Here is a 61723-nt window from a genome sequence, read left to right on the forward strand (position 1 = left end):
CAAAAGTCGACCGGACGTTTCTGGGAAATGTAACAAATTTTTCAGTTCTCGACAGGGTAGGCGACGTCTAGACACCCAGATACATGTAATTGTCTGGACCGCTCATGAGAACAACACCGGCGACATCGGCATCTATTAAGTCTGACAATTTTTAGTAGTTTAATTTAAAAAATTTTTTTTACGTACATACAATTAATAGTCTGTGACTCCATATTGCTTATTTTTTATTCATTCAATTACTTTTTTTTTATCGTCATTTTAAGATATTAATATCATTTTTAAAATTTTTTTTTTATTATATTGTATGAAATAAATGAACAGATAGTAAAATATGGATTGGATAACTTGCGCCACAAATGTATAGAAAATTTTTGTTAATTCTTATAAATACATATATCATCAACTACTATAACCGTCAGATTTAATACAAAAGGCTCTTTTGTGCTACAACATTATTATGTTGTATACATGAGTAAAGGCATCTTGCAACTTGATCCCATATTGCGACCATCTCTTTCTTACATTTTCCCTTTTTTTTATTTTCTATAATAATTTTGGGATCCCAAAATTTTTTAATCTACTTGATATATATTTCATGATTAATTTTTAAATAATAATAATTACACACTGTTGAATTTTTTAAATATATAGTAAGATTTATATGGAATCACCTTAGATGACGACATCTTTTCTACAGATGGAGAGGCGCCTGGTATCTTGTGGCGCCAATAATATCCACATGACAAACGGATGGAACCTGCATTCTGCATATTATGCATCACTTTCTCTCTCTGTCTATTTGTATTCTGCTTTGGCAAATCGAACATAGATTTAGCTAAAATTATTATTTAATACTCTGAATTTTTCGAATAAATCGTTTTAATTTTAACGAATAAAGAACAATTAAAATTTTGTTGTAGATATTAATTATTATAAGCTAAACAGTAGTGGATATACATTCGGAAAAATAATTTTAAAAAAACTTAAAACGGGACGATGATATTTCAAGGGTTCGTCAGATGTCTGATGAATATTGGTGTCTGGCTAATGTTAAAAGAAGAAAAGGGACTCTCGCACGCGTAAATATATATATAATATGTTGTATGTATATGATATATAGCTCGTGTGACCCAATAATTATTATAATATTATAAAAAAATAAATTTGTTTATTATTCTCTGGCAATCCCCATTATGATATGTATATTTAAAAAATATATAACATTAATGATGTATATGTTTAATGGTTTTAATAATAATCTATCAACAAAATGGTAGGTTTGTAGATGAGAGATTTATTTTGATGATGATATTATATATATGTTTTATTGGTTCAAGCCTTAAATATAGAGGCGGGCTTTTGCGCTTGACTCCTCCGCCCCAAGTTTATTTACCAGATATTATATGGCTGTCAGAAAGTATCTAAATACTCGAATCACTTAAAGTTAATTGTAATAATGAAAAGTTTAAATTACTTAAATACTTATTAAACACCATGTAATAGATGCATTTTATTTTAATTTTAAATATACACATACACGTTTGTGTGATATATATTATAGTAGTGGGAGTAAATGTGTACAAGTTATAATAACATGTATGTGGAGTGTTTAAGACAGAGGATGGCGCACGCACACCCACGCGCACATTCTTGTATTTTGATATCCAGCACTTGACTTTTAGTTGGCCCAAGTCACATTTGACGTTTGCTCTTGGACCTGATCACTCAACCATAACTGCCTTACTTTGTTAATTTTTCATTCAGCTAATCTAATTACTATATATATTTATTTTTAAATTTATTATTCTCGGTGTTACTTAATGTTTCTTTTATTTTTTTATTGAATTTATCAATTAATATTATTGTCAGTGTTTATAATAATATATGAATTATTTGTATGTGTTAATAGTAGTTAAAAAATATAAATTACGCGATGCACTAAAATGATGCCATCTCTTATACCGTTCAGTGTTCGTGATATTTTGAATGATAATCATATTGATACAATGGATTCATACAACTCTCATGGACAGACATCACAAAATTTTAATTTGTCACAAGACTACTATGGATATAATACAACTCCAGAGACTCATTGGGATATTGACAAGTATAAAGAACAATTACAGTCCACTCAACAAGTAAACAATCAAAATTACTCGGATTTGAATAATATTCAACCCTTGGGACATATTGTAACTCCATATCAAGAAACTCCGGTTGTAGAAGATGGTAAATATCTTATTTTCGTAAATCTGTCAACAATATCCAACCATTATTATGATTAATTAAATTTTTACTTTTTCTTTTTCTTCTATTAAATTTAATAGGAAATATCGTGACATCCAGTAAAACAGAACTAAGAAAAAATCAATCTGGAAAAAGAACAAAGAGAAAACCCCGAGTCCTTTTTTCTCAGGTAATACATATTATATAATTAATAATAGTAAAATATTTATAAAAATTTTTCATTATTGTTATTAGGCCCAAGTTTACGAATTAGAGCAGCGTTTTAAGCAACAGCGATACCTGAGTGCACCAGAACGTGAGGTGTTGGCATCAACATTGAAACTTACAAGCACTCAAGTAAAAATTTGGTTTCAAAATCGCCGTTACAAGAATAAACGCGCGCGAATTGAAGATGCTGAAAAACATGTACAATCTCAAAATATTAAAAATCAATCATCGGTTAAAAAAATTACCGTGCCTGTGTTAATAAAAGATGGAAAACCAAATAATCGTGATTCTTGTGGAATAAATTATTGGACTAATGGATTTAGATCTGATCTCAATACACAAGAAATCCAACAAGACTTTGGTCACGTCCGATTGAGTCCTGACTATAGAATAATAAACGATGTACGACAAGACTCTACGAGCATTGCTAGTGAATTTAGAAATAATTTTAGTCCGAGCCAAGATATTCATCGGCATGTTTTTTCATCATCGATTGACTATCGGACGAATAATAATTTTAGTTCATCGGGAATAAAATCTATCAAGACTGAATATAAAGACTTTAATGATATTTCAAATTTTAACGACTTTAAACCCGTTTCATCTGACGAAAAATCCGGAATGATATTTAATAATGAAAATCGTTCTATTATGGATATATCAGGGAATGATTTTGCTTTTTCTAATTACAGTAATCCATCAAATTATCAAATGAGTTATGTTAATTATATGGAACAATTACCGATAGATCAGAGCATTCAGCGACTTTGGTAATTTATTTTAGTATAAACATTCAAAGAGTAGATATGCCAAAATATTATTATTAAGATAGTTGAAATTATTTTAAATGTATAAAGGGTGACTTAATAATTTAGTATATAATATAAAAAGAAAAACACACGTATATATATTATATGTAAGTCTTAGTTTATCGTCGTTGTCGTCATTTTATTTTTTTGAATTGGACGAATTTTTTTTTAAATGGTCGTAGGGTACGGAAACATCCTCTTAAAAATGGTTAAATTTTCGTTTCCTTTCGCATTTTTCACAGTCGTATTCTTAACCAATGAGACCATTAAAAAGTATAATTTATAACTGTACATAAAAATATAATACTTATAAATGATTAATAATTAAAAGTAATATAAATAAAATAGTTTGTGGAGGGGTTGGTGTTTAAAATAAAAGTTAATGAATTATAACTTATAAATAGGTGGATTCTGACAGGTTGAGTTAAACCATTGGTGCTTTTAGGGTTATCGCGAGAGTATGACGGGTCATCTGGCAGTCAAGTGGACGCGCATATAAACTCATGTTGGCGTCGTTTCTTTTTATTTTCTTGGGATTCGCCTTCTGATTGTGCCTATGGTGCTACTGATGCTATTACGGGCCATGGGAAGATTACTGATAACAAATATAAGGCGCGATTTCTTTTATGATTATATATATTCATATATAAAATACTGCTGATGCTTTTTTACAAATCAACTATACGGCATTTAAACGTGATAATAATAATAATATTATATATGTATATGTATATGTATAATTTTATGGCTGTAAAGTAGTATACCGGTTATATGTTCTTACTGCTCTTGAGAGCTGTTAAACAAGGGATGATACTCGTCGTGCGATCGTGGGAACAACTCATATATTATCTATATTATTACATTGCCAGACATCAATTTTACTATATTTAGTATATATGCGTGTTATACACATATAATAATAAAATCATTATATTATTAATTTTGCGGTATATTTAATAATAATATTATTATTATATATATAAAAATAAAAAATACGAAGCCAGCTGTGTACTTAAAATATAGTTATTTAATTTTATTATAATATTTTTTTTGGATACAATAAATAACGAATAAGTTTAATAATATATGATTATATTAAATTTTTTTAATTGTTTTATCATGGTTAAATGTATGACTCCATTACAGGTTCAGTTATTCATCCGATCAATCACTAAAAGTTAAATATCGAAATATGATACTATTTGACTATCAACAAAAGTCAAATGGTAAAAAAAAAAAAAAAAAGCAGAATATAGTTAGGATAAGTAGAGTAACAAGGGTACATAATCCAGTAACTTATTACGACCTTCTATTTCTTTTTAAATACATTTTTTTTTATATTGCATTGATTTATTTATTAAAATAACCCTTTCGTTTCATGTGATTCTGAATTTTTTTCTCTACTTAAAAAAAATAGGAATAATTTCATTATAGTTAAGCTAGATTAAATTATAAAATTTAGTTGTAATTTTTTAAATTTTTTACTATTTAAGCTATTGATATGAGAGCAGACTTAGACCGAGGTAATAGTATATTACATACCTAGGCCAGTAAAATAAGAAAAGTCTCAGAGCACATGTAATTGTTGGCCGAGGCGAAGCCGAGGCTGACAAACATGTGGTCTGAGGCTTTCTTTTTTACTGGCCAAGGTGCGTATACTATTTTTCTGCTCGACGAAGCCGGAAAGTCGCAACTTCGTTTGGGGCAGCGGCCCGAAAGTTGCCACTTTCCGGCCGGAGGGCAGAAAACAAAATTTTTTTGTTGCAAACGATAGGATATGATGTATGGTATGTATCATGTAACATTGTCAGTTGATAAGTTAAATATTTGAAATACTCAGAAGAAGAAGAAGAATAAGAAAAATTAAAATTTTCCGATGATATCAGGAAAAAATAAAGATAGCCGAGCTACCGACTGAAGCAAGACGCAGCTGTAAGCATTGACGCGTTCAGACTTATCGATTCAAAGCAGACGGTAAATTCAAATTCTACTTATGTTTTTAAAAACTTACTCAAATTTATTTATCATATATATTTATACTTTTTCGAATTATTAAAAATATTCAAGATTATTTTCACCGTTTGATTTTAAAATAAATCAGTAAAATTAATTGTAAATTAGTAAATACAAACTGTTCACAAGCTATAAGTATGCTACTGGTTGAATTAGTGGCAAACTCGTAATAGCTACAAGAATAGTCAGTATCTACTAATTTACATTGAGTTTCACTAATTTATTTCCAGAGAAAAAGATAAAAAAAATAATTATATTATTCAAAATTTGATGTATTGTTTAAAATTATATATATATTGAGTATAAATAAGTGAATGGTATTTGAGATAATTGTCATGTTAATGTATACACATTGAAAAAAAGAAAAGAAGAAAAAAGAAAAAAGAAATGAAAGTACGTATATACAAAGTCAACGTCCAACAAGTCAGTTCGAAGAAGATAGACGGAAGAAAGGACAGAGAATATGAGTAAAGTGAATGAGCATAATATAAAGTCAGTGATGGTGGTGTTAGTCGCGTTGGCGGCTGCCGCTTCCATACACTATACACTGAGCAACTGAGCACTAATATTACATCTCTGAACTGACAGACGTGCGGACTTAAAAACCTAAGACTAACAAACAGTTTGCAGTCATCCGGTCTCCTTGTTTTTATTATATTCTTATGGACGTGCGTGAGTACAGCAAACTACGAGCTACCGTTTACCTCATCATCTCTCTTCCCCCACGAGCTGGCATATCCATTTTATTAGTTTTTACATTTTTTTAAACAATAATCATTCTATACATTATATTTTTAATAAAATTATTGACTGATGAAAATAAAATTTAAACATCATTGTATACAATATATACTATAGACGTCAATACGTATTGAATTCCCAAGTTGTTCCCCAACCATTGAGTTAGGGTAGTTGAAATAAGGTATAATTTTCCGCGCCAATTAAGGTCTTTAAGAATTGCAACCAATTTAACGGGATGAGGGTCAAAGACTTAGCTTAGGGGATGACTTGGACTGGTTCGACTTGTACACCTCTCCTCTATCACCCTCTATCACCCTCTTTCACTCTCTTTCACCCTCTTTCACCCTGTTATTTGGTATCGATTGAATCAATCGGAAAAAATATCCAATGGCCTGCTTATAAGCTTATAACTTTATTAACTCAGAGTATCGGGATCTGAATTTTAAAATTAACATTTCATTGAGAGTCAATAAAGTACAGAGAAAAAGCTTAAATATTAAGATTTATAGATAAACTATTGAATAATATAGTTATATATAAAATGAGTTTCAGATGGGCATCATTGTGTTAAGTGAGGCATAATAATATCGCGCTTCTGTGGTTCACACTTAATTAAACCGACATAGGAACTTGATAACTCGCACGTGACGGACAATGCTGGCAGTCTTTAGCGACAATTGTTATGTAAAGTACACCCTGTGTCGACATGAGCGGGTGTGGCATCTCGATACTAGGTCCAAGTAGTTGAGCCTGCGCCCACAATCAGATATACTCACTACTAATACGAGTACATATTTATGGTAGTGTTGAAATGAGTGAGCGACTTTGTAAAATCGTTAGCTCCGATTCAGAAAAGTGCGACGTGACTTTTCCTTACACTTTTCCGCAAACTTGATTTCATTCAATATTTCAAACTTAACTTTTATTTCTCTTGATCTGCCTCATTCACTCGACAAAAAATAATAATATTTTTTTAAAAAAAATTTTTTTTTTTTCAATTTTATAGATATATCAAATCTGACTAGTATGTATAATTTTTATAATAATAATAAGTGTAAATTATGTTTTTATAGATGCATAAATATAATATTAAGTAAAAAAAAAAAAAATAAATATACTGATGATAATTAGCTCAATAAGATATTAATTTGTCTGTGGCAAAAGCTCTTGGTGATTAATTGTAAATTTAAAGAGTAAAAATATAAAAATAAAAATAAAAAAATAGGATCGACGGTGACGGTGGTGGCAGTCGAGTGTAGGTGGTGCGAGTGAAATTACGGCAAGTCGTGAGAGTGGCGCCTGATCGACATTTACCCTTCTACCTACTTACCACTACAACTCGATTGGCTGTGGGGGAAAAACCGGTGTGTAGGAAAATCCGTGGATTGGTCGTGGGGCGAGGCCGCGGATTAAACAAGTGCAAGAGAGTGCTGTATACGTTATCGGCGAGGTGACTGACAAAAACGGATAACCGACGAGACTCCACCTACACGAGCAGACCAGACCAAACCAGACTTTGCCACACGACATACGTGGGAGATGGACAAAGAGAGAAAATAATAATAAGACTATAAGCGAAATATACCATGATTATGATTACAACTTGGTACATATGAACGAGTAAAGCATCAGTTAGTGACTGAGAAAAGAGAGTTGGAAACTCGTTAGTAAATGTAACATCTATTCGGAAAAATAGCTTGCTCTGGTTCATTATTCAAAGCTGTAGAGGGAGAAGTAATATCATCATTTTTTACTTTTTTTATCAACTCAAGAGCTCTGTGGAGGGAGTATCGAGTAGAATGTCACACTAATTCGAAAAAATAAGTAATCCCGAGAGGCACGCGAAGCACACTTGACCTAAGCATACTTGGACGAAAGGGTGCAAGCTAACTCGACATCCACAGATTACTTTTTTTTACTTTTTTTCATTTTTTTTCGGTGTTATTCAAGTGATAGAAAGTGTTTTAAACAATATTGTGATAATTGGATTATTTATACAATGATAAAAAGTGCTCCCAATCGTATTAATTTATCAAAATAACTAAATGTGATATACGTTATCATTATTATTATTATTATTATTACTATTATTATTTTTATTTTTGTTGTTGTGTACTGCTACCGAATGTATTTAAAGAAAATAAGGCTATGGCAACCGAGAAAAATCGAATGGACTCTCCAAAAGCTGCATTATCTATTCAACCAACACCATTCAGTATTGAACATATTCTCAGCAGTTCAACGAACCACGTGGGACAGCTAGAAATTCGTCCCATTATTCTTCAAGAATCTTATGGAGAACATGAAAACAATTATAATCGTAATAACAATAATCATAATAATAACAATAATAATAGTAATAATAATAATAATAATAATATTAATATTAATAATAACAATAAGAAAACATTAGGTGGTGGTGAAACTGTTATTGAACTTGATTCTCAATTATCAAGTAGCAGTGGAATATCTTTTTTGAAAAGACCAACTTCTCCGGATAATCGGACGAGTGTAGTTCGTGAGTTGAATATCTTGAGAAGAAATCTAGTCCAGACAAATTTGTCAAATTACAATAATTTACCGTCAATTACAAAAGCCAGTTTTCAAAGTCTTGATCAACTGGATAACATAGCAAATTATCGTAAATTTAAAGATTCGCGAGAATCATCGTTAAATCATCGTCAGCAAGACGAAGCTTTGGATATGAGTAAAACAAAATATCTTGGTATGTTTTATTATCATTCTATAAAAAAATTAAAAGGATCAGAGGCATTATAAACTCACTCTTACATATCCTTGAGAGTTTTTTAAGTTAACCCGGGCTACGTAGATAACGTAATTGAATGTAATTTTAGTAGCATAAGTGCCACTCGACCAAGCAGACGTCACAAGTGGCTTGGACTACTCTAAATCTCTTACACTTGTTCATTTGCCGTCAGATCCTCTTTATCTTTTTTTTTTTTTTTTTTTTTCCCTTTTCGGCATATCAACTTATTCTCGCATACATTAAGTCAATCTTAGTCATTTTTATTTATCACTAACGGAAACTTTACTTTTCATAAAATATCATATATAATAATATTAAGCTCATAATTTTATTTCCTGATGCTTGATTCCATCCTTTACGCCTGTTGATGAAAATGAGGATGAGGTCTCTTGAATACAATATTTTTATAAATGGACATGAAATAAACAAAAAAAAAATTGAATATAGATAGTATTGAGTATCAAATTACTCAACAAACCGATCAAGCACTTTTCCACTACTTATAAATCCATTATCGACAAATATCCACATACATTTTACCCCTAATATAACAGTAATGGGAGTAGTAGTGATTTAACTTAACCAACGTCAAAATCAATCATTTATATCTATATATCTTTATAACTATATATATATACTTGAGATAAATAAAATAAAGGATATTAAATAAAATAATAATGATTGAATAATATTTAAAAGTCGTTGAGGCTATTAAAAGGTTATTAAAGAAGCTATATCATGACGTTTATGGCATTCGAGACTAAACAATTTTGGTGGAGGTACCTGACTCTGGTTAAGCAAAGAGGAATTGCCGCGAGTATATGAATATGTAAACATAGCGGCACGTGTGTTGTAACATGATTTAAAATGAGACTTCAAACGCATCAACTCTACACTCACTTTTCCCTTTTTATAATATTAAAAATTATTATATGTATGACGGGTTTAATATACATTAAAGTTTATTTTAAAATTTTAAAAAATCATAATATTGTTTCGTTTGATTGCAGATGAAATAGAGGATGATATGTATGATAATCAATCTCACGGGCAATTACTTCAAAACAGAAAAAAACGTAGTAGAGCAGCTTTTTCACATGCTCAAGTGTACGAGCTCGAGAGACGATTTGCAGCGCAAAAATATCTATCAGGGCCAGAAAGAGCTGATCTTGCACGTGGACTAAAATTAACTGAAACTCAAGTCAAAATTTGGTTTCAAAACCGAAGGTATTGTATACTATGATAATTTAAATTTAAATTCCAAATATAGTATTAAAAAAAAAAAAAAATAACAAATTTAGGTATAAAACCAAGAGGCGACAGCAACAAGAATTGGGTGCGATAGTTAATTCCAGTGCCGCAAGACGAGTAGCCGTGAGAGTATTGGTTCATCCAGATGAGCAATTGAGAGGATTACCATCTCTACGTACTTCAAATTTACAACTTCCTGGGCAAATTTCATGCCCACCACAGATTCACCCATCAAACAAACCGTTCAACACGTTCCCTTACTACTGCTTACCCTATCATCCGCTTCTCTGTCCTTCACTTCACACTACTCCTCCCCATTTACAGGTGCAAACTAGTATACCTCCCGAGATTGATCATCAACTACCCCGTGAAACTCAACTATCTAAAGTTATCCATGATAACAATGATAAATAATAATTCATAATCAAAAATAACATAAAATATAATCAATAATAATAATCATAAATATTATACAATTTAAATTTTTTCTCAAATATAACTAAAAATATATTATCAATAGAGAGTTGTGTATATTAGAGTATGTAAATAAATGTATAAATAATAATAATAAAATATTATGTTGTGAAATATATTTTATCCATTTTAATATTATATATATAATTTATTTAAAATTGACATCGTGTAGTTTTCATTGGAGTTGTATACGGATTGAAGTAATCTACCGATGGGTCCGGATGGATGTACTCAACCGTAATCATATCATTGTAAATTATCATATGGTTGCAGCAACCCCTTGAAATGCCAACGCAAGAGCCCAACATGGATTATTCATATATGTGTATAGCTTGAGAATCAAATTTTTATATCATCAACGAAAAAATTTAAAAAAAAAATTGTGTAAATAAATTTAATTGAGTGATTGACATAGAATATACACAATTAAAATGGTATGGGTTTAAAAACTAAACGCCGCTTTATATAAGGATGAAAAATTTACCAACTCTCATGACCTTTTATTTTTATTTAACTTTTTTATTTTATTTTTTTATTATTTCTTTAATTCCCGAAAAAAGGGTGGGTGTAAAACTGAGTTGCGACACAAGTATAATTTTTTCCCTATAAGTGTTTTAATAGTCCAACTGGGTGGCCCGGTTAGACATTGGATATGTTTATTCAGACGTAAAGATGGGACTGGAGACTTGTCGACCGTCGACCGTCGACTCTGTACTGATGGGAGTAAAAACCACTAGGATCTGACACTCATCCGGTGCCACTGTTAATAAATCCCAAAGAGTTACATTGCTCTCATTTTAATTCCTTATTCTTCATCCTGACTACATCTCAATTCGCTATATAAATTTATAAACTGGATAAATAAATTCAATGAATAAACAGTGTATTCGTTCAGTTTTAAATAATTAAATATAGTTTTATCGATCTCTTACAGATGTTTATAAAGAATTTTAATACGGTATCAATTTAAATATGAAGATGATTATAGTTTTCTAAAGAATTACTAACTCATATACTAACAGAGTATATTCGTATTCTTGATTATGTACTCATGCAATTAATTATCGTTGTGTGTTTATACCATAATTTATAAACAATTCGCAGCCGCATAAGCATTCACTATATATACATATATATGATAGTTTAAGCTGATTTTCTTGCGAGATCTGTAAAATTTCACTGCATTGTATATCACTATTTGTGTTATTACGACGAGTTTTATGCAGTTATTTAATGATTTATTATTATAAAACCGATATTTTTTTCCTTACAATTTAATTCGATCGATTTTAGTATAGTTAAATGAAAATAAAAAAAGTAAAGTTGTATTTAAATTTAAAAGTTGATGCTGCCTTCTCAGTCAACTTTAACTGAATTGTAAAAATAAATGAGATATTTCGTCGAGGGTGAGAATGATAGTGTCGGACTTGTACTACCGAAACAAGAAAGGAACGATTTAACGCTCAATCAACCGACTAAAGCTAATTTTCATTAACTGCTAACAGCTACAGCTCGTCCGTCGGCGAACCCCACCCTCTATAGGATCCTCATCACCTCATCACCTCATCACCTCATCACCTCATCATCTCGACCCCGCACTCTTCTCACTTTTGCTGCTCTTCTCGAAAAGCTCTCTTACAGCTGAGGACAGCATATAGTACTGCCGTTTCAGGAAATTGTTTTACGAAAGACAAATCCTATTCGTATATATATTTATAGTCAAGTCATCAATTAGTTAAGTTGCAAAAAATAATATCTTTTAATTGATAAAAGAAAATTAAAAAATGGTAAAATAGTAGGAATAGTAATTTTTTCGTGGTAGGAAGAAAATATATATATATTTATATATGAATATTTGACGCCGGAGCGCGATTATCGAATTTTTTACGAGTCATTTCAGGATGGGAGGAATATAAAAAAAGCTTTTGATATATCTCTGCTCGTCCATTTCTCTTACAATCATCGCAATTCGTGGCTCCGTGTGTATATTTGAAAGTATAATCGACGTCAATTTGACGCTTGTCTATACACGCTAGTTACTTTTGAAAAGTTAAATGCTAATAAAAGTCCAATATATCATTGCGGAAATCGTTTTGCCTTGATATGTATATATACATAAGAAGAATGATATTATAAGTTAGGTATATATATATGTATACACTATGCGAAATGTCTGTTTAAACGTTTATTGTGTTATTTACAATTTTTATTTTTCTAAGAATTAAATGATTTATTAAATTTCCTTTAACTTATATATTTTCTATACTGTGACCAGAAATATACTCGAATAAAGTAAAATATAAAAAAAGATAAAAAAAAAACGTATGCGCCGAGTCTCTCGTCATCGTCACGACAACTTATACATCACATCGATACTAATATATATATATAAAAGGATGTGTAGTTTTGTCACGAGACTTTCGACGATAACTTTGGAGAAAATCTCAAACTTGTAACCGGGAATTGAATTGACAGGAGGAGAGAAAGAAGAGGGTTGGAAAGGAGTATAAGTTATTTTCTTGGGTGGTAGTTGAGATCGTTGAGATGAGCAAAAGAGCGGCACGCTTTGCCGTGGTAAATGCCCAAAAGGACTTGTGAATAAATTCACAAGTAGTTTCGTAATGCAATTTACATCTGTCTTCTATTCAAAGTATATAAAAGAAAAAATTTTAAGTTATCCATTGTGTAAATATTAAAAATTTACCATTCTTTTTTTTTTTTTTTATCTAATAAAATATAATAACTTTAATCATAAATAATATAATACAGCAAAAAAAAATAAAATAAGAAAAATAAAGAATAAAAGCAGAAAGACAGACAGACAGCAATTGGGAAAATTATCTGTGGTCGATTGGTTAAAGAAAAACGTTTTTCGTTTTGTTACTGCTTCGTGCGAGCGAGTCTCAAAGAGGCAATTTAGCAATTTTTGTCGCGGCAAATTCAGCGCCGAGGAAAATTGTTAAACGACTAACCTAATCAACAGTGCTTTATGTGCTTTATGTACGCTATACTCTTCGTTCCGTGAGCAGAGATATAAAATAAAAAAAAGAAAGAAAAAAAAAATGTGACTTTATTGCAATTTCCTTTTTTTTAACTTGATAATATTTATACATTAAAAAATTTATTTTTTTATCAGAACATAATGAAATAATTGACTCAATTATAGCTTACATTATAATAGGTTTACGTTTCGTTTTTCAATCCAATACAATGTTTAGCATTCAATGGTATCTGTAATTAAAACAAAAGTCTGAAAGAACAAGAGTCTCCTCTTTTGTGTTGATACCCAGAGTGCCGCTTATTTCTCTCAGTGTAAGCAATAATAATATAAGTTATACAATGAGTAACACCAACTACTTGGATTATGGCCAATACTTTTTGTTGTTGATCCTTAAATATATTATTATACAAACTTCAATGGTATAAAAAAAATAATTATTTATTTTTTAACTGATACAGAGTATTGTAATATTTTATTGTTAAATGATTTTGTTGGTATTGAGGAAAGTGAACTGATAATAAATAAGTTTAACTGAAATCAACGACAGCTATTAACTTGCTCCAACACTCAATTATTATTTTTCTTAAAATATTAAAACGTTGATTTTATCTATAAATAGTATTTAAATTACTGATATAGGATATGAGGGTCTGTGGCAACGCCTTGTTTTAGCGGACATTTTAGAAAAATAAACTATCGCGTAGAAACAGATGACTGACTGTTAAACCAGCGTACAAACTCGCGGTAGAGTGACAGCCGCTAGTAGTAATTGTTTTTCAATTTATATTATCATTTTTTTTTATCTTCTTTGCAATCTAATACAATTGCCATGTTTATCATGTATTGAGAAGTCAATTAACTTTTTACTATTATTATTTAATCATAATAAAAATATCAGCAATTAAAAACTAAGTGATTAATCAGAAAAAATACAAAATTTTTTAATGATCAAGTCTATTTTAAAATATTTTTCATTGAGAAATATAAAATCCTATTAATAATTATTATTGGACCAAAAATTGGTTTCAAAAATATATAGTTTTATGAATAATAGTTATCTACAATAGTAACAATTGGTAGATTAAATTATAATAAAAAAATACTAAGGAAGAATATGTGAAAGTTTGTTTCTTTGTCGATTGTTGAGATTTAATTGCAAAGAGAAATACCACTTTCGTGTTTCGTTTATGTCGACACTCATCACTAGGTAATTTACCTACTTTGACTCAGACGGTACAGCAGAAATCTAAGGGATGTAGTTTATTTATCGCATCAGTTTCTCCGGCAGAGCTGATGATGGTACCATTACTACTTCTGTTTTTGTGTTCCGTAACGACCGTAACTACTAGCATTTTCGACCAAATCATAACTATTGTAACATGAAGAAAATAATTTATAAAATTATTTTTATTATCTAATTATCCATAAGTAATCATGTAAGTGGTTGTTGTAGAGGTAGTATTTTTTTTTTCTTTTTTTTTTTTTTTTCAACCTTTTCTGCACGCAATAATAACAGACATGTTCCGGCGGTAATAAGTAAGTATCATTATCAAGTAGTGACTGTCATACATGAAGGTTTAACGAGTTGTACATCATTTGCAACATTTATGCTAAAAATTAGTGACTGTAATGTACACTTAAATAAATATGACAATGATAAAGAATTTAAAAAATGGAAGTAGGGAAGGGGAGGGGGAATACTATGAACAAAAGACATAATGAGACAAAAAAGGATAAAGCAGATGAGTTGAGAAATATATATCCGTAGTCAGCAATAACCAAAGATGAGTACAATGAGGATTAAGGCTTTAAAAGATTTCGATCGATTTAATTTATAATTGAATGGTGAGAAAATCATAGCTTTAAATTCTCACCCAAGTAATTATTTAATTGGTTCGAACAGGTAGATATCAAAGATCTCGAAGATCTCGAAAAGTGATGAGAGTTTTTTTGAACCACTTGGTGTCAAAAAAATCAGTCAGCACTCTGGTATTATATGAACGTGACAGAGAGATAATCGGATAGCTTAAATGATCCTTAAAAAGTAGTGACTTTAGTCCTCTCACTTGGGAGGAGAGACTTTGCACCTTTAGAAAAAAAATAAAATAAAAAAAAAGTATCAAGACGTTAATTTTCCTAATAGGTTAAATAGCCTGAACTTTGTCATTGAGGAGCAAAGCTGCATGCCTCAAGTAAAGACCCCGTACAATACTTACAGACTACAGATTCACATTTATACACTAGACTCACACTTACACAGACACATCGACGCTCGCCATTGTTTCACAAACAAAAGACGACAGAGCGGCGAGTCATGGCGGCTCTCTTTGAACGCGCCCCTCGACCAATCATTGCTCGCGTTTAGAACCAGCTAATACAAAAGAAACCGACCGTCGATGATTGAGATTTTCTACGTATACCCGGCACCCGGCACCAGGGTAGTTCGAGTTGTCAGAGTTGTCCGAGTCCTCGAAGAACCTCGTCTATCAACAACTTGAAGAGATCAAATCAGGCCACTCTGCAAAACTTGTGCTAATCGACGTCTTTAATAATCGATGAAAAAAAAATTGATTAAACTCAAAATTTATGCATCCACATCAGATATTATAACTTTATTATGCAATCATAATTGAAAAATTACATTTTTTTCTTAATTTTTACATAAAGTAAAATATATATCAACGGCTCTAATTTATGTGTATAAAAGTCGACGATAATCAATAATATACACATCAACTCAACAAGAAACCTTGATAGTGGATATTATGTAGACAAAAGACCTTTACATAACTACTACTCACCTAGACGAAACATTGTACCTATTGGATATATATATGTAACAGCACAAAGCCTACAAGATATTATTATATACCAACTGTTAATAGCTTCTAATATCATATAATATACATATCTAAGTGTTGAGCATATAACCCTGTGCGTAACTTTATTATTTATAAAAATATAACAAACCCATCATAAAATTATTATATTAGGTATACATTCATAATACTACTGATGTATAGCAAAAATATAATATACTTTTTAATTTAATTGCCATGAAAAAGGGTATATTTTGTTATAAAAATTAAATTTTTACTTAAAAACATAATCAGACAATGAGCGTTTTTGGAAACTTTATCAAAACTTAACATTGTAGATAAAAAACAGTCAAGGTAAAAACACCACCATGGCTTTGTAATAGGGTCAATTTATAAACTACTATAGTATATATTTTAGAAAAGTAAAAAAAAAAAATAATAATAAGAATAAATGTGAACTCGCATCTGTTAGTTGTCGCTTCCTCGATTTCGTGTATAATTAATAGCGGTTGATCTTACAATGGAGACGTGAATTGAGTCTATAGATAACTACTCCCCGGGATTTCGCATCAGACTCGTTATTCCATTATAAGCTCAACCTCATCAACGAATTTAAGTAATGGTCTGCAGACTACTCTCATCGCCGCTCACGGTACAGAGGAGCCTTTTTCTAAAACTCGCTGTTATACATATATGTTGGTTAAATGTTCAAGGTATATTTACGCGTCTTAAAATTTAACGATTATGATAATCTTCGGGAATTCCCTTAGTTCGACATGCATGCTTATAGAAAATAAGTAGTCGCTACAAAAAAACAATATTATATAATATTTATATGATGATGAGCTGATATTTTATTAGATAAATTTATGTTTTAATAAATATTACAAACGATTATTCCTATATAGATACACCAAAACCGAAAAAAAAAAGTTTTACACAGAAAAAAAAAATTCTTGACTGAAGGTAAATATTCTTGATTCAAGAAATCTTTTTTGGAGACCAAAATTTTCTCAGATAAAATAGAAACCTTCTCAGACCAAGATGAATTTTTTTTAACCAAGACAAATTCTCTTGGCTCAAGAAAATCTTGATTTTGTTCACGAAAACGTTTGTCTTCAAAAATATTTTCCTGACTCAAGATAACTTTTTTTTTCTGTGTAGTTGTGAAGAGGATGATCTTTTAAAAGAGTCCTATATATGGGATATCATCGAGAGAATGAGAAAAAATTAAATTATTTAGTTCTTTTTACCACCATCGTCATTCTCATCGTTATTAAGGTAACACTGTCATCAAAGAGTAATTTTTCAGAACGACCAACAAGAATCGCCTACGTTGATTGAATTTTCTTTTATACTGATCAACGTTTTTTTTTTAAATATTTTCTTAGAAAAACCGTTACAGCGAAGAATGATGACGTTGGCCGCCGGTGTGAAATCATCCGCTTCCGAATTTCCGCTTTAAGCTAAATAAGTATAAATACACCGACCAAAGACTATACTTTTATACCACATCAAGTGACTTAGCTTTTAGGCCTGCTCAACCATAATATAACATCTTCGATGTGTGCATGATAAAATTTAGCCGCGCTGTCGCCATGACCATCATCAGCATATATACTGAGGATCAAGTCTTGATGATGTCGTGGATTATATCTGTGTATATAGATATTATAAAAAAATAAAAAAAGGAAGAACAATAAAACCGGAAAAATGGATAATGAATAAGCTAAAAGATGCCGCGGCGATGTTGGTCGAACTACCGCGAGAGTAAAAACATGTTGTGATGTCTTAAATGAGGGTGCGTATCTACGTATATTACTCGATGATATACCAGTAATAAAATAAAAAGCTTTTCTCTACTTATGTATAGTCTGCTTTCAAGAGATAAAACACACACCAACCTGTTTCATCATAATCATCATCATTTAGTGCTTATAGGCACATACAATAATCCAATATATACATACATTGGAAAGTATATTTATCAAGCTTTATTTTTTTATGACAAACCGGTAAAATTCTATAATAACTTATATATATAAGTCACATTGCTCTATATCAATTTATTTAATGATAAATGGTAGATATATTGCAATATATTTTAAAAAATTTGTGATAAAAGGTTTTTTTAATCCTCTCCATCAAACAGGTAACATTCTTAGCGCCTTTAGCTCTTTCCATCATATCCCTATACTGACTGCTACTCTACCACTCTACTCCCATTTTTTTTCTCTTTCTTTTTATTACTACCACAGAGTGTATACTATTTCTTGAGAGGCTCAATTCTGCTGCTTGGAACGATGTGAATAAGATGAAAACAAAAAAATAAAAATGAGACAGTCAACATAATATTAGACAAGTGCTGGAGGAGACGAAAAAAAAAAAGAACAGAAACGTGAAGAATTTAAGGAAAAAAAGTGGCCGGATACATCTTTGACGAGCTGGTGAGGTGCTACCTTGATCTATCGAATTTTTTTTCGCATTCTAAACTAATTGAGACAGATCTATTTCTATTTGAAATTTTACACCGGTAACAAGTCAATACATATAAACATATTAATTATGTTTCTGTCACAATATTTTTATAAATTTATAATAATTTTTCTACATTTACTATAAAAATAAATAGTAAAAAAACAGTTAAAGTTGTAAAAATAAAAGTTAAAACAGTATCCAGTTAATAATTGCAGTTGTATAGTTAAAGTTGCTTCAAGTCTGAACGATGGCGGCCTGTGAACTGCAGAACCGAGCAGTTTTGCGACGCTTTGCCGAGCGTATCGAGACCGACCGACAGACGACAACAAGAACAGAATGACGAATGTAATATGCAAGGGAGTGAGAGTAGTCGACTGATGGCGACGACACAATATTAACGGTTGCTCAAAATTTAATACGTTAGATAACTAAAATATATATATACTACTTAACAAATAAGATTTGCTAAATAAAAAAAAAAAATAGAGATCTGATGATCATAGGCACAACTGTCAAAACGATTAAATACCATAGGAGCAATTCATACGCTAAATGAGACAGCGAACACGTATTATACGTTATCTGAACATCGTCGGAACATCGGTAACCAAACTTGTCTGTCTTGTTCACACCAAACCTGTCATGTATATGTATGTGGGTATGTGGGTATGTGTGTTGAAATAGTATTATATACCTTATTTTCTTTCACTCTTTCACTCTTTCTCGTCTATATAATAATAGTGGTTCCTTTTCTTAATGACGAGTGTTCAAGGCAAGTGTTATATGTTATATCCTTTTGCAATGAAGAATCACAGATGAGTATATCGCGGATCGTGTCTCACGTGTTATCCGTTGCTCCTAAATCACACTGTCTCTGTTATACTCATTATATGCGCACGCGCGATAAAGATAGTGCTGGCTTTGTTGCTCTTCAGCATAAGCAATAATATCTTCCCTGGTGTTATTTTTTTAGTCTACAACGCTAAATCGAGGATAGTTTCATCCTGTTCGCTCTTGAGACTCTGCTCGTTTCAAGCAACTCTTTCAAGTTATTATACATATCTTTCTTCTCTGATTCTTTCTTTCTCTTTCTCTCTCTCTCTCTCTCTCTCTCGCTTTTTCTCATTCCCACCATCAAGACCGCGCATGGCGCGTACAATTTTCAGAAGACCCAGTGTATCTTTGTCTTACCAAAGTAACACTGTCTGAGAGTTTAATCTTTCTTCTCACTTGTTGGTGTATGGCGGCTTGGATGAAGGCAAGCGGCACCCTTTGAAGTCCAGTTGGGAGCCAATTACACGAGTCACACAGGGCCGCAGCTTGAAGTTGTGCACCGAAAATATAGCCACTCGTGTATCGATTAAAACCGAGAAATATGATGGTCAAAAGAGAAGGGATTCAGAACTCTCAGCTAAGCGCAGATAACGGGCTATACACTACCATATATATATACGTATGATGGATACCTGATATGTGTGGATACTATAAAATAGAGAGGGGATTAAACGCACGAATTAATTAACTATACACTAGTATATCGCGCAAGAGGCAGTACTCTCTGCTGGTTTAAGCGAAATTTGATTAACGAGTCGTCGACGTCTCCCTTATTTCCATTTTCACACATTGCTCTATTTATTTATATATATATAAATACACATGTTGCATCGAAAATTTATTAAAACAATAACTAAATAGAATATTACCCCCACCTGAATAATTTTTTGTTTTTGTATTAAAAACACAATAGTGAATAATAATTTATTGTTCGTATGGTAAATATATACATATATATGGATGTATGTGATGGAGAACATATGTCTATACTGTATGGTGTGTGTATCAGTGGAAAATATAGTGGAATTGTTGCAATAGGCCTCGCCTCCCTATACCTTTTTCTTAGTTGACTACTTGCGGTATAGTAGTACTGGGCCCCTCATCGTCTCGTCGTCGTCATCGCGGTTGAGTTGGCCAACCCCCGGCGCCGGTATCGTGTCACGAACAATCGTGTCGTACACCAGTGTACTGTTCGTTTTGTTCTTACTTATATATACAATCTACATACAAAATGTTCTTTTGCCTACTTTTTATACATATTAACTATTTACATTTTAAATAGACATTTTATAAAAAATTATTGATTATTTATCCTTATAGATTTTCGTAACATTTATTTGGTACAATATACATCGCGATTAAGAGTGTATTTTATTTTGTTTTTTATATATAGATATATACATGTATATACAGTTCATCTTCTCAAGAGAGGAAGACCACCCACCCAACCTATACTTAGCAAGGTGTCGGCAAATTGAGCTGTAGATGCCAAGAGTAATGTCGTGGTCCAGAAAATAGAGATATAAAAAAGAGCATATCATCAAAAGAAAAGTAGACAAGGCATCATTTTTATTCGAAAAAAATTATTTGATTATGTTTATGAATATATGTATTTAGATTACGGGAAAATGATTCCACGACAACAGAACAAAGTAATGTATATTATATTTATATATATATAGGTGAAAGATAAAGAAGATGAAAAGGTCGAGAAAAAAAGACTACGGCAGAGAAGTAACTCGAACGGGGAGTTAAGTAGGAGGTGGATGGGAGAAATATATAAAAGAGTTGAAAGAGATGGTAAGGACGGCCCGAGGGCGAAGGACGCGACGCGCCGCGTCGTTTCGAGCGGTTTCTTTTGAGGCCTTTGTCGGGTCTTGCGGCGCTTCGCGATTTGCAACTAAAATCATCCCCCGTGACCTCGCATGATTTGCTGCGAATTTATTAAAATCACGTCGTCACCCCACGTCCAGCATACATCGCCGCCATTCCGAATCTCCCGTCTGATTCTATAATATTTATTAACTATAACTTACACATCTATAAAATTTAAAAACCTAAAAAAATTTTAACTGAAAGATTACGCACCATATTAAAGCGCTGATGATGAAAAATCATACGACACTTTTAATTAGAGAATCAACTTATTACAATTGTGATATGAAAGGATGTAATATTTACGGAAAAGTGGATGTATATAGATTATATGAATGTGTGGATGCACATCAGGTATATTAATAATGTATATAGTATATATGTGTGTATGAGGAAGAATGTGTTGAGCATGATCGAGGCTGGGTAGGTACAGCAGCGCGGCAATAACCGAGAATAAGAAAGAGAAGAAGGAACGCGAGTAGAGAGTAGAGACCACCCCGTGGCTTGTCGGCTCGTTTGATCTTCTCCCACCCTTTCAACCGTTTCTTACCCTCTCCCCCTACTCATATAAATGCTTTTTGTCTCTATCTCGCTTTATCTTGGTTAGCTTGAATTATTTGTCGTTTACGCGGTCTCGCTTTTTGGTGTGCGGCTAAAGAGCGACCAGTCCAACACGTTGAATCACACCTTCCGCGAGTAGACTCTATATACCGCGGGCATTCTCTCTGCTTGCCATGCTGTAATAATCCTCGTTGCTCTTTCGTTCTTTCTTTCATTCTTTCTTCGTGTGTTGTTGCAGAAAATACACCATGATAAAATTCCATATACTTTTTTTTTATTTTTTACTTTAAACTAATTTTTTACTTTCGGTGAGCTACTATTTTTTATTTAAAATTTTATATCATAATAACAAAATAATAAAAAATAATAATATGTATATATATACATGTATTGGTAATTTAGTGTGTGCGTTATTTGAGTGTAGGGCGCTACTTAATTATCTCGCGGCCTCTAATCTGGTCAGCGTGCCGACTTACATGCTACTGCAGCACACAACTTAGCCAGCTATATATATATATATATATATATATATAAATAAAGAGGTTCGCGTCGTGCTGCCACATCACCTCAACATCACACATTCGTCAATATCTTTCTCATCTTTTTCTCAGAGTTATTAGTTGTGTATAATTGACAAAGTAGCAAACAACACGAACATCAGCCAATAAGTAGGTGTATTATAATATTAAAATAAGATGCAACACACAAAATCCAAGAATGATATGTCTTAAAAAATATATGTTACAATAAATAAGAGACAAGGTGTATTGTTGTTTTGGTAGTGGTATATAATACAATTATTGTTATTATTATTATATATTGTGTATTGGGTATAAGGTGAGGAGTCAATTTGGGCTAATGGCGGTAAGCAATTACGGGTATTTTAGGTAGTAGTGTTGAAGAAAGGAACCGACAAAGTCGATAGAAATAAAAAAAAATTGTGGACTCTGTTCAATCGGGTGCTGTTGCCACGCCTGCAATTGACGCGCCAGACCACCGTAGATGAGGTTTTCTCGTTCAGAAAAAATAATCTTTATTCCACTTTTTACACATACTTTATCATTCAAAAATAAAATAAAATAAGACATGACAATAAATAACAAATCACTGATGATCCGATGTCTCGTTATTGCTCTTTATTAATTATAATTCAAGTTTTTGTTATAGATATGTTAATTATTATTATGGTCTTTAACTAATAGTTTGAACATTCAACTGATATATATTTAAATAAATATAGACTGATAGCATAGACAAGTTGAATATAACGGCAATATAATATCTATAGTATAATCAGAAAACTACATATATATATAAATCGGGATAGAATAAATGTTGCCGGGGCATCAGCAGGAATGAGAGCCGAGACGATATAGGATATACAGTCGTGAGGTGAGAGCGATTGAGAGCGAGAGTATATAGGGGATATATCTCTGATGGTCGAGGTCTGTAATCAGGAGCCAAGCCGCTGGGCCGTCCAGGGCCTCATCGCCATTAACCTATGCGGCACCACGTCCTACTCTCTTTCGCGGCTGGATAAGAAATAAGGAGCGACTAAGAGAGCATCATATATATATCTATATATATATGTATATCTGTAGTATCCGTGCACACGATGACGACGACGACGAGCAGGTCTGAATATGCACACTTTTAACATGAACGTATATTATATATATATATATATATATATATGTATCTAACTTATTCAGTTGTATTGTATTGTCGGCTATCTTTTTTACTCACACTTGCCTTCACAATCTGCAATGCGGTGTTTGTGTGTGTGTAATAAGCATAAGTGTGACGTCATTTGATGTGATCGCGCTACACGACAGGCAGACGTGGCACGCATACCAATTTGAAAATGCGAAATGAGCGGGTCCCGCCTTCCACGATTCATTATTGCCGCGACGACGACTCTCATTCTCCATATAATCCCTATACCAATGTATATATATCCAGTATAGTAGTATGCAAGTATATTAGTGTGTCTAATATGTCCATGTATAATGTTATCTTTGGCGCGCGAACTAAAACGCACCTTTAAAAACATCACTATATTCGTATCATGTTTAATTGGGTGATACAATCATCAATTATTGTCACTTTACAATTAAAGATACCCACATTATTAATCAATTTATTTATATATAAAAACATAAAGAGTATATATATAAACGAGGATGATAATAAAAATATAATATAAGACAGACGTATTTTGTGCAGATGAAATCGCCTGTGGAGATAAGAGTTCGTTAGCGACCTGGTTGTCGAATAATATCGTGAGTTTTTAGCCTCTAGGTGTCATTAGTACACGGATGGATGACTGTCGGCCGGACTGCCGCAAATGCTGATTGGTCTGCATGAGGATACTTGAGGACGATCGCCCGAAGGGACACAGACCCATCACCCATCAGCCCATCGGCCCATCAGCCCATCAGCCCATCAGCTGTCCCATTTGCGCGAACGCCGCCGATTTAAGATAAAACACCCTGTTTAGTTTACTTGACCGCGTGTCTACAGACTTTAATATATATCGTGCGTCAAATATTTAAGTGTAATTTCGTACAACCAAATCATTTATTCTCTCTTATATATTATTCTTATTTCCATATCTACTCATATACAAATTATGATGATACCTTATTACTTATTTTACTTCCTATCCATATCATTTCAGCATAATTATATGATTGCCTCTATACTATTTTATCTAAATATATATAAATGCCATTTGACTCAATAACATAAACTCAAAGAAAATATTAATCTGTAATAATATCTAATTAGTTTAAAAAAGGATGTAATCTTAAAATCCTTACGGTAGTAATTTCTTCACCTGATCTTGACCTCTTGGTGTTTTATCAAATTACACCACTATGAAAACTCATTAATAATACAAATTATTGTAACTATTATTTTTGTACTATCGATTCTATGTAATAATAATAATAATAATAATAATAAATATAGCTCGTATATAATACATACATAATACGGGTTAGTATATACTAACTGACGGTACACACACTCGACACCATCAAGGATATTATAAGTGAAACACCCTACACACCTCGCGCCTATCAACGTATTCAACAAGCCAACAGGTAAATTACTCAAAATTACTTAGGCGTGCGTATAGATGTGTGAAAAAATTTTAAAAAATAAATAAATCAATAATAATAATAATAATAAAGCTTGAATACTAACCTGTTCCATTTTTAATAATATTATTATTATATTGATGATATACACTGTATTAATGAGAAAAGTAATGGATCAAATATTCGTTTTTATGCAACTTACTTTGTTAATATATTTGGTATGTAAATATGTATGATATAAGTATATAGAACTTTATTATGCATACAAGTATAACAATGTAATGTGCATCCGAAGAATTTCCACACCCTCAAATTTAAATCAGATATCATATCATCAACACAAGCACATTCTTCCTTGTTCTTCTTTCTCTGTGACGCATGCGTTGTTTCCCGGCGACTATTGAATTAATTATTTTTTTACATTAATTAATAGTACAATTATTTATAAGAGAAAAAAAATGAAATAAACAATATGTATTGGCATAGTTGTTGTTGTATTAAATAGTGTATATAATATACAAGATTGGTATAGTTATTGATGTATATCGTACGGATGAAATTGCCGGTGATCATCATCGCCATTAGGAATCCTTTATTTGGATGCAGCGGTCTCTGAATTACAGGGCGGGCAAAGCTACCTCGGTTACTGCTTCATATATGGTCTCATCGTCGGTTTTAGTGATGGTTAAAAACTACCATTTGTCATTATCTAAAATATACTGTATCACTAACAAATATTCAATACACCCTTAAATAATTATTTCATTTCATTGTTTCAATATAAATCATTTTTTTAAGGTTTTCATTAATGTAAATTAATATACAATATATATATATAGTATACATAGAAAAGATATTGAATTACTTAGTGAGTATATAATATACAACAAAAGTTTTGCGAATTCATGTTACGGCTTTCCGGTGGATGTTATGTCAGCAGTGTTGACATTTCGTTATGACATTATCCAGATCTCATAACTATACTAGGTATATAGTAAACTAACGAGTCAAAAACAACTTTAATTATTCAGGGAAAATTCATTCACTAAATCTTTGTAGGCAACTAATATTTCCTTTGGAAAATAATCTATTATCTACATTAGATAATAATTAAAAAATAAAATAAATAAACATATAAAAGACTTGGTTGTTATTGTTTTGTTTTTTTTTTTTTTTTTTAATAATATCACCATTTATTTTAAATCACTATACACATCTAAATAAGTCTCTATGTCCTCAGCCTATATATAAATATATATATACTACAAAAGTAGTATATAAGTATATAATTATCTTCTTGGACGAAGCGTCGCATCATTACATAAACGCTTCTTATCATTATTTAACTTTATTTTTGTCATTAAATTAATCGAACCTTCCAAATACTTTATTATAAAAAAATTAATAAAGCTTTCCTAATTAAATCTAATAATAATTAATAGGATATATTGCAATGTCCCATATCTTGATAGATTCCAAATATTATTTATAATTTTTGAACTAACTCATTTACAATCACTTGTCAGTTTCATCATTCGATATCTATCTATATATATAAACCAATCTTACTCTGTGTCTACTGAACAATGAAAGTATAGAATTCATTTTTATCGTACAATACTTTTTTTTTTGTTGTTGTATTTTAAAAAAATTTTTTTATTTTGTTTTTAACTAAACATCATACTTTTTGTGACTTATATATTTACAATATATATACATAAATTTTTAAATGTTGTCGCACGAATGGGACAAAAAACTACTCAATATACAATAATATCAAGTAATATACATTATTATTAATATTATTCGTATTAAATATATACGTTATAATTTATAATATATGAAAGCTAATAATTTACTATTATTATTATTATTATTATTATTATTATTATTATTACTATTATTATTAATATTATTTTATTTAAGTATTATGAACTTTCTTAAATTTCTGCAATAAATACAATATGATACAGTTGATTAAAAAAAAAAAAAAAAAGAGAGTCACATGTTGAGAAAAAAAAGAGAGAGAAAGAGTTAACGTGACTATTTTAAATATACATAATAAAATTATTATAGACTTTGTTCTCGTTAAAGGGAATATGATTATTTTGTTCGTTATCAACGCGCGCAATTGAATATACAACGATAATATGATTTATCGGAAAGAAGGAAAAAAAAAAAATCACCGTGTCTGTCATACACAATAGTAAGATTAAGTATCTCATTGGAAATATATATATATATATTTCTATGACTTATCGTCCATGGAACTAGGTAATGGTCTCTTCTTTAAAATTCCAAGGTCTTGTGCATTCTCGAGAAAAGTTTTATGTTGAGCCACAAGAAGAGGATTAACCGTTTGTACATCTTTTTTTAATTCTTCTAAATCTCTTTTGAGCTTTGCTCTTCTGTTTTGGAACCACGTTATCACCTGTGCGTTGCTTAAACCCAATTGAGCTGCAATCTCATCTCGATCCGCCGGACTCAAGTACTTTTGATAGAGAAAACGTTTTTCCAGTTCAAATATCTGTTGATTTGTAAAGGCAGTCCGACTTTTACGTTTCTTTTTCGGCTGCTGACGATTATTGAACAGATTCAAATGATTTGCTTGCTCTGAAATTATACAAACGAAATAAATAAATCAAATGGATATATTGTTAAGTGATCAGTTTTACTATTATAAATATATAATAAATTATGTAATATTATTAGAATTTCTGACGGTTTTTTTTTATTCGCAGTAAAAATCATCTTAACGTTTTTATTCCATCACAGACAACATGAAAATTAAGATATGGATATTATTGTTCTGTCAGTTTGTTAAAATATTCGCAAAACGATTGTTACAAATAGATGAATAAAAAAAAAAAATTATGGGTGTTTATGGTACGTTTATACATTATTGCAACAGTGATGATGATGATGATCGGTATGCAACAACTCTTGATGGAGTTGAGAATACGGAAGGTCAGAGCCGCGAGAAAGAGTGTAGAAAACGTACGATCGCGGAGTTAGGCAAAGAGTATTCTCTGGACAAAGTATAAAGCCGCGTCGTTGGTGCTGGTGGATCAAAGGCCACCGCCATCGGTCACACCTGCGCAACTCGCGTACAATCCTCTCCAAAAATTCAATCTAACATTAAGCTAATGTCCCACAAAAACAACCTTTCTCTTTCTCTCTCTCTCTCTCATCATCATCATCATCATCATCGTCATCATCATCATAATGATAATAAATACAAATCCCAATGATGACGCAGCCTCGTCTTAAACTAGTTTATTCCTTGTTTTTTTAAAATTTCTTTTATACATTTTTAAAACATGATTTAATTCGATGTAGAGCGGTAGTCCTGGGAATTTTATTTTCTCCCCTTTTTTTTTATAAAAAGCACATTTTTTGTATAGTATACATCAAACAATTAATAAAAGACAACTATCAAGGGATATTTTAAAAAATAAAAAATGAAAGGTTTACTGATGAGCAGATTTTAGTAGTTTTTTATGCATACTTTCGCCGGATCTGCATGGTAGTGTATCATCATCACTACATAGTGATATGATGACCAGATAATGAGGTTATAATGAGTAAGCAGAAAAATGTCACCACCAACGTGTACCACCCTACTAAAATTCGTATTGGATATAAACTATTAGCAGGTATATATAAAAATGAGCAAAGAGAAGGAGTAGCTGAAAACATTAAGAGTCGAACGAACTCTTTTTTTTTTTCTTTCTTCTTCTAACTTTGATGGTGTTATTTTATATAATACAACTAGGGGATTTAACTACGCGACTTATTAGCTACTATGACGTTGATTATAAGAAATACAGAATAGAGCAATGCCCATCAGTATACAGAATACAGCAGGACACCAGACTGTATTAAGAGTTTCCTCTTAATATAAAGTAAGAATGAGGAGGTGAGATGAGACAGAGAGCCGCTGAGATATTAGTTTCTGCGGTCGACTCTCTGTCGAGATTTAATTCGTTTGATGTTCACAAATTTACCGCTCTCTGCGCATCACTATACTCTTTTCTTTTCTCTTATATTTCAGCCACACTTGTTAATCTTCTGTTCATCACATTAATACTCATCATTCCATAAAATATTGATTTTTTTTAATATTACTGTACACCGTAATATTAAAAAAAAAAATTTATCATATTTCGAATAAAAATTTTGTCTTATTTTGTTAAAATATATAAATATACGGGACGATGCATATTTTTATTCCAATATGCCCATTTATACTATCACTCATTTTTTTTTTTTATTATCAATCAGCTTGTTATATCATTATTACAAATGCATAATATAAAAACATAATAACGGGTATGAGAAACAATAGCAGAATATATATAATATCTATTGAAAAAAAAAATATATACTAATTTACTAACGGATTTCTCGTTAGTTTTCTTCGGTCTTTTGAACTCTTGTAATCGCTCAATAGCGCGCGACCACAAGAAAAAATATAATCGCCCATAACTTTTATATATATATATATACATATATTAAAAGTAACGGACTGATATTAAAGACTAGCTCTCATCGCTGATGCATATCTTGAACAGTAACTAAACTACGTTTTTCGTATTCATATTATCTATATATATAATATTAATAGGTGGCTTTAAACAATATAGTGACAACTGTAAAAATAATTAAATGTATATTATTATTATAGTCATATCTACATTATATTATTCAGGTAGGGATGTTATTGGTAATATGAAGATAAAAAGAGCTACACACTCTAACAGCTTTAAATTAAACATCATCATTATCATCAGAGAAGATATGTATCTATGTGTATGAAAAAAAAATATATCCGTCAGTAAAGTTCTTCCTGTAGTGTCACTTAAAAGAAACCAAGACATCCATTTGTCTCGTCGACTCTGGTGATGTTTGATATGATATATATATATATATATATATATATACCCCGGTGCATGGTTGATGCTGGTGTGATGTTATGGTGTGTGCTATATAGCTATATAGCTAGCAGCTTCATATAATATACCAATCCCGAGAGACAAGAGACATGTCCCCTACTTATTTAAACTTATTTAAACTGCGGAATCAACAAACGGGATTGCCCACATGTCAACGATATATTTTCTGCCGGGCCACAAATCGTTTAGCGGGTAATTTTGAAATTGGAACACTTATTTAGTCGTTTAGCCTTGCGGGCATACCACGGCAGAGATTTATCGTCATGATTTGCGCCAGACGACGATTGTACTTCTTTATGCGTATTATTCTATTATATATACTATAATATTATTTTCACAACTTTTAATCAAATACATTGTCTGCCTAATTTACTTATAAAAAATTATATATAAGTATTTTAATATTATTTTGGATTACAATTACTCGTGTGTTTACTGTTACTATTACAATATGGAATTCATCTACCCCGTTCATTTTTTACCTTGTTAAATACATAGTAAAGTGTCTAACCCTTGGTCGATATCTTTATTGCAGAGCTTGCATATACGTTATATGATGTGTCTTTGATGCATCATACTCATATATATACATAAATAAAATACCAATACTGAATATATGATGTATACAATAGTGTAAATACCTTCACAGTATTATATAGTGTTATAAGTTTAAATTTACATTTTACACTTTACTACAAAAGATTTTAGAAAAAAAAAACAGTCATCATTTGACATATTATGATTTTATAAATAAATTATCATATTTGAGCACATAAATATATGAATTTATGTGTATGTGTATATTAATAAAAGTTCAAAGACCACCAGAGTTAAAAAAATAAATAAATTGAAATATGTTAATTGTATTAAATCAGTATATATAGTGTGTTGTGAATAAAAAAAAAGTTAACAAAATGTCAGAGATAAATACAAGTTATTCTTATCGGTACGGTGAATTGAATTAAACTGGGGCGAGAGGCAGGAAGCGGATTTGGCGGCCATTTCGAACAAGATTCGTCTTCATTAAGAGTTGCCGTGACACGCCAGAAAGAAGTTGGAGTACCACCTGGCTCTTCGTACCAAGTGAGATACCACCATCGTCTTCACATACCCATATATACATATACTCGTACCCGTACCGGCTCAGCAACCAAAATCAACACATATACGTATGTACACCAACTGGATACAAATATATATTAAAGGTTGATGAAAAATATCAAGACGATTACTACGACCAGGTAACACTCAAATGGGTGGTCTTTGACGCTTACTTATAACTTACAGCTCTGTTATGCTCAACATTGTGTGAATACCCACATAATTCAAATGGATTTTCCCAAATACCTGGATGCCACCTGACAGAAATATATTCATTCACACTTTAAATTCATTATTTTAATAACCTCACTTTAGTTATAAACATTGAATTTTTACTTTTACTCTATAAGTGAATTACGTAAATAAAATACTATCATTAGGTCAGACTGCGGGTTTCATTTCATCAGTGGCTAATGGGATAACCCACGTGCCTGCCGTTTATTTAGTTTAATTATCAAAATGATAATATAAATGGATTGAAAGCAGAGATAAGACAAAAAGACACATACATATATATATATTGTAATTATTTTTTAGTCATAGTATAAAAAAAAATAATTTGGATTTATGTACCCTTTTGTCTTTTTATTTTTTTCAGTTTAAATTTATTAGACACATTTTTCTCACCGCCTCATTCGTTGTATCACACGTTCAATAGTATACTCACCAGTTGAGGGTAACTGAGCTGGTTGTCCACAAGTAATGTCAGATATTTATATATATTTATATACCACCCGGAATCACATCAGTGTGGTAATTTATTTTTTTAATCTCTTTTCATTTAAAATTCAATTCTACACCACTAATAAATAGACATTATTTGATATCCTAATTTTAAAATTAAACTATGTCTTTTGGTGTAAAAAGCTAATATATTTATTAGATTAAGATAAGAGAAAAAAAAAAAAAAAAAAAAAATGAGTGACGTGACTCAACGAAAACTGAAACTATACTGGTGAAATATATAGATCAGCGGGAGCTAATGACAAGGCTACTGCTTTAACACCTAGTGACTGGTGTAAAGAAAAAATAAAAGGTGTCATAAGTATCGATATTGTTGAGGAGATAATAAAAAATTATGGTAAAAATTATATAGACTATTGTAAAACTAGGGGATAAGTTTAAGAATATTGAAAGGTAAAATAAATGCACCTGTGTAGCTGCTGCGCCGCCCATCATCATTTCAGACCCTTATTTAACTAAATCTCTAAACAAAAGATTCTCTTGTAAAACCTAATATTTTAAAATTAGTGATTAGTATTACGATATAAGATATATACGAATTAACGCAAGCTGTTACTACACATTTTCTTATTTAATTTTTTTTATTTTCTCTCTCTTACTCTCTCTCTACTTACTGGAAACAGCATAGATAGACTTATTTAAATAGTTACTGACATATGTATGCATATGTGCGTGTACATCAGAGCCGCGCTACATGTGTACCAATTTGTGCTTTAAATGAGCGACGTTTTGTACTGCAACTAAGTCTTGTGCTTATTTCCTTTTACTCATTACAGCAGTTACAGCAGTTACAGACGCTCAATTGCTCTTTGAGGATCATGTTTTTCAGTTTAAAAAAAAATAAACAATAAAATAAACCCACCAACTCTCTACTCAGATTTTTTATCCCTATAATATATATGTGTATTCCTCATCACGTACAACACATATATATGTATACATATTTTCTCTCATAACTTTGTCTTTTCCTCATCACCCTTGTTTCTTATTCATGTTTATTATTTATGTATATATATATGATATGTTCTCGTTTACAAATCGCGTTGAGTCTCATCATCATCTACTTTTTTTTCTTCCCTTTATTTTTGTCTCTTCTTCGTACTCATAATCATCATGACGTGGTTAAATGAGATAAAAAATAACAGTGATGAGACTGCTAGCTAAAGATACACACGATAATAGACTAGTGTGATTAGTATATGCCAACAAATAACAATCATCACTTAAAACTTTGTCAAATCATATTAAGTATTTAAATGATGATGGAAATTAATTATCAAAATTATAACTTTGATTTATTAAATATAATATTAGTTAAAAGTTTAAATATAAATATAGCTGATGCGTGTATTTCTTTAACAGAGTGTATAAAGTTTGGCTATGTACTAACAAAAAACGACATAATTTAACGTTTGATTGCGCATCTATATGTATCCTACTATACTATTTTCACACTTATTGTATTTTCTACAGGTATTTGTGAGAGAATTTAACTTTGATGTGTATATATGGATGTATAAAAGTGGATGGGATATAGATTTAATGCCAACAGTTAGTTTGTTCGTCTGTTAGTCTATTTTACAAAGTGCATTAAGTACGATATAAAAGCTGTGGATTATTATTGTATATCTAGAGCCATACTATATACAATAATATGCATCACTGAAAAGTAATAGAAAATTTAAAACTATGATAACACCTGGCATTGTTCATTTTATATGTCTACGTTATTTCTAAGGCTCTATTAACGTATAATAGTAACCAACCAATTGGCTAAGCCCTGCTGCCAGTGCTGCTATCCAATAACTTGACACTAATAATTTTTCAGTATTTATAGATATTATATATATGTATATAAATTTTAGTTTTTACCCAAGGAAAACTTAATGGCCATGAGAGATAATTAACAGTGAATTACTTTCGCCTTATGTGTTATAGACACAATATTCTAGCACTTCTATATATCTTATACAATATATATACCAAATGTGTGATGGACTATTCGGTGTCACTTGGTCGATGGTAGCTTCTATTTTATATCATTTTTTTTCTGTATTTTATTGTCTGTACATTTAAAATACTACTGAGTGTAAAGTAGGTAAAGTGTAAGTGTAAAGAGAATTAATAAAAAAAAAAAAAAAAAAAAAAAAAAAAAAAAATAATAATAGTATAACAAATGATTGAGCTGCTAATACGTATTGTTGCCACCTGTGATTCAAGCATGACGAAATAATTCCCGGTCTTCCGCAAGATTAATCTGTAGTCGCGCATATAATTGAAATTAGTATAGTTGTAATATAGTTGGTATAGCGCAGATGTAGAGGATGAGAGAAAATCCATGACAAATAGAAAAATAAGGGAACTATAAACGCGGCTGAAACAACTTATCACATGATTGAGCATTCAAAAAACTCATTTTGTTATATAATTAATTCGTGTACACCAGTTAATTAGATGCTGAGCTTTATAGTTTTAAAAACGTGAAATAAATATCATATGATAAAATAAAAAGTGCATGCAGATATCTTAAGTTGTCGATATTAACTGTATGTTATTATAAAAATAAAAATTTTTTTTTTTTACGTAGGGTGACTTTTAAATGTGTGTGTGTTTATAACTTTCTCTGAAACGAATTGAATAATCTTCCGAGGGAGATGCGCTCATCATCGATTAAGAAACAATATCAGGTGTCAATTTCCAAATGACTGAACACCCTATATATACTCATCACACCCGCGTCTAATTTTATTTTATTTTTTTATTTTTTTCATGATAATGATGAATTAGTAAATTTAGTAGTATAAAATTTTTTTGTTTGTTACATTGTTTATATTTGATGAAAGAATAATATTCATTGCATGTTTTTATTTATATGATGATTAATTTTTGTGTATTTAATTTATTTATTTTTTGTATTATTCGCGGCAACATATTTTTATTTAAGTTTGTAAGGGAGCGACAGAATTTCAGATTACAAATCTCTCGTCAGGTTAGAGAATGTGGCGAACAGTTTAATTCCAGCGGGCTTGCAAGGAATGTTAGTTGGAATAGTCGCGAAACGTCGTACGCATATCACGCGTGTATTTACGCGTGCTCCTGGTTATTTGTCTGCTACAGGAGTATATTATAATATATTACAAGCTGCATCTACCTTGCTTTCTCTATTATTTTTCCTTTTAATAAAACTATAATAATTGCTGTTGATTCTGTCAAACTTGACGTTCAATTTATGTTGTAGTCTCGAGCCTCATTATGTTAAAATATTTATTATACACAGAAAAAACAGATATCTTGAGTCAAGAAAATATTTTTGAAGACAAACGTTTTCGGGAACCAAGTCAAGATTTTCTTGAGCCAAGAGAATTCGTCTTGGTTGGAGAAGATTTATACTTTATCTGAGAAAATTTAGGTCTCCAAAAAAATTTTCTTGAATTAAGAATATTTACCTTCAGTCGAGAATTTTTTTTTTGTGTGTATATATGTATATATAATACTGAATTGTAAAATTATGAATAACAATAGATAAATAAAATAATAACAATAAGCCGATACGTATTATTTGGACGGGATGATATACTAATATGTCATGCGGTATTTATATCTCTTTACACAGTTGAACAAAAAATAGTTAATTATAATTATAGTACTTGAAAATACTAACCAGATGGCATACAAAAGATAAGTATAGTTCAAAAGTACCGCTCCGAGGACTGTCGCTTATGATTCAATGCAGAACACTTTCTTATTTACTTTTATTTTATATACAATATATATTATAATAGGATATATCGTGTACAGTAGGTACTTATTTATCACGTATGTTGAAAATGTATTTATCTTAATGACAGAAAAATGACCCATCATGTATATTTAACAATAATTTCAAACAGTAATTATATTATATATAAAAATAACAATAATAAGACTATGAATGTTAATTTGTTTAAGGCTGCAGGTGTTTATTGAAAACATAACCCGACATGATTTTAGCGGAAGAGATGTAGGGAATACCAAGTAGCAGATTGAAAAGTAAATCGATTGTAAAGCAAGAGAGCCAACGAATCATTTCAGATGATGATAATAGATCCTAAAACCTATGTTCCTTGCTTGGTACTTTACACCCTTGGATAATATCTATTATCCCCTACTGGGTGATCATACAATATATAATATAATAGTGTATATGTGTGACTCTTGACAATGGGGCGTGATTTTAGGGTGACAAAAACAATTTGTACACTTTTGTATACTGGCATATCAATCTTTGGCTAAAAGTACAATTCATAGTGCGATAGGTCCTAAGATTATGTAGAGGGGAAAGAAAAAAATAATATTATTAATAGTAATAGAGTAAAAAATAAAGATATTATAAATGAATAAATATAATAATGGGTCTTTAAAGCTTTAAAAAACTCAATAAAAATAATAATAGAGATGATGTTGTGTTTAATTATTTCTTGAGAATTTAGCAATTTTCCGTTTTATTGCGTTTATATAGTCAACATATAGATGCACAAGTTATAGCAGTAGTTTCGCGGTCGATAAACGAGTAGTCTCAACTCAGTAACACGCAAGAAAAATAGATAGCAAAATGCTGCTGAAAAGGTGGATGGTATATGTACGTATGAGCGCGGGATTTTACAATAAATTCGTATTTTTTGTTGTTGTTGTCTCTCTCACCTATACGTCTTTAACTTTATATATAAATATATATCTGCTACCCTCGCGACCCTCTATTAGTCTTTCGTAGAATGATAAACTGAGAAAATACAAACAGGAGGACAACAATGTCGTGCATGGACGCGGGAAAGTCCATAAAATAAATGGACCAATTTATGAAGACCTTGACGTGTGTTGGAGTAGTTGGCTTCCGCATATTCCATTTCTCCCTTCACCGCTATTACCACCACCTTTAATTTTATATATCATGATTTTCTATTCGCGCAAAGTAAATAAAATTCTAGCTATGTCGATATATTTACAGCTCTTTCTTATGCTCATTTATACATATATATATCCACGACAATGTTTAGGGTGAGTGTATGCATAACACATATAATCGAAAAGAAGGGTGGTAAACGGAATAAGAATTTTTTATTTAACGGATATAATGCTCGATTAAATGATGCGATTAAATCAATTGATGTGGAAAAATAATTATCATAGTCGTAGCGTGAAAAATTAAAAAAATCCCGTAATGGTAACCGAAAAAAAAATGTATATATTAAATGTTATCTATTGTCACTTGAAAAAGGATTGACAGTGATGATAATGATGGGAAGGAAAATAAAAAATAAAATGATATATGTCATGATGATGGTTATTGGGACAAATTGAGTGGATTTTAGATAAAAAGGATAAAAAGTAGTGAAAATTTCAATTCTCTGTCTCATCTATCCAATTTAAAGTTTGGCTGTTTAAAAGTTATTCTTCGTGCTTTTGGTATTAGCGGGTATGTATGTATAGATATATATACCACGTTCTTACTCCCCCATATACTGATGGTTGAGCAGCTCACTCCTATCTCTGGTCGTTCTCGTCGTTTTCATCGTCGAGCATCAGTAAATCAGCTTGTGTATATACACATTTTATACTACTACCACTACAAAGGCAGCTCATCGTCGACGTCGTAAAGTCTTGCTGGGTGTTCTGGCGTTTATCATTTGTCACCGACTCGCTCACCGCGTTTTCCCATTTTCCGACCGATTTGCCCTGGCATTCCTGGCTTTACGTTAGAGTAGAGTATATAGTGTATAGTGAGCAAGAGACCTTGATAATATGTCGTGTATCAACTGCTCAGAGCTATGGGGTAGTGATACTCATTTTACACGCGCAGGTCTTTTACCCACGAACTAGCTATACGATTAAAAACACCACAAGTTGTTCCTGTCTTATGTATGAATATAAATAAAATAACACACCATCTAAGTTAAGCTAATACTTGCCGTTGTGTGTATACTACTGGTTATTGTGTATAATGAAATATATATACATGTATATATTAAAGTGTTCGGTGCAACAGTAGCAGCAGCAACAGCTTAGTATAGAGAGTCAAACTGGATCGATATTCATATATATTATATATAGTAGTGATAGGTTGTCAAGTTAGTAACAGAGTATATGACCCGTTCCGTGTTACTCAAGTAGTTGGCTTGCGTTGTCACGTTAACGAATAAGCCGGAAGTCTTTGGTTGATTTCGACACCAGGATTAATGGCGTTAGACACCATAACCATTTGAGAAACGTAAATCTTTTAAGTACGACCAGAGTGTCGTGTCATATACCTACTTCTTTGGAGAGAGCCTTCTATTTATTAACTATTTTATGCTGCTGCTGCTGCTGCTGGTGGTCATTGAAGATCAAGAATCTATATCGTATTAACAGCTGCATTGATAATATTCAAACTTATATACATCATCTAATATAATATCGTATGTATTTAATAAAAAAAAAAAATGTCTATGTATAATAGTTATACAGCAGCCAAGAGTTTATGTATACCTATATAATTTGAAAATGAATATCGAAAGAACACGCCAAGGGTAACTAACGATCGGATTTATAGATGCGGCACATAATATAGTATATATATATAGATGTATACTTTCTGGTTGGTTACTTAAGTATATACGAATATATATATATATAACTATATGCATATACTGCACGGTGGTTTTGTTATAATGAGTATCGTGTATGCACTGTATATAGTTGTATACCGAATTGAGCTTTACTACAAACTACCCTTCCGTCTTTCTCTTACATTTTAAGTTAAAGCGGCGGCTTTTCGATATTACTGATACTGCTATATATATCTACATAACCTATTTGCATCAGCATCCTATTATCGGCAAGGTACTCTACACCCTACACCACGAGTCTATACAGCGTGTGTTGTTTGGTCTTATTGGAGATAGGGTGAAATCTGATCTGCACATACCCCTTACTACTGATGGCTTTATATCTCTCGTTACATAAATTTAATACAACAATATTTATATACATATATGTATATATGTGTATAGAACTAAATTATGGTGAGCAAAGCTCGTTAACCCTGTGGCTTAAACTCTGATTTTCTCATTAGTAAAATTATTATCATTATTTATTTCTCTATACGTCTATATATTACTGAATTATTGAAAATATCTATAGTTGATAATGGTTATAAAGAAAGAAAGAAAGAAATATTAGAGAATAACTGGTCGTTTACCGCGAGAATTATTTTGAAATTATATTACAGATAAACTAAAGAGAAGGGAAACTTGAGAGGTTGAGTTAACGACGCGGGTTAACCAGCCTGCTCTCATCTGCTCCACTGTGTTCAACACAACATGATGATGCAGCAGCCATCAGAGCCATCAGAGCCATCAAGCCATCAGCCAAGCCGCCCAAGCCGGACTTGGCACGGGCCTCTTTCACTCACAATCAGTCGCGTCCGCCGCTCGTTCTACTCTCACTCTAGTTATTTTTTTTCTTTATTTCATTGTCATGTTGTCTCTTTACTGGGATATTTATCATTTTTTATTTGTCACGTTTCTTATTCATCGGTAATTTTCAGAGTCTTTATATAACATCTTGGACAATGAAAAAGCTACTTCCCTCAATTCATTCCAATTATGAGTCCCGAGTCCCGAGAGCCCGGTCGCAATTAGTCTTATATTAACAAAATCAAATACTCCTCTTATAGCTTCGTCGAACAGGTTAATTGACTAATTATGCTCGCGAATTTATCATAAATTATATTAATGCTATTGGCGAATAATCATGACGTATAGACAAACGATAAATTTGTGTACATATATTCCGTTTAATTAAAATCATCAAGATAAAAAAAATAAAACTACAGTTAGGATATTGTATCATTATTGAAGATAAAATTTATTTGAATAAAAATAAAAAAAAAATGTTTGTTCAATGAAGATAATATAATAATGTTGTTTTATGGTGCTTTTAAATAAAATTATATGGATTTAAATATTCTAATAAATATTATTAGCATATTTTTATTATAATGATGATTAAAATTTCAGTGTTGATGATCGCGGCAAAGCGCTTGCTTGTAGACCGTCAAACCTCCAACATGAGAAATTCACCTGTTTCTTTACAGTAATATATACACATACTAATGTAATATATACAGCAGGTATATAGAAAATATACAAATGTGTGAATATGCTGGTGGTAAACAAAAAAAGTATTACAAGTGTCTTCATTTTTGTTAACACGCACACGTTGTGACGTTACTCACTAACCAACCCAACACACTTGCACACATATTGTACACATATTATATTTATATGCTTTAAGAGTTTTTCTTTTACTGTCAGCAATTAGCACCATCATAAAGCTCAGCCAGTACAAGTATATATATATTTATATAAGCGCTCATAGTGTGGTCTATACTACTTAATATACATATATATTATTGTTGATTTCCATATAACAAAGGAGTAGTAGAATCGTTCTTCTTTGACTACAACCGACTTATTGAAATTTATGTTTAATCGTATTGTCATTACTTAGTCAATATTCAAGAAATTGTTTTATTTATTAGTAATTTTTAATAAATTATATCAATTATAATTGTACTGGATGAAAAAAAAATAATAAAATTTAGATAAATAAAAATAAAGTAGGTGATTAGATTATTTAACATTTGTAGCAATAAATAAGGACGAGGAGATTGACGACGACCGCCAAGAGAGCTATTTCTAAATAATCCGCATCAAATTTATTTCTATTTGTCTTGGAGGGTGGCCCTTAATGATTGGTCTTGATTACTTATTGGCATCGAATAAAAGAATAAAATAAAATATTGTCATTCTCTTTTCGTTATGCACTACACGGGAGTTATTTGAAACTGCCTGTGGTCGTTGGTTGTCTCTGTTGCTGCCACCGCCAATGATGATACTCCTCATCGTATCGTATCGTATCGTCATTGAGAGAGGTATTAATGCCAAGTTACACGTAAGAAAGAGTGAAAAAGAACAACACACATACATTTATACAGGCACAGTAGAGCGATCGTGGACAAAGTGAGACCGATTGCTCCTATAAATCTTCTTTCACTATCCAATATAAATCCGACGATCCGTGTTACCCGACATAAATACGACTTAGTGAGCTCTGCTGCGATTTACAACTAATTGAGAATTATTTCCCACAATAGATATATACCACTACCACCTCGAAATGTACTTATATAGTCAATGCATTTCCTCTTTTATATGTATTGTTTTTTTTTTAACCATTATCATTATTATTATTATTACTATCACCCGCAAAACTTATGCAATGATTACAAAAAGTTTACGTTTCTTTTTTAAATTTTTATTAATGGGTTTTGTTATTAGCAGTTGACGCAGCAATTATTGTTTTTACTTTTAAGTATATTAGGGACACTTTTCAGTGAAACTATATATAAATATAACAAGGGTCTTATTGGCATGTGTCTGTGTGTTTGTGTTGAATGGTACTATACGAATAAAAGTTTGAGACGGGTCACTTGAAAACAGCAGGAGTTCGTCGTCTCTACATCACTAAACCCTAGTAGTATCATGTAAAAACGTTTTTTTTTCTTTATTTTTTTTTTTTCGATTTTTTTCAGGCCACTAGTACGTTAAGTTTACGAGTGGTGTTTTGTTTAGACGGTAGAATGTCACAACATCTCGACCGAAGTGTGCCCAAGTAGACCCGCCTTATTTTCTATCTCAATTTTGTTAAGTTTCTTTCTGTCTTATTTCATTTAGTGTTTTTCAGATAAATACCGAGTAGTCTTGTAATATCTAATATATTAAATATACGAACCCGGAAAATAAACTCAAGTGGTTAGTTTTTGTTGCATGCCAAGCGAAACGTGTGTCTGCTTTCATAAATTCCATCAGCAATTAGTTTTTCAAATTTTTTTTTTTGTTTTTCGTTTCGACCGAAAATTTAAATTAATTAAAAATAGTAAGTAATGGCGATAAAATGAATAATGAATAAATATGTTTAATTATACACGGAAAAAAAATTCGACGAAAAATTCCAATATTACTATCGTAATCCTGGACTATACTTTTATTATCTGTAACATTCAAATATATGATACGAAAATTTACAGTTTTTAAAAGATTTTTTACTATTCACTATCGTAATTTCATTAAGAGTTTATTGTAATCAATTCAATAAGAAATATTACAATGTTACTATCGTAAATAGTAAAAGAATAAAAAATAAGATTTAATTATACTATTTATTCTTTTATTCTTCCTTTTAATTTACAGTGCTGCCTCTATGTTTTTACAATACAAGCTACAAAAATTACGATAGTTGGATTGTAAATTTTCTGAAATGGTATAGTATATGCCATCTGAAGCGTTTACGTATGAAAGACAAGTGTTGTCACAAACCATGATGTGATGCTTGTATGAGTGTATATATATATATATAAATACAAATGATGACATCTACTTTGTCTGTATTATTTGTGGTTCAACTATATATATTTATAAATCAGTTCATCTTTATCCACAGTGTAGTGCAGAAATAGAGGTTATTATTCATGACGTTTTTCGGACAATTGTAAATAAGAAATTTAAAATAAAAACTGTACTTTCGTCATTACAAACCTACATAGATTGTGGAATATAATAATTTGGTGGTGTAAGTATAATTATTATTATTCAATTTTTATTAAACTTAATATTCTGTGGGTATATCGTATGATCCTGAAGTTGGCAGATAATTAGTAATTTTCGGATTTTTTTTTTCACCAAAGAAATTACAAAAAAAAAAAAACTAAAAAAATACACATGTAGAAAATTTAAAAAACTATGGGTGCAATTTTTTTAAATATTTTTTTTTTAATTATTTATCGTCTAAAAAAAAATCCAAAAATTATTAGATATCTGCTAACTTCAGTATCATGTATATCGTTCGTTTTAAAATCATTTATCTGGACAAGAAGTTTATTTTTATAAACAATTTAGTAGTATTTTGTGGTCATAGGATAAATGATTCTAAATGAATGAAAATTTATTTTTTCTAATAAATTCAATTCTCCTAATTTTGTTACAGGATAATCTTCATTTGTCGACAATGAATAATTTTACCCGGCTTTGCGAGAGGTAAAACATTTCAATAACCTCAAATTATGGACATTCAACATTTCTTTATGATACTGAAGTTAGCAGACGCCTAATAATTTTTGGATTTTTTTAAAAATGATAAATTATAGAAAAAAAGTATTCGAAAAAATTGCACCTATGGTTTTTTTAATTTTCTACATGTGCGTATTTTGAATACAAATAAATGAGTTATTTATTCATAAATTTTATATATACCAAAAAAATATGTTTGAAAAAATATTAAATAAATGTTTTATTATTACTACTTCAACATGTTTTATTTTTATTTCGAGATTGTATTTTCCTTCTCAATTTAACTGTTAAAAAAAAAAAAAAAATTCCAAATGATAAATTTTTCTTTTTTATTAATTATAAGTTCTACTTTTTTAAGAAAATATATTTTACTCCATTGACTTCTAATTATTATTTTATATTTAAAGAAATTCTACATTACCGACTCATTCATTTTACGATAGTTGTATTAGAATTTATGTTAACACAACTTGTATAATTTACTCTATAGTATCTGATTTTTTCTTTCTGGTAGTAGTATAAATTATAAAATAAAAATTACGATAGTCTATTGTAAAAATTATTATTGAAAACTTATAGTCCAGCGTTACAATACTATATAATGAAAATTACGATAGTTAAATCGTAAAAAATCCGTGAATTTTTTTTCCGTGTATGACAGTGATTGAATATTAGTATAATATCGTAAAATTGTATTTATCCAGCACCGGTTGGAATATGATCAATTGATTCTCAGGGCAATATATTTTATGATGTATTCTCTCAAGTGAATATTATCATTACCAAAGAAGAGAAGATACCGATTGACCGATTGATGCCGACTTATGCCGCGTTAGTATACATATAGACACGCGGTATTAGGATATAGGGAGCATAGTAATCAAAAGTAAATTGCAAGTACGTGAGGCTACTGTGTGCCATCAGGTTGGCTACCTAATCTAATTTGAATCTCAATTCCCCCTCCACTATTATATACTAGTAATCGAACACGTATTGAATAATATTTTACGCATGATTCGATTCAATATTATTGATGCTGATTCGACTGCAATTGCACTGATGCGATATGGCATAATCGAAAATAAAAATACATACAATAAATGAGTTATATTCTTTTGTAGAGTATATAAAATAGGAATACAATAATTTTTTTTTTTTTTTTCAATATTGTTCTTTAATTTTATACATCTTATTACCGCATATAATTCAGGTAATATATGTATATATTATAACTTATAAGTATTTATTTAAACGACAAATTATCTGAATGTTATCTAAAGTTTGCCAATTACTTTTTTATAGAATATAACATTGTGTAAAAGATAAAATTTATTTTTATTTTATTAAGAGAGTTTTTAAAATCACGGTACAATAAACACGCGATTTAATTCTTTTCATATGTTTATAACTCATCATGCTAAAAGGTGTACGGCATTACTCTGTCACGCAATTGATTAATTACGCCGAGGTACATATATCCAAAACTTTTTAGTAAATCATCTCTTTGTTAAATTCTGTCAATTTCTTAGGAACCTTCTTCTTTGTTTTTTTATTTTTAACCGTATATTACTTATTTCTTTTTCTTTCGTATAAGACAGTATGTTTGATATTCCGTTTTACATACGGTGTGTCTTGTGCAATCTTGATGAGAATGTGAAGAACCGGATCCTCATGGTGCATTGCAGCAGACGCCGTCGCGTCTTATTCACGCAATGTCGAACCAAGACTTGTACGGAAGCCCTCAAATTTTCTTTTGTCGATATATATATATATGAGTATACATTTTCGTTAGGCGTTATAATATATATCCCCTCGAAAGGTAAAAAAAAAAATGCAAAAAATGTAAAAAATACGCATTTCTGTTGAATGTATATCACGCTATATGTTAATGGAACATATGTGTGATGTTATAGGTATACGTAATAAATTATTCCAATAATGTATATTACGCGTTATATGATTTCACCGTTTGTACAATTTTTCGGGTGTTTTAATTTATTTTTGTCCGACTTTGAATTATTATTAGTTTCTTATAAAAAATATATAGTTGTATATAGTTTTTTATTATTAGTTTAATATATGGGTACAATGCACTGTTAATAACAGAGTCTTATAAAGACTATGTATGTATTATATATATACCAGTTATATATAAATCGTTGTAATTAACTCATCATACGAATACATTTGTATAAGTATAAAATATTCCCGCCAAGTTGTAGATTACCTGATATAGCTTTCAGTATATGTAATATGTATTTTTTCCCATACATATGTAAAGTGTTAATATAGCAAATAATCAATTATGTATATATGAATTAATCACAAGTGGTTATAATTTTTCATATACTTAATTTTTGTATTGATACACATATTATTAAATGTCGATTATGGATTACTATGCTGCCTTTCTTTATAAATATATATATATAATATGATAATAATAATAAAACTAATCTATGAATAATTACTTATTGCCTTATTATTTTTGAATAATTAATATCCATATATACAACTTAAGATAAATATTTAATTTAGTTTTGTTATAAAAGTAAAGAATATACAAGTTTAATAATTATTGTTGTATATTACAATTGTGAAAGTTGACGAACTACGACCGCGATTACTTAAAAGAAAAAAAATATAAATAAATATGTAACTTGGTTTGTATGTATAATAATAAAATCAATCACGAATATGTTTTAGTATAAAGGTACATAGTATGGTAACGTCAATTAAATAAAATTTAAAAGAATTTTATTTTTTCTCGAGTAAAACTTTTCAGCATTTATATAACACTGTAAATAATGTTGAATAATATATATGGTCAACAACAACAAGAGTAAAGTAGTTGAGCTTTAGAAAATATAAAATACGGTAGATACCTAAATGTAATACGAAAAAGTTGTGTTTACCGCAGAGATAAAATAGAGTGGAAAATAATGCTTCAGTTTCTTATTTTTTTAAAAATATATATAAATACATAAGAGTTACATTATGTACAGAGGCACGAAGGCTTGAAAGAGCCGAAAATATTAAGTTTTACGAGCATCATTATCCCATCCTTTAAGCCTTAAGGTCTTACTCTTGAGTGGGATCTGTTAAATCCCGTCTAACACGACTGTGTATTTAACGCAATTATTTTAAATTTTTAACTAAAATTCAATTTTACGATCAAGATAAACAAGAATTTGTTATCTTAAGTTTTAGTGATAAGTTAAAATATTTTCCGAAACACTTTACCACCACTATTTTTATCCGCATATTTGTTAAATATACAAATATATGTTAATGTTAACAAGCTAATGGATAAATTAATAATTAAATAATAATATACGTTAAAAATGATAAAAATCCTGGCATATATCACATGCTCTTTGATGTATTATATCTTTAGTGTACAATCTCTAAAAGCCGTTTTCATTATTATCATATTATATATTATATATACATTGAGATAGATGATTTCTCTCTCGGGGTCTAACTCTCTCACAATAATTTTCCACTATATCACACTTAATTAGCGTTTTCATAAATTGTAAAACAGTGAATGATGTTTTAAACTGACAGGCTCTCTTTAGCGCTTACGACATGCACCAAGACCCACACACCACACTCTACACTCTATACACATTACTATATAATAATATTCTCTCTGTATTAACGAGTTGTTGTTATTGTTGTTATTGTTGTTAGTGTTGTTAGTGTTACTGATGGTGAAAAGTATTACACCATTATTATTTAAATGTTTTTAAACATACATATGTATGATATGTTTATTATTTAAATAAAGACTATATGAATAAATAATAAAAAATATTGTTGTCGATGGAAAATATATATCTAATAAGCATGTATATATTCAAAATAAGAGAAAGAGTGTTGTATTATTATTACCTTGGCTATGTTCACCCGCGTCAAAAGTTTTGCTTGTCATTTGGAAGAGCGCATCCAGTGGACTACCCTGACCAGTATTACGTTTTCCATGATGTCCACTCTGACTGGGTTGTTGATGTTGCTGCTGTTGATGACTGGATTTCCTTTTGAGCTGATGCTGCATTCCAGGATGATGAATGCCGGGATGATGTAGACCATGGTGCATCGACGAATGATGCTGGTGCTGGTGATGATGATGGTGATGATGATGATGAGCATGGGGATCAGGACTGCCTGAATCAGAAACAGAACTTCTTCCCGATGAGGATGAACTACTTAATGGCGGTTCACTCATTGAACTCGACATGGAAGCAAGGGACATGGTCATCAGCGATAAATCTCTAGGTGAAGAATGAGCCAATGCATGATGATGATGATGATGGTGATGAAGATGTTGTGGCTGTTGATGGTGATGTTGCTGTTGTTGTTGTTGTTGGTGTTCTTGTAATTGTTGATTTCTGTGGTGATTATTTGATGATTCAGTAGAATCCCAAGGTCTTACTATTTTAGCTTTTGGCCGATGTGACAGTATGTCAATAATACTGAAAGATTTAACACCGTGTTCATTAGTATCTCGTTCCTCCTCATCGTCATCAGACGGTTGAATAGGCTGGACCATTTTAAGTTTTTTTAGTGGTTTAAAATAGTCATCGGCGGGTGGATTTTCCGGTCTCTCCCCATTATTATCACCGTCCTCTTCTTTGAAACTTGTCCGCCTCGAGGACGATGATATCCTTCTGGCGAGTGCTGTATTAGTTGCACTATATTCATCCTCTTTTTTTAAATACCTCTCATCATCCTCAATATAACTATTCCTAGGCGATGATAATCTTTCACTGGCGATGATAAATTTTTGTTCCTCAGAAGAAGGTGTCAGTCGTTCATTTTGCTCATCCTTAATTGGTGTCCCGGCGGACATCACCAGGGGCATTGGACTCGGACAACCAACAGATATTTCATCCTCGTCATCATTATCATCACGAGGTTCTCGTGCTCTACCTGGTGAACTTGTTAACGTTGTTGTAATTCTGTTAATTGGTGATCCAAGGCATCCAGCATTAGTACCACCACTTGACGAAGCTGTTGATGGTGACATGCTGTAGCCTTCGGTCATTTCGGTTGTGCACATGCTCACTCCGAATAATCCCGCCGGCTGGTGATATATATCCACGTTTACAAGAGTCATATAGGTGCATTCAAGTTGCGTTTACCGTCGCTCCGAATTTTACCGCGTTATCATATGTCTATTCTTATTTAATACTACAATTTTTTTTTTATTAAAAACAAAATATATCACATTGATCGAAAGGTTTATTCATAAGTTTTAATTTAACAGATCAACTACACCACCAAAAAATTATACAATGACATGTTTTTACATTTATTTCATGATATTCCCACTTATTGATCCATTATTATTATTCACAATGTTACTTAAAATAATAATAATAACAATAAAAATAATAATAAAGCATTTCATTTATTAATAATATAATGCCTTTAAAAACAATAATTTATTTATTTTTACAACAACAAAATATAATTAAATACTCGAAATAATGTTTTTGCTATAGACTATCAGTAAAAAGTAATCAATATTACTACATATATCACAAATATACACACACGTTACGTAATCAATAAATTTCTTATCCACACATCACTTATAAAACAAATAATACCGTTAAATAAAGTGTTTCACTTATATATTATTGTAATAATAAATGAAACTTGTTTATTAATAACAAACGAAAATCCGAAAAAACAGTTAGAAGCCGGTTGATGTATCACACACGCCAGTTCAAGCGAGTGACTCAAAACGGTTTGAACCGGTACCGCTTACAGTCGAGTGCTTACGCCTACCCCAGCTCTCAGTATAAACGCGAGAAAGGGGGGTGGGGGGTTAGTCGGCATACATCAAACGTTTCGCGAACGTTGGTTCAACCTCCCCGTGGGCGTCACTATTTTAGGTTACTCCTACCGGTAACCCTGATGCTAATACGACCTCCGACGGGGAAAATGACGTTCTTGTTCTTCTACTACTACTACTCTTGATAGCTGGTTCAATAGCATTTTTACGAGACATACTTACTGTCTTAAATATATACATATAACATATAAGAGATTGCCCATCTAAGAAATCGATCAATATCCAAAGTTCTGCCGCTTCGAGACGCATCATCTATGTATACACTCTTAAATGCTGCCCTTCATACATTTTATTTATTTATTTTTTTCTTTAATCAAAATTATATCATGTATTAACTTTTTTTTTTTTCGGGTAAAATAAAAAAATGTTAAAGCGGCATATCTTTAATGTAATTTATTTTAAATTTATTGGGGATATACAGTAGAAATGATATGATTGGTCTTGCATGATAAGTTAAATAATTTGGATTTGTAATTTTGAAAAATAGCTGATGGAGAGATGCGTGATTGTAACATAAAATAGAGAACAAGCATCATCATGACATACAATGAAGACACCCTGAATGAAAGAATATAAAAGAAAAGAAGAAAATATATATATATATAGATATATGAGATCAGTAAAACGTTTTTAGAGTCCTTTTAGCTTCAATTTAGCAGTGGCTGAGAAGACGAGTGATGGTCTTTTTAAGGCCGGCGGCTCGACTATCCTAATACAAAGAGGCGCGAGTCTCGGCAAATTATTATGATACCTTGGCCACCGGATTCCGTCGGTGTGCTTTGATGCTTTGATGTTGCCGGCATTTAGCATGTATCGTCCACCGATATTATTTAACCAGGTCTGCCAACAGACTATAGGTTTCTATGTGTAAGATAAAAAACAAAATCAACTTCGATCATATAAACCTCTCGAGCATGATCGCAGATGAATGCACGACAAGACACATACCTATAAAATAAAAATTGCGTGTCGTATATATATACAACACGTTGGACATTATGTTCAAAAAGACAACATATATATCTGGTAAAAATATATTTATTACACCTACCAAAATGTAAATTTAGCCAAGAATCTCAAAAATAAATAATAAATATTATGTATAAAAAGAGTCATAAGTTTTTTAATTATTTATTTTCTCCAAATAAGTATATTGATTGCGATTTTACAACTGGCAAAGGTATTTCTTACTATATATGTATATGTAAAATATACTCCATTAAATCGAGTATTTTTATTATTGCAATTTAAAAAAAATCTTTATTATTACACAGAAAAAAAGAATTTCTTGGTGCAAGAAATATTTTGTATTATGAATTGAAGACAAAAATTTTTCTTGGCTCAAGAATTTTTTTCTCGCCTAAAAAATTTTTTTCTTGATCCGAGAAAATTTTTTCTTACCCCAAGAAAAGTTTTGTTTTCACTTTATAATACAAAAAATTTCTTGGGTTAAGTAAAAATTTTTTGCGCCAAGAAATCCTTTTTTTCTGTGTATAAAACTTTAACGTCAGATACATATATACATATATCTTGCACCAAGTAAACAATAAAAAGCATTAATAAAAATAACGAAATTTTATTTATTACTATTTTGTGAATACTGCAAAAAAATATTACATTGTATTTTAACAGAGAATTGTAATAATAATTTTATCGAATATCAGAAAATAATTTTCATTTACTTGAATTTTTTAATATAATCATATATATGTATTGATATCATAGAACGAAAAAAAATAAGTTGAAGCTCAATTTATAATAATAATGATAATAGAGACGATACCATGGTATAATATTGAAAAAATTTTGTTTTGAGTAATAAAAAAAAATGTAATACATTGTATGCTCGATGATGAATGGATGAAGGGCATTTTGGAGTGCAGCTGCCTTACTGCACCACTGATTATCGTTTCTGGGGCGGGATTTCGAAAAACGCAAGTATGGATACCACAATTTTAAAACTATACGCTCATACAAAATTGAAAAAAGTAAGTGTATAAGCAGAGCAATACAAGTAAGTTGGCGGATATGCATGATAACAATGTTGAAAAGAGAGGATGTGCGGTGTGTGTGCAACCGCATTTCAGCCAATTCTGAGATTTCATCCCTTTGTTGTCAATTGACGTACGCCAGGTACATATATGTATATATGAAATATGTACACGATTCACTCGCAAATAAGTTATTTATTTCGACGGTTTTTTTTTGCTGCATTCATTATTTAAACCTTGGATCATCATCTCTACAACTTATAAATCGGGTTTCTTTAACTCATGATGATGATAGGACATGAGGTCTGCATTGTGTTGTGTACAAGTTAACGAGTATTCCCTGTTCACTATGTAGTTATAGCTATATGTATTCCAGTATACCGCCACCAAAAATAACTTTTCTCCAACATAACCACGCCTCTGGTTCGTTCTGATTGGCTAGACGGTTTCCCGCCTCTAAACCGAACGCGGAACTGCTACTCGCGATTTATGCTTTGACTTTACTATTTTTCGTATTTTCCGTGAGAAATCTCTCGTGAAAATTTTATCACCCATGACTATTTTGTCGCAAATGGCCGATTAGCAAAATTTTTGCTTTTTTTTTTACTAAGTACAATACATTAAAAGCATTAAATAATGTTATAGTTTAATATATTAATTAATATATCGATAAAGACAAATGGATCTTATAAAATTAGCTTGTCATTTAATACCTGGATGAACACATCGTTGGAGGTCCCATTTATTGAAAATCAATTTATATTTAAGGGTGTTAATAATGATGATGAGCACACTGATGATATAATTGTTTTCTCTCAAGAGGTGCAAGCATTATTTATGGATATATATATTTTCCTAGAAAACGTTAGAAAATTAGTTGTAGTAGGTATATATTTTGTGGTTGACTTTGTTGAAAAAACGGTGCGTGTCAGCATCATCTTTATGGATATACCTGTGATGGTTTCATAATTTTCCACAGTTTCCTCCCGTATTAAAGTCTAGTTAGTCTATACATCTAAGGGAGCTGAAAGAAATTGATCAAGACGCCAGTGGGTTTGAGCAGAATGAAATGCGGCTTTCTTTGTGCGCGGGAAAATACAAGCATCTGTCCATAAGCTTGCAATAGTTTAAGTGTCGAACAATACAAACCGTTTCGGTATTTGATTTTTCTAAACTTCAAATATAGATCTATTTATTCTGACGTCCGCAACTAATCCAACAAACGATCCTTGATTGTTAGTTAATGGAGAACCACCGCATTGATAATAAAACTCACTTTAAGCGTGTGTCAGTTCATTACTATTTTTATAACTAAATTTTGACTCTAATTCAATCATTAAGCTTGACGCTGTTTTATTATTATTATTGTTGTTACTTTTTTTCAGAATATAATATATGTTGAAAATCATAATGTTATCCTTTAATGTCTAAAAAATATCATCCTAATAAAGTTAACACTTTATTCAAAATGTCACTTATCTTAACAATTTTAATTTATATGGCCGTATGTTTTTTTCCTATAAACCTACTGACATTTATTCGATTGACCTGAAATTTCGACAAGTCTATGAATATCGATCGTAAAATAATATTTCATTTGGCCCTTATTTATAAAACTTATGCTGCCTTATAAGCAATTGCTTGTTATATATTAGTAAGGTTTTCGTTAATATTTTTTCTAAAGATTATTGTCTCTCAAAAATCTAATGTGGAATATTTTCAAAAAGCTTTGATTATGAAAATAAATAGTTACATATATTAAGAATTAATATATATAACTATAGTACTATTGAATAAATAAATAAGTGTAAGATATACTATATATTTATAGATAAAATCTAAGGGTATAAAGTTAATGACATTTCAATAGTATGGAAAAAAGGGAAAAAAGATAGATTAATTTAGCGTATCGTCGTATGAACTGGAAAAATGTCAAAATTGTGAATTGATCATCCCGCTTGAACAATAATTTAATAGCCAACGAAAAATGGGTAATATGTATTATAAGTCTATTGACTTGTGTATTTAATATACTTCTATACATATATGCCTTGTATTCTACATCCAGACATGAACTACTTTGTTAGAATTAGACACGCCCATTTCATTGTGATCTGGGATATATACAGTTGTGCGAGATAATTCTCGCTTATCCAGCTGCGATGAGTCTAAAACTCGATGGTGGTCGCGAAGATGTGACCACCAACTACGTGAGAGCCCTCTTTTATATATGTATATGCATATATATGTCTGATGCCTAATAACTCTAAATAAGTCAGTGCCCACTACTTTTATTGCATCTATAATCATAATACCCTCTGTCTGCAAACTATTTTGTCAACACACATATGTCTACTTTATTCGTCATCAGTTTTTTTTTTTCACGACGAAATTAATCAAGTAGTACAAAATAAAACCCTGTATTTATGAAACGTAGCGTACTTATATGCATTATAAATAAATCTACTTCATACATTGTTTTAATTTAAACGCCAAACAATAAAGTCATACTGGATATATACATTTTCACAGAAAAAAAAACAAGAAAAGAAGAGATAATTGAGTCATTCAGGTATACATTTTCTACTATTTCTGTCTTTGAAAAGTATATTCTTTGCTTACCCCTTGAAAATTATTATTGACATAAAAGCCATTGCGTGATGTTTATAAGCGAATATATTCTCTATCATTTTCATCGAATGAAATAAAATACGTCTAAAGTATAAAAGAAGATATTACTATAAATTATTCAAAAATTTATACTTAAAAGTATAAAACTTAAAACCTATATGCAGTAAATTTTATTCAGTGCATACAAAGTAAGATTATTAATAAATTTTATAGATACTTGATCACTATAGTTCTTTTTTTATAACTTTTTTGTTGCAATAAACTATTGAGACGACTATATTATAAGCTTTAATATAGTTATTATACGACAGTATAGTATAATGAGTGTATGCATATAATATAGAGTGTATATCAAAAAGTTTATAACACAACGATCGCAATTGACCTTTGATCAACGATGTATCTTGACAGTGTACACCACTTTTTAAATATTATTAAAAAAAAAAAAAAATTTGCACTGAAGTAAGGGAGTAGCACATAAACTCTGGTCCTAACTTGTAAATTATAAATTATTGTAATTGTTAGCCTGAGAACCCTCGTATTATACGTCCAAGACCTGTACTGTGTTTAAAATTTTCAAGTACAAAGTTATATTTTAAGGGTTTTAACAAAAAAATTTTTTTTTTTTACATAATTATCAAACTCATAAACTTTCTATAATTTAAATTTAATTACGCATTGGCGATTTTTCCCTTCATTCGAATATTATAATAATATAGTATGGATCGAATACGCCTCATCATATCATATATGATGTACCTGTCTATATACCATATTGCACTTTGATGGGAGACGGGAGTGCGCCCTATACTCGCATGTACGTTGATGATGCACTCTTCAACTACATTAAAACCGAGTTTTTTTTTAAATTCCGCAAACAGAAAAAAATCTCACTGATGACAAAAATATTTTGTATCAAAAAATTGAAGAAAAAAAAAGATGAAAATGTTCATATATCACACGCATATGTATGAAAAATATATATAACATAGAATTTGGGTACATATTTCTTTATTGCATGTCTATTGTTGAATTTATCTATACATATATTAATATAGTTCGAGAATAACAAAAATTTATGTCCTTTTTACCATTAATTTTTCACGAATACTATATACACATATATATTTATATGTATTATTTATTATTATATATTATATAGAAAATGTTGGACATTTTGCTTTGTCTCGTTGCTCGTTGCACATTATTATCACGCATATTATTGTAGGTCTCTATAAATACATTTCTTTCTAATAAGACTATTATTACGTTATATGTATAGTATACTTATAATTTCCTATGAGGAATTAATATTTCAAAATATATAGAATACTATAAACTTGATATCTACAAGTTTTTATAATTTTCTATATATTTTTATTATTATTTAGAATATACAGATATATGATTAGAGTATTTTAAATAAATTAGTGTTTTATAATCAAAATATTAATTACGAAATTCTAGAGTTTTAAATTTAAGCATAAACTGACTTTAATAAATCTAACGAAAATAATCTCCCAAAATAATTCGATATATTTATTTATTAAATAAAAGGACAATGAACAAATACTCATTATATTTTGATGCTTACTCACTTGTTTTCAATTTACCTAGATTTATATATGTGAAACGTAAAATATAGGATACAAACTTTCAGAAAAAAATATATAAATATAATTCTTTCATATATTCTTCATAAACTAAATTATTGATCATTCAAAATGTCAGATATTATTGTTATTATTATTATAATATATGTATGTGTATGAACGAATAAGCAATAATACCGTCACGCAGCAATGATTTTCATTGCATGCTCATGAGTGACACGACGAATTACAGTTTAATTTATGTATCACATATGTGATTCTGTGTAACGTTGAAATTATATTAGGGCACGACAGTTTTTAAAATTCTTTTAGTGAGTTTTTTTTTTAAAACGTTTAAATGAAAAAAAAAATAAAATAAAATAAAAAAAAAGGAAAGAGGTATTAGTGTATTTCAATTATCAGTTATTAAAAAAATTTGATTAAATTTATCCAAGTTTTTCAAATGATAACCAAAACAACAACTCTAACCAATCAGTTAAAGTTAAATTGATCAATTTTACGTTATAAATTACTTACGCACACACGCATATTACATATTTGCCATCACTATATATATGTATTAGGGTCTCAACATTTCACTTTGACAGCTATATAATAAAACACTTCTGTTCATATTACACTCTATATATATATACATATATAAATACTCGTCATCATCATTCAGCCCTTGCAGTATCATGTTAATTTATATAAATACTATATCATGCCCTTTATATTCTTTCAATGCAGCATCATTATGTCTCGGGATTTTTTTCTTTCGTTACTATAACTCGATTAACATCAATGATACATAATTTATTATAAATTTTAATTTTTATAATTTTCCAACCATTTTTTAATATGCATATATGATTTATTTTTTATTTTTCATTATTCATTATAAATATGTTTGTACAAGTCATGGCGTGCTATCGATATCAAAAAAGTATCTATATAAGGGCTTATAAAAAAATATATTATTTAAATACAGAACACACAAGCGTTAAAAAGGTTCATCATTATCCCATCTATTCCTCATCGAAAATTCTCGCGCCTGCTCTGATTAGCCACACGCCGATGGAAATCTCTATATAAAACGAGCTTGAGTGCATACGTATATATATATGACAAGGTATAGATATGCTTTGATGACATTGCAGTCAAAAGAATTATTGTGGCCTTCATAAAGTATACGATGAGTAAATTCATTTTTATTTTGGGGCGGGGTGTGAATATATATATAAATATAATAATACAACGCTCATATATATCTACCTATCTGTATATAATTTTTGAATAGTTATAATATAGACTAGGAGGCCTTTGACTGGTGTGTATAACATTTTGTATAATTCGTCACAGAATGCGTGAACACAGAGAACCAATAGACTCTCTCAAGGGCTCTTTGAATGGACTCTTGATGACTTGATATTGTTGTCAAATACAACAAAGCAAGAGGGCTTGATGACAAAATCATCCTCTTTTTAATTTTTTATTATACAATAATAATAATAATAATAGTTATATATCTATATAGATTTCATTGTAGATACTATATAGATTGTAATTTATCGTTTATTAACGTACCGTTATTATTATTTTTTCTCTGTATTTATTTCATTAGTTTTTCATATACATATATATAGACATATACTTGATGTGATATAAAAAATTAGATGTTTGATCAAATAATAATAAAAATTTTTTTTCCATTACTCTAATGCGATACTCAGATATATTATAAAATACATATTATTCGCAAAAATTTTTATTTCTTCATTGTGTCATATAATGAAAACATGTGAAAAGAAGACATAGATTTTGGCACATTAATAAAAAGTAATATAATATACAAAATAAGGTATTACATATATGTATATTTATATAGATAAATGTATATGTGTGTATATAAAAAGTGATTCGTGTGTGGTCTGCGAGATGGTGGGTTCTTCACCTTGCGAACAAGCAGTCGGTTCCTTTGATGTTCTACCTAGAGGCATTGGTGGGAGTAACTTATTCCTTTCTTTATCACTTTATCCTTCTCGGACTCAAATCTATCCATATATTCCTCGTTCTTTTCTAATCATTTTTTCATTCCTTCTTGTATTATTTCTACATACATTCGTATAAATACACCTGATAATTTGTCTTTTAAAATTTGTTTCTTAGATCCTTAATAGATGCAACATATATTTTATATAAAATATATTTATATATCACACATCAGTTTATAGTCATTTTTAAATTATTACTCATCATTTAGTTAAATTAATGATTAATAATAATGATATATGGATGAATTTTTTAAATACCCATTAATAAATCGTTTATGTTGATATGTATCATGATATGGTGGTTTGTGTGTATGATGTGTATGTAATTATCTTTGGATGAAAATAATGGTATCAGGATCGTATGAGGATAAGTCTATCGATTGTATGTAGCTCAGTCAAACAAAGTCGTCGTTGGCAAAGCGAGCGGATAATTGGAAGATGATACACCACGTGGCGTGCGGCAGACGCGCCACGCGGTAATTGCTTGTGTAATTCTTAATTTCACGTCACACCAGGGATTCCCTCAGGCGCATTTGCTCGTTTGGAAATATACCAAGTATGTGCTTAACTGATATACATTTTTTTCTAACTCTATATCAATAATAATAACAATACAAACTAAATATATTTTTATATACATGTATAATTATAATATTTAATAACAGCAAGTTTTTTTTCCTTTATTTTCCGTACATATTAAAGTAGAATATTAACCTGAAGAATTTGTCCTCTTACGTATTAAATTTAGTAGAGTATGCGGTTGATGAGACTTTAACGGTATACTTGAGTAGTGATGCTAGTGCTGATGCTAGTGCTGATGCCGCCGCCGCCGCCGCTTATTCTTTAATGACATTTTCTAATCTCGATTACTCGTTATTTCCACGTCGCCCGCGCGACACGTTCTTGAATTATTTTTTGCCGTGCAGCTTCATCTGTCATAGTATTGTTATTGTTGTTGTTGTAGTAAGAGCTAGAATCGTTGTAGTAAAAGATTGCGGTGAGAAAATCTGCATGTAATAGTAGACGAGATACTCAAGCTCTCGAGGCTTAATTTTTTCGAGGGATTAATTGCTGAGTGCTGTTGGAGTGCCGCAGAACTAGCAGCATCACCATCAACAGCATCAACAGCGGACAAACTTTTTCATCATTATAGAACGATATTATGCGCCATCAGGCTGATGCTGCTACTCGCGGAAACCTCGGACAATTTACGTGCTGTGATGCGGAATAAACTCAGGGGGTCGGGAAGGGAAAGGGGAAGGAAATATAATAGAGGGTATGCAGAGTTAAAGCAGGTCGTCAAATAAGAGAATAAGAGTTAGTCAGAATTACGGGATTTTGTTGATTGCTTACTCGAATAATCTGCATTACTGCCATCACTACATTACCATATATATATATATTTATACATCATACATCAGTGTACATCTCTGGAAAAATTAATATTGTACACTCTTTCATGGCCATGTACAATATAATCTAATACCGACACACTGATTCTGATGGACTGAATATGAATAATATGATGCACCGTGTCTTTGTTTAAACATTTATTAAATTTCTATTCTTATATTTTTAATAATCTCTCTTCAATCATTTTAATTATATTTCATATTCAAAAAGTCTTCTTCCTTAAACTTTCTTCATTATGTAATATACGAAGCAGATTGTTTTGTAATTTCTGGTTGAGATATTTTCAAATAAATATAATTATTCGTTATTAATAATCATTGCAATTACTGTTATTATTATTATTATTATATACCGAGAATTACACAGAATATAAAATGATTTCATGTCAATAAAGCATTACGAAAATGTTAAAATTCATCATGATTGTTGGTAATAATCGTAAATATATAAATTTATATCACACTCGCGGACGTAGTTTAGGTACACTAAAACCACCAATTTGCCGGGGGAATCAGACGATCAGAATTTCAGAATTCTATTTGCACTTGAAATTTTACTGGTTTACATCACGATACTGCAAACTATTGAAAAAAATATTTTATTTTTTATTTTACATTAAAATTTAAATTAAATTTATCACGAAGTAACTTTTAATTTCATTTATTTTAAATTTTTTCAAATCCATTTAAAAACTTTTAAAACAATAAAACTAAAATATATTTTACTTTTTTATTATTTATGATACAATTAAATTTCAATGACATTACCAAACGGGAAATTTACCCTGTTATTACTATATTAATCTTATCATCAGAATAAATAACATTAAATATTTAATATATAATGTAATCTTATTATTATAAGTAGAAAAATAATTAATGGTCAGACGTTAGTTGGGTATCAGTCTCGCTGATGATTAAATTTATTATTTTTTGATCTTGTAAAATCATAATATATTACATATTATATATATATATCCAATACTGTTGGTGATGACGATCATTATCGCCTTCCAACATCTCATCATTACACGCAATAAGTGCTGCACAAAAAGTCTTACTACGGTATTGCTGCGTTAACGTAACTACTGTTCTCATCATATTCCTGCTGATGATGGCAAAACGAGCATTCATGGATTATGCAAATATTTTTCATGTCAACACAGAATTCCCAATAAACACATATTACATAAATTTACATCTATATATAGATATAATAGCGCACATAAACACGGAATTTATTAATTTTTGTGGTTTAGTGGCAGTTGTCATGTCAACTTGTCTATTTATTAATTAAGAAGACGGATAGTATTATAGATATAGATTTATCCATGTGGGATTTATATAGTAATAATCAAACTGATGATCCTTTAGTTTGAAAAATCGTCTTTGGAGATCCCCCGGTCGGGTTTAATATATATATATATACCTTATAGGTGTGTTGGAATAATAATGGGCGCGTGAGTTGTCTGTATATATAGGTGAGTGTATATATCATATACAGACACAAATACAGACACCAGCATATATATCAAAGAGTACAGCATGCATACTTTCGCGCAGAGTCGGTGCTCGCATCTCGCGTCTTGCGTCTCGCATCTCGCGTAGTAAACTCTTTACTTGGGAATCTCTCGCTTACACCAACGACTATCCAGGCGAAGCGGCTCTCTTTGATCTCATCACCACGCCCCCTTTTTTCATTTTTTTCACTCCTTAAAAGGCAGATGGACAAAGTGTATTGTAAAGTGGGCAGCGAGACTACGCTGTAGGTGAAGCTGCCGAGCCATGTCCAATTACAATTATTAAGGACTCCGCGGGAAGGAAGAAAGGTAAAATAAAGGAAGAAAGGAAGGAAGGAAGGAAGGAAGGAAAGAAGAAAGGAAGATGTATACAGACTGATGAGCAGAAAGGGTGTGATGTATGGCGTTGGTGATGCTGATGGTAGTATTACCAATGGATCAAAATGAATCAAGATAAATCAGGAGGGTAGATTCAGATTATAAAATAAAAATAAAAACAAGAATAACACCAACGACGATGGAAACCCATCAAGCAGTCCTACCACTAATTATCCAATCAAGTATTCTACGATTACTAATTGAAAACTGCTTGACTCGCAACGTTATTTGTCATGCACGACTGCCAGATTTAAACACTTTATTTTCATCATTCTCTTCAACAACAACGTTATATACACCTCATGTTTATCTGTCATTTTTTTTATCCTGACGGTACACTGATGCGCTAGTGGTTTCAACTTAGACTTTTAATATTACCTATATACATAAATACCAGTACGCTGTGTGACAAATTTTAAATTAATTAAATAATAATAATAAAGTAATCATACTGGTGAGTGACGGATCTTTAAATCTGATAAACGCCGAGTCCGCATTTCCATCAACTTATTATTTCAATTTGTCTTGATACGCCTCTTATATTCATAAACACATTTTTATTTTCTATATACATATAACGATTGATAATTGAATATTTAAAGAGAAGAAAAAACAATTATAAATATCCTCACAAGTTTTAAAAGTTCCATCAATAATTCTCCCATTTGTTTTCATTGTTTCAAGTCACATATAATAAGTACAAAAGGTGACGTCAAGAGGTGGAGATGAGGAATAAAAATAAGAATACAAAGAAAAAGAATTAGAGAAGCGAAGAACGAGTACAAAATGCTGATGGAAAGGATGATGATTCGCTTATGAGATTGTAAAAGACTATGTATATATATATATATATATATATATATATATACGTTGGTGCACTCATCTCGAACAACCATTGTGTGTAAGACTATCGTTTACGCTCCAAACTGTCTCGCTGTTTTTGACATTTATGACATATCGTGATTTACGATTTGTTTATGCCATCGACAATTCTCTTTGTCAAAAACAATAATAATAATAATAAGAAAACAATAACAACTTGTGAATATAAATAACCAGGGTAAAAAGCTAATGCTTATTCTATCTTATTCCCAACAAACTTTGCCTCAACTTTTTACTCATATATTTATTGAAAGCCTTATAGAGTACTT

General features: G+C 30.6%; 3 protein-coding genes and 1 long non-coding RNA gene across 6 annotated transcripts; 3 read left to right on the plus strand and 1 right to left on the minus strand.

The window, feature by feature from the left end:
* The first annotated feature begins 1579 nt into the window (after positions 1-1579).
* LOC130675586 (homeobox protein Nkx-2.5-like) lies at positions 1580-4538 on the plus strand. Its single transcript, XM_057481358.1, has 3 exons — positions 1580-2232; positions 2331-2419; positions 2485-4538. Exons 1-3 carry the CDS (start codon positions 1944-1946, stop codon positions 3229-3231), a joined length of 1125 nt encoding a protein of 374 aa, XP_057337341.1. The 5' UTR covers positions 1580-1943; the 3' UTR covers positions 3232-4538.
* Positions 4539-7484: 2946 nt separating this feature from the next.
* Positions 7485-10556, plus strand: LOC130675577 (homeobox protein Nkx-2.2a-like). Of its 3 annotated transcripts, none has more exons than XM_057481346.1 (4): positions 7485-8340; positions 8434-8745; positions 9798-10014; positions 10089-10556. In XM_057481346.1, the coding sequence occupies exons 1-4, from the start codon at positions 8169-8171 to the stop codon at positions 10450-10452; spliced, it is 1065 nt and encodes a 354-aa protein (XP_057337329.1). In that variant the 5' UTR covers positions 7485-8168; the 3' UTR covers positions 10453-10556. The 3 variants fall into 3 exon arrangements, with proteins under 3 accessions (XP_057337329.1, XP_057337328.1, XP_057337330.1); XM_057481347.1 differs by having other exon boundaries at positions 8174-8340; positions 8424-8745; XM_057481345.1 differs by having other exon boundaries at positions 7485-8745.
* A 16600-nt stretch (positions 10557-27156) lies between these two features.
* Positions 27157-48912, minus strand: LOC130675962 (lateral signaling target protein 2 homolog). The gene is made up of 2 exons (XM_057481896.1): positions 47026-48912; positions 27157-27797 (listed from the first exon to the last, which is right to left on the minus strand). Exons 1-2 carry the CDS (start codon positions 48248-48250, stop codon positions 27433-27435), a joined length of 1590 nt encoding a protein of 529 aa, XP_057337879.1. The 5' UTR covers positions 48251-48912; the 3' UTR covers positions 27157-27432.
* On the plus strand, positions 41993-43366 carry LOC130675963 (uncharacterized). Its single transcript, XR_008991362.1, has 2 exons — positions 41993-42631; positions 43046-43366. It is a non-coding gene; the product is annotated as an uncharacterized LOC130675963 (long non-coding RNA).
* Positions 48913-61723: the final 12811 nt, after the last annotated feature.

The sequence above is a fragment of the Microplitis mediator genome, chromosome 10 (assembly GCF_029852145.1).
Source record: "Microplitis mediator isolate UGA2020A chromosome 10, iyMicMedi2.1, whole genome shotgun sequence".
NCBI lineage: Eukaryota > Metazoa > Arthropoda > Insecta > Hymenoptera > Braconidae > Microplitis > Microplitis mediator.

Coding starts and splice junctions, on each gene's coding strand:
- LOC130675962 (XM_057481896.1), bottom strand. CDS start 48,250: ATGACTCTTGTAAACGTGGATATATATCACCAGCCGGCGGGATTATTC. Junction 27,798..47,025: donor CGCGGGTGAACATAGCCAAG/GTAATAATAATA, acceptor GTATAATTTCAG/AGCAAGCAAATCATTTGAAT.
- LOC130675577 (XM_057481345.1), top strand. CDS start 8,169: ATGGCAACCGAGAAAAATCGAATGGACTCTCCAAAAGCTGCATTATCT. Junction 8,746..9,797: donor GAGTAAAACAAAATATCTTG/GTATGTTTTATT, acceptor GTTTGATTGCAG/ATGAAATAGAGGATGATATG. Junction 10,015..10,088: donor ATTTGGTTTCAAAACCGAAG/GTATTGTATACT, acceptor TAACAAATTTAG/GTATAAAACCAAGAGGCGAC.
- LOC130675586 (XM_057481358.1), top strand. CDS start 1,944: ATGATGCCATCTCTTATACCGTTCAGTGTTCGTGATATTTTGAATGAT. Junction 2,233..2,330: donor AACTCCGGTTGTAGAAGATG/GTAAATATCTTA, acceptor TAAATTTAATAG/GAAATATCGTGACATCCAGT. Junction 2,420..2,484: donor CCCGAGTCCTTTTTTCTCAG/GTAATACATATT, acceptor TATTGTTATTAG/GCCCAAGTTTACGAATTAGA.